General features: G+C 45.2%; 1 protein-coding gene across 1 annotated transcript; it reads left to right on the top strand.

Annotated features, from left to right (window-relative positions):
- Positions 1 to 44,086: 44,086 nt before the first annotated feature.
- Positions 44,087 to 47,705, top strand: LOC138674504 (uncharacterized). The gene is made up of 4 exons (XM_069762336.1): positions 44,087 to 44,182; positions 45,914 to 46,026; positions 46,144 to 46,290; positions 46,844 to 47,705. Exons 1-4 carry the CDS (start codon positions 44,087 to 44,089, stop codon positions 47,703 to 47,705), a joined length of 1,218 nt encoding a protein of 405 aa, XP_069618437.1.
- The last annotated feature ends 24,384 nt before the right edge of the window (positions 47,706 to 72,089 follow it).

Below are 72,089 nucleotides of genomic sequence, written 5' to 3'. Positions count from 1 at the left end.
GCTAGGTGAAATCCTAAGAAACAATGAAAACCCTATATTAAGGGTCACCAATCTAACCCAAGAAGAGGTGCGAAAGCGGCTAAATAAGATTAAAATAGATAAATCTCCAGGTCCGGATGGCATACACCCACGAGTACTAAGAGAACTAAGTAATGTAATAGATAAACCATTATTTCTTATTTTTAGGGACTCTATAGCGACAGGATCTGTTCCGCAGGACTGGCGCATAGCAAATGTGGTGCCAATATTCAAAAAGGGCTCTAAAAGTGAACCTGGAAATTATAGGCCAGTAAGTCTAACCTCTATTGTTGGTAAAATATTTGAAGGGTTTCTGAAGGATGTTATTCTGGATTATCTCAATAAGAATAACTGTTTAACTCCATATCAGCATGGGTTTATGAGAAATCGCTCATGTCAAACCAATCTAGTCAGAAGAGGTAAGCTATAGGCTGGACCACGGTGAGTCATTGGACGTGGTATATCTCGATTTTTCCAAAGCGTTTGATACCGTGCCGCACAAGAGGTTGGTACACAAAATGAGAATGCTTGGTCTGGGGGAAAATGTGTGTAAATGGGTTAGTAACTGGCTTAGTGATAAAAACCAGAGGGTGGTTATAAATGGTATAGTCTCTAACTGGGCCGCTGTGACCAGCGGGGTACCGCAGGGGTCGGTATTGGGACCTGTTCTCTTCAACATCTTCATTAATGATCTGGTAGAAGGTTTACACAGTAAAATATCGATATTTGCAGATGATACAAAACTATGTAAAGCAGTTAATACAAGAGAAGATAGTATTCTGCTACAGATGGATCTGGGTAAGTTGGAAACTTGGGCTGAAAGGTGGCAGATGAGGTTTAACAATGATAAATGTAAGATTATACACATGGGAAGAAGGAATCAATATCACCATTACACACTGAACGGGAAACCACTGGGTAAATCTGACAGGGAGAAGGACTTGGGGATCCTAATTAATGATAAACTTACCTGGGGCAGCCAGTGCCAGGCAGCAGCTGCCAAGGCAAACAGGATCATGGGGTGCATTAAAAGAGGTCTGGATACACATGATGAGAGCATTATACTGCCTCTGTACAAATCCCTATTTAGACCGCACATGGAGTACTGTGTCCAGTTTTGGGCACCGGTGCTCAGGAAGGATATAATGGAACTAGAGAGAGTACAAAGGAGGGCAACAAAATTAATAAAGGGGATGGGAGAACTACAATACCCAGATAGATTAGCGAAATTAGGATTATTTAGTCTAGAAAAAAGACGACTGAGGGGCGATCTAATAACCATGTATAAGTATATAAGGGGACAATACAAATATCTCACAGAGGATCTGTTTATACCAAGGAAGGTGATGGGCACAAGGGGGCATTCTTTGTGTCTAGAGGATAGAAAGTTTTTCCACCAACATAGAAGAGGATTCTTTACTGTTAGGGCGGTGAGAATCTGGAATTGCTTGCCTGAGGAGGTGGTGATGGCGAACTCAGTCGAGGGGTTCAAGAGAGGCCTGGATGTCTTCCTGGAGCAGAACAAAACAATGTTACTATGTTACTATGTTACATTCAGTCCAGAGTCTAAGAATGTGAAAGCTGATGCTTTATCTCGTAGTCTAGATTCCATTTCTTCTCCAGAACCTCCATCCTCCATTATTACTCAGAGTATTGTGGTGTCTATGGTAACCTCAGAGCTGGAAGAGGAGATTCACAAAGCCCAGGCATTGACTCCATCTAATTCACCATGGTCCAAATTATTTGTGCCTGTGGACCTAAGGTTGCGGGTGTTACAGGAATTTCATGATTCTGTTTCAAGTGGCCATCCTGGAGTTACTGCCACAAGGAAAGCCATCGCTAGACGTTTTTGGTGGCCATCCATGCATAAGGATATTAATGACTTTTTATCTGCTTGTGAAATCTGTGCACATGCCAAAGTCAGTCATAGCCGGCCGGCTGGGGAATTGGCTCTATTGCCTATTCCAGAAAAACCATGGAATCATTTTTCCATGGATTTCATTACAGTTTTGCCTCTGTCTGATGGGAAGACTGCTATATGGGAGTTAGTTTATCGGTTCAGCTAACAAGCTCATTTTGTTCCTTTGTCAGGATTACTAAATGCAGAGACACTCTCCAGGTTGTTTGTTTCTCATGTTGTAAGGTTACATGGATTCCCTCTGAACATTGTGTCTTAGAGGGGAGTACAATTTGTCTCTAAATTTTGGAGAGCTTTTTGCAAGAAACTAGGGATTGACTTGTCATTTTCATCTGCTTATCACACTAAAACCAATAATCAGACTGAGAGGACAAATTTTAAGGTGCTTTATGGCAATGCAACAGGAGGACTGGTGTTCATTCTTACCTCTTGCTGAGTTTGCTTTCAACAGTTGAGTAAATCAATCTACCAGAACCTCGCTATTCTTCTGTAATTATGGTTTTCATCCCCATTTTGGTGAATTTTCTAGGATTAGTTCTGAATGCAGAGACTTGGGGATGTCTGGAGGGAGGATCAAAAAAATATTGGGACTGCTTAGATTTGCCAAAAACATAAGGCCGATAGAAGACGGTTGGTGTGTCCTGCTTTTAAGATTGAGGTTAAGGTTTGGTTGCCATCTAGGAACATTAAAATTAAAGTGCCATCTGCAAAGTTGGCTCCAAAGTTTATTGGTCAGTATGAGATCCTAGAGGTGGTCAATCCTGTGGCATTTAGGTTAAACCTTCCTCCATCCCTTCGCATCCCTAATGTATTCCATAAATCCCTATTAGAGGAGTATGTCCCTTCTGCATTGTGTTCCTCATCCCCACCTCCTCCGATTTCATAGTAACATAGTTATTAAGGTTCAAGGAAGACTTTAAGTCCATCTAGTTCAACCCATAGCCTAACCTAACATGCCCTAACATGTTGATCCAGAGGAAGGCAAAAAAACCCATGTGGCAAAGAGTAAGCTCCACATTGGGGAAAAAATTCCTTCCCGACTCCACATACGGCAATCAGTCTAGTTCCCTGGATCAACGCCCTATCAAGGAATCTAGTATATATACCCTGTAACATTATACTTTTCAAGAAAGGCATCCAGTCCCCTCTTAAATTTAAGTAATGAATCACTCATTACAACATCATGCGGCAGAGAGTTCCATAGTCTCATTGCTCTTACAGTAAAGAATCCACGTCTGTTATTATGCTTAAACCTATTTTCCTCCAGACGTAGAGGATGCCCCCTAGTCCCTGTCTCAGGTCTATGATTAAAAAGATCATCAGAAAGGTGTTTGTACTGTCCCCTGATATATTCAAACATTAGATCACCCCATAGCCTTTGTTTTTCCAAACTAAACAGCCCCTAGTGTAATAACCTATCTTGGTATTGCAGACCCCCCATTCCTCTAATAACCTTGGCCAAAATATCAACCAATACCTCACTATTTTTGAATATTTTTTGCACTATATTTTTCGGGGTGCAGCCAAGCCCAAACACGTTCGGTCTCGCATGAGGGGTGTTCGCACTGGGATGCATTGAGAGTGTACTGGCCAGCCCGCCTAATCGAAAAGTAGGGGCGTGACTAATAGGCTGTGAACCAGACACTATGCAGTACCATTGTGTGAACTACACCCTATGTGGGCCTTTATTGTGCAATTGTATACTGGGCAGTCACCCCCTCCAGGAGTGGGTATGTGGAGAGTGGCTGTTGATCTGGTATTTTGCACTTGTGTTGCTAACATCTTGCTTTATGGGCTGGCTGCACCCTGCAGTGCATTTGTTCTAAGATCTGGGCAGGTAAGGGTTGCTGCCTTTTTTTTTTCTGCTGTTGAAAATTGAATTTTTGTAGACCTTGAGTCTCTAGTGGCTTTGCTATTTACCTTACATTTATCCCCATTAAAGCTGATTTGCCATTTATCAGCCAAAGCTTCTAGTTTACATAAATCATCCTGTAATATAAGTAGACGGTGGCTTGGAGTATGAGGTTTAGAGGGTTGTGTATTCTTGGAGGGTTCATAATTCCCTCCAGTATCTCATGCACTGGAGGGGATACAGACCAGAGGAGAGATCCTGGGTCCCTGCTTGAGAAGTGAAGTCCAGTCGGTTAGTCAGGGCCTTCCATCTAAAATTTCCTGGGAAATGTGGGGTTACTGTGCCCACTCCTAGAAGAGGGGGTACTTTCATGGTTCCAGCTCTCAGGGTTTCTGGGATGCAGTTACTGACAACTCGGCCATCCAATCTGGTACATGGGCGTGCTGAAACTGTCAGTACTTTGTCTCTTCCTTCTGTTTATGACCTACCCTCCTGGCTTCTTACCTTGGAACGTTACTTGATTACGATTTTGTCTCTTCCTTCTGTTTATAACGTACCCTCCTACCTTCTGATCTTGGACTCCCTGGCCACTCTGACACACAGCTTAGCCATGAGAAGTGACTAGCGTAACAGTTTTTAAGCTATGGAAAAGTATATATGGTTTAAAACAAGCCACTAAACCATGGAATGATAAAATCACAGAAGTACTCATAAATGAACATTTTCAAAGAAGCAAAGCGGATCCTTGTCTATATACAAAGAGACTGACAGACAGATGGGCCTATGTGCTGATATACAGCTCTAACAAAAATTTAAAGACCACTGCAAAATGTTCAGTTTGTGTGATTTTTCTCTTTATAGGTATATTTTTTGAGTAAAATGTAAATTTTTTTTATATTCTCTAAATTATTGACAACATGTCTCCGAATTTCCAAGCAATAAATTACTGGCTAGAAGTGGTAACGAGGACGTAGTCAGGAACAAGCACAGGGACAGAAGCCAGATGGGTTATCGACAGAAGCTAGATGGGTTATCGATTGGTGGAGCAGCTTAGTATACATTTTTTTGCAAAAAAAGTATCAACTAAATACCCTGTTTTTTCATCTTCTGACTAGCACTTGCTTTTTACTGTGAAATGTTTTTTTACAACAGAGTATTTTTGACCTCACTGTGCTCTTTTGTGTCATCAAGTTTCTTGGTGGTGCGTGAACAGGTTCCTACAAACATGTTCAATGTGCAAGTAGCCAATGTGTTTCTGGTTCTATAATTGTTCTCTTGTTTCTACAAGACTAGGGAGTCCACCACTCCTTATGGGTCATTTGCATCAAAGCTGTTCCATCCAGCATGTCCACATGGATATTTTCTCTCTGAACCCTGCTTATACAGGTACTATACAGATGATCAGGTTTTTAAATACATCATATAGGGATTATATACATTAGTTAGGACTGCTCTATATGGGTATACCTTGGCGATTGGTGGAGCAGCTTAGTATACATTTTTTTGCAAAAAAACGTATCAACTAAATACCCTGTTTTTTCCATCTTCTGACTAGCACTTGCTTATTACTGTGATTTTTTTTTACAACAGAATATTTTTGACCTCACTGTGCTCTTTTGTGTCATCCTGTAATATAAGTAGACGGTGGCTTGGAGTATGAGGTTTATAGGGTTGTGGATTCTTGGAGGGTTCATAATTCCCTCCAGTATCTCATGCACTGGAGGGGATATGGACCAGAGGAGAGATCCTGGGTCCCTGCTTGAGAAGTGAAGTCCAGTCGGTTAGTCAGGGCCTTCCATCTAAAATTTCCTGGGAAATGTGGGGTTACTGTGCCCACTCCTATAAGAGGGGGTACTTTCATGGTTCCAGCTCTCAGGGTTTCTGGGATGCAGTTACTGACAACTCGGCCATCCAATCTGGTACATGGGCGTGCTGAAACTGTCAGTACTTTGTCTCTTCCTTCTGTTTATGACCTACCCTCCTGGCTTCTTACCTTGGAACGTTACTTGATTACGCTTTTGTCTCTTCCTTCTGTTTATAACGTACCCTTCTAGCTTCTGATCTTGGACTCCCTGGCCACTCTGACACACAGCTTAGCCATGAGAAGTGACTAGCGTAACAGTTTTTAAGCTACGAAAAAGTATATATGGTTTAAAACAAGCCACTAAACCATGGAATGATAAAATCACAGAAGTACTCATAAATGAACATTTTCAAAGAAGCAAAGCGGATCCTTGTCTATATACAAAGAGACTGACAGACAGATGGGCCTATGTGCTGATATACAGCTCTAACAAAAATTTAAAGACCACTGCAAAATGTTCAGTTTGTGTGATTTTTCTCTTTATAGGTATATTTTTTGAGTAAAATGTAAATTTTTTTTATATTCTCTAAATTATTGACAACATGTCTCCGAATTTCCAAGCAATAAATTACTGGCTAGAAGTGGTAACGAGGACGTAGTCAGGAACAAGCACAGGGACAGAAGCCAGATGGGTTATCGACAGAAGCTAGATGGGTTATCGATTGGTGGAGCAGCTTAGTATACATTTTTTTGCAAAAAAAGTATCAACTAAATACCCTGTTTTTTCATCTTCTGACTAGCACTTGCTTTTTACTGTGAAATGTTTTTTTACAACAGAGTATTTTTGACCTCACTGTGCTCTTTTGTGTCATCAAGTTTCTTGGTGGTGCGTGAACAGGTTCCTACAAACATGTTCAATGTGCAAGTAGCCAATGTGTTTCTGGTTCTATAATTGTTCTCTTGTTTCTACAAGACTAGGGAGTCCACCACTCCTTATGGGTCATTTGCATCAAAGCTGTTCCATCCAGCATGTCCACATGGATATTTTCTCTCTGAACCCTGCTTATACAGGTACTATACAGATGATCAGGTTTTTAAATACATCATATAGGGATTATATACATTAGTTAGGACTGCTCTATATGGGTATACCTTGGCGATTGGTGGAGCAGCTTAGTATACATTTTTTTGCAAAAAAACGTATCAACTAAATACCCTGTTTTTTCCATCTTCTGACTAGCACTTGCTTATTACTGTGATTTTTTTTTACAACAGAATATTTTTGACCTCACTGTGCTCTTTTGTGTCATCCTGTAATATAAGTAGACGGTGGCTTGGAGTATGAGGTTTATAGGGTTGTGGATTCTTGGAGGGTTCATAATTCCCTCCAGTATCTCATGCACTGGAGGGGATATGGACCAGAGGAGAGATCCTGGGTCCCTGCTTGAGAAGTGAAGTCCAGTCGGTTAGTCAGGGCCTTCCATCTAAAATTTCCTGGGAAATGTGGGGTTACTGTGCCCACTCCTATAAGAGGGGGTACTTTCATGGTTCCAGCTCTCAGGGTTTCTGGGATGCAGTTACTGACAACTCGGCCATCCAATCTGGTACATGGGCGTGCTGAAACTGTCAGTACTTTGTCTCTTCCTTCTGTTTATGACCTACCCTCCTGGCTTCTTACCTTGGAACGTTACTTGATTACGCTTTTGTCTCTTCCTTCTGTTTATAACGTACCCTTCTAGCTTCTGATCTTGGACTCCCTGGCCACTCTGACACACAGCTTAGCCATGAGAAGTGACTAGCGTAACAGTTTTTAAGCTACGAAAAAGTATATATGGTTTAAAACAAGCCACTAAACCATGGAATGATAAAATCACAGAAGTACTCATAAATGAACATTTTCAAAGAAGCAAAGCGGATCCTTGTCTATATACAAAGAGACTGACAGACAGATGGGCCTATGTGCTGATATACAGCTCTAACAAAAATTTAAAGACCACTGCAAAATGTTCAGTTTGTGTGATTTATCTCTTTATAGGTATATTTTTTGAGTAAAATGTAAATTTTTTTTTATATTCTCTAAACTATTGACAACATGTCTCTGAATTTCCAAGCAATTAATTACTGGCTAGAAGTGGTAAAGAGGACTGAAGCCAGATGGGGTTTGCGAGATCCGAGGGGTGAGACAAGAGAGATGTCAATAACGAGCCGGGGGCCAAAGGCCAGGAGGGAGTGCAGTATCCAAAGGGCTGGACAGGAAAACAGTCAGAAGAGGAGCCGAGTGTCAGAAACCAGAGAAGTCAGGAAGGTACAGAGACAGGAGACAGACGAGTCAAGGAACACATCGGGTCATACACAGAAGCACACGGATACAGAGGAACAGCGATAGTTAACTGAGTAACCTGGGTCAGCTACACCAGCCGAGAGTAAAGGAAGAATCAGCGACACTAGACCCAGGAACAACCAGCATTAAATAGCCGCCCCAGAACCAAAGAGAGATGAACTAACATTAACCCTGAGCTGACCAGGATGGAGGCTGAACCATCCCGTCCTGAGTCATGACAAAAAAGTTCATAATAATTTAGAAACAATACTAATGTTTTAACTCAGGAAGAGTCCAGAAATCAATATTTTGTGGAATAACCATGATTTTTAATCACAGATGTCATGCGTCCTGGCATGCTTTCCACCAGTCTTTCACACTCCTCTTGGCGCAAAAATTTAAGCATTTCTTCTTTGTTCGATGGCTTGTGACTATCCACCATCGTCTTGATTACATTCAAGAGGTTTTCAATGGGGTTCAGGTCTGGAGATTGGGCTGCCCATGGCAGGGTTTTAATGTGGTGGTCTATTAATTTTTACCAGAGCTGTACATTGAAATAATAAATAATTTGGCTTTCAAGCAATATACACACATGGTCAAAATTGTTGGTACCCCTTGTTTAATGACAGAAAAACCACAATGGTCACAGAAATAACTTGAATCTGACAAAAGTAATAATAAATAAAAAATTTATGAAAATGAACAAATGAAAGTCAGACACTGCTTTTCATCCATGCTTCCACAGAATTTTAAAAAAAATAAATCATGAAATAGGCCTACACAGAAATGATGGTACCCTTAACTTAATATTTTTCTGCACAGCCTTTTGAGGCAATCACTGCAATCAAACGATTCCTGAAACTGTCAATGAGACTTTTGCACCTCTCGACAGGTATTTTGGCCCACTCCTCAAGAGCAAACTGCTCCAGTTGTCTCATGTTTGAAGGTTGCCTTTTCCAGACAAGGCATGTTTCAGCTCTTTCCAAAGATGCTCAAGAGGATTTAGGTCAGGGCTCATAGAAGGCAACTTCAGAATAGTCCAATGTTTCCTCTTAGCCTTTCTTGGGTGTTTTTATTTGTGTGTTTTGGGTCATTATCCTATTGCAAGAATCATGATCTGGAGGCCCAAAAAAGGTGAAGAAGCCTCAACTTCAATATCGTAATAAAAAACATTGGCTTTAGACTGCAAAAAAATTATGAAAAGTGTATTGTAGAGGATTGGAGACAGGTGATTTGGAGCGATGAGACAAAAGTCAATAGACAAGGCTATGTTGGCTGCAAATGGGTTTGGAACAGACAAGGGGAAAAGGGGATAATAAATTGAGAAGTTGAAGAAAATGTGAAGTTCGATGGAGGAAGCCTGATAATATGGGGTTGTTTCACAACCAAAGATGTTGGATACTTGACCAGTATCAATGGCGGTCTCAATGCTGAGCTGTATGTGAGTATCATGCAGGATGAGTTACTTTGTACACTCGAGTAGTATGGATATGAAATAAACAACATAATGTTCCAGCAGGACAATGACTTGAAGCATACTTCAAGATTGGCAAAGAAATGGTTCAATGACAATGAATTAGAGGTGCTGGATTGGCCTCCACAATCCTCAGTCCTCAACTTAATCAACGACTTGTAGGTAGAGCTGAAGAAAAAACCTTATACAGTACAGACCAAAAGTTTGGACACACCTTCACATTTAAAGATTTTTCTGTATTTTCATGACTATGAAAATTGCATATTCACACTGAAGGCATCAAAACTATGAATTAACACATGTGGAACTATATACTTAACCCCTTAATCCCATATGACGTACTATCCCGTCCAGGTGACCTGGGACTTAATTCCCATGGACGGGATAGTACGTCATATGCGATCGGCCGCGCTCACGGGGGGAGCGCGGCCGATCGCGGCCGGGTGTCAGCTGCCTATCGCAGCTGACATCCGGCACTATGTGCCAGGAGCGGTCACGGACCGCTCCCGGCACATTAACCCCCGGCACACCGCGATCAAAGATGATCGCGGTGTGCCGGCGGTGCAGGGAAGCATCGCGCAGGGAGGGGGCTCCCTGCGGGCTTCCCTGAGACGATCGGTACACGGTGATGTGCTCACCGTGTACCGAGCGTCTTCTCCCTGCAGTCCCCGGATCCAAAATGGCCGCCGGGCTGCATCCGGGTCCTGCAGGGAGCACTTCCGGGTCAGGATCAGGCTGCAGCTGCAGCTCTAATCCTGCCCGGCTGTATGTCAGATCACCGATCTAACAGAGTGCTGTGCACACTGTCAGATCGGTGATCTGTGATGTCCCCCCCTGGGACAAAGTGAAAAAGTAAAAAAAAAAATTTCCACACTTGTAAAAAAAAATAAAAAAAAAAAAAAAAATCCTAAATAAAGCAGAAAAAAAAAAAAATATTATTCCCATAAATACATTTCTTTACATAAAAAAAAAACAAAAAAAACAATAAAAGTACACATATTTAGTATCGCCGCGTCCGTAACGACCCGACCTATAAAACTGGCCCACTAGTTAACCCCTTCAGTGAACACCGTAAGAAAAAAAAAAAAAAAACGAGCCAAAAAACAACGCTTTATTATCATAACGCTGAACAAAAAGTGGAATAACACGCGATCAAAAAGACGGATATAAATAACCATGGTACCTCTGAAAACGTCATCTTGTCCCGCAAAAAACGAGCCGCCATATAGCATCATAACCAAAAAAATAAAAAAGTTATAGTCCTGAGAATAAAGCGATGCCAAAATAATTATTTTTTCTATAAAATAGCTTTTATCGTATAAAAGCGCCAAAACATAAAAAAATGATATAAATGAGGTATCGCTGTAATCGTACTGACCCGAAGAATAAAACTGCTTCATCAATTTTACCAAACGCGGAACGGTATAAACGCCTCCCCCAAAAGAAATTCATGAATAGCTGGTTTTTGGTCATTCTGCCTCACAAAAAATCGGAATAAAAAGCGATCAAAAACTGTCACATGTCCGAAAATGTAACCGATAAAAACGTCAACTCGTCCCGCAAAAAACAAGACCTCACATGACTCTGTGGACCAAAATATGGAAAAATTATAGGTCTCAAAATGTGGAGACGCAAAAACTTTTTTGCTATAAAAAGCGTCTTTTAGTGTGTGACGGCTGCCAATCATAAAAATCCGATATGAAAAACTCGCTATAAAAGTAAATCAAACCCCCCTTCATCACCCCCTTAGTTAGGCTAGGTTCACATTGCGTTAATGGGTTAACGCTAACGGACAGCGTTGCACGGCGAAAATGTCACAATTAACGCCGTGCAACGGGTCCGTTAGCACAACCATTGACAGCAATGTGATTTTCGGGTGTAGCGCATCGCTAGAGCGTGCCATTTTCGGCTCGCGCTAGCAAGGTGCCGTTCTTTTGTGGCGCGCCTCAGACGCTGCTTGCAGCGTCCGCGGCGCGCCCGAGGTCCGATCCCCGATCTTCCAGAGCGGGGACGTTAACGCGACCACTAAACACGACACCTAAAAAGACATTGCGTTAGCGCAATCCGCTAGTGCTAAACGGATTTCCCTAATGCAATGTGAACCTAGCCTTAGGGAAAAATAATAAAATTAAAAAAAATGTATTTATTTCCATTTTCCCATTAGGGTTAGGGTTAGGGCTAGGGTTAGGGCTAGGGTTAGGGTTAGGGTTTGTATTACATTTACGGTTGGGATTAGGGTTGGGATTAGAATTAGGGGTGTGTCAGGGTTAGGTGTGTGGTTAGGGTTACAGTTGGGATTAGGGTTAGGGGTGCGTTTGGATTAGGGTTTCAGTTATAATTGGGGGTTTCCACTGTTTAGACACATCAGGGGCTCTCCAAACGCGACATGGCGTCCGATCTCAATTCCAGCCAATTCTGCATTGAAAAAGTAAAACAGTGCTCCTTCACTTCCGAGCTCTCCCGTGCGCCCAAACAGGGGTTTACCCCAACATATGGGGTATCATCGTACTCGAGACAAATTGGACAACAACTTTTTGGGTCCAAGTTCTCTTGTTATCCTTGGGAAAATAAAAATTTGGGGGGCTAAAAATCATTTTTGTGGGAAAAAAAAGGATTTTTTATTTTCACGGCTCTGCGTTGTAAACTGTAGTGAAACACTTGGGGGTTCAAAGTTTTCACAACACATCTAGATAAGTTCCATGGGAGGTCTAGTTTCAATATGGGGTCACTTGTGGGTGGTTTCTACTGTTTGGGTACATCAGGGGCTCTGCAAATGCAACGTGACGCCTGCAGACCAATCCATCTAAGTCTGCATTCCAAATGGCGCTCCTTCCCTTCCGAGCTCTGCCATGCGCCCAAACAGTGGTTCCCCCCCACATACGGGGTATCAGCGTACTCAGGACAAATTGAACAACAACTTTTGGGGTCCAATTTATTCTGTTACCCTTGTAAAAATACAAAGCTGGGGGCTAAAAAATCATTTTTGTGAAAAAAAAAAAGAATTTTTATTTTCACGGCTCTGCGTTATAAACTGTAGTGAAACACTTAGGGGTTCAAAGTTCTCACAACACATCTAGATAAGTTCCTTGGGAGGTCTAGTTTCTAATATGGGGTCACTTGTGGGGGGTTTGTACTGTTTGGGTACATCAGGGGCTCTGCAAATGCAACGTGACTCCTGCAGACCAATCCATCTAAGTCTGCATTCCAAATGGCGCTCCTTCCCTTCCGAGCTCTGCCATGCGCCCAAACAGTGGTTCCCCCCCACATATGGGGTATCAGCGTACTCAGGACAAATTGGACATCAACTTTTGGGGTCCAATTTATTATGTTACCCTTGTGAAAATACAAAACTGGGGGCTAAAAAATAATTTTTGCGAAAAAAAAAAAAAAATTATTTTAACGGCTCTGCGTTATAAACTGTAGTGAAACATTTGGGGGTTCAAAGCTCTCAAAACACATCTAGATAAGTTCCTTATGGGGTCTAGTTTCCAAAATGGTGTCACTTGTGGGGGGTTTTAATGTTTAGGCACATCAGGGGCTCTCCAAACCAACATGGCGTCCCAACTTAATTCCAGTCAATTTTGCATTGAAAAGTCAAATGGCGCTCCTTCCCTTCCGAGCTCTGCTATGCACCCAAAAAGTGGTTTACCCCCACATATGGGGTATCGTCGCACTCAGGACAAATTGCACAACAACTTTTGTGGTCTAATTTCTTCTCTTACCCTTGGGAAAATAAAAAATTGGGGGCGAAAAGATCATTTTTGTGAAAAAAAAAAGAATTTTTATTTTCACGGCTCTGCGTTATAAACTGTAGTGAAACACTTAGGGGTTCAAAGTTCTCACAACACATCTAGATAAGTTCCTTGGGAGGTCTAGTTTCTAATATGGGGTCACTTGTGGGGGGTTTGTACTGTTTGGGTACATCAGGGGCTCTGCAAATGCAACGTGACTCCTGCAGACCAATCCATCTAAGTCTGCATTCCAAATGGCGCTCCTTCCCTTCCGAGCTCTGCCATGCGCCCAAACAGTGGTTCCCCCCCACATATGGGGTATCAGCGTACTCAGGACAAATTGGACATCAACTTTTGGGGTCCAATTTATTATGTTACCCTTGTAAAAATACAAAACTGGGGGCTAAAAAATAATTTTTGCGAAAAAAAAAAAAAAATTATTTTAACGGCTCTGCGTTATAAACTGTAGTGAAACATTTGGGGGTTCAAAGCTCTCAAAACACATCTAGATAAGTTCCTTATGGGGTCTAGTTTCCAAAATGGTGTCACTTGTGGGGGGTTTTAATGTTTAGGCACATCAGGGGCTCTCCAAACCAACATGGCGTCCCAACTTAATTCCAGTCAATTTTGCATTGAAAAGTCAAATGGCGCTCCTTCCCTTCCGAGCTCTGCTATGCACCCAAAAAGTGGTTTACCCCCACATATGGGGTATCGTCGCACTCAGGACAAATTGCACAACAACTTTTGTGGTCTAATTTCTTCTCTTACCCTTGGGAAAATAAAAAATTGGGGGCGAAAAGATCATTTTTGTGAAAAAATAAGATTTTTTATTTTTACGGCTCTGCATTATAAACTTCTGTGAAGCACTTGTTGGGTCAAAGTGCTCACCACACATCTAGATAAGTTCCTTAAGGGGTCTACTTTTCAAAATGGTGTCACTTGTGAGGGGTTCCAATGTTTAGGCACATCAGGGGCTCTCCAAACGCAACATGGCGTCCCATCTCAATTCCAGTCAATTTTGCATTGAAAAGTCAAATGGCGCTCCTTCCCTTCCGAGCTCTGCCATACGCCCAAACAATGGTTTACACCCATATATGGGGTATCAGCGTACTCAGGACAAATTGGCCAACAATTTTTGAGGTCCAATTTCTTCTCTTACTCTTGGGAAAATAAAAAATTGGGGGCGAAAAGATAATTTTTGTGAAAAAATATGATTTTTTATTTTTACGGCTCTGCATTATAAACTTCTGTGAAGCAATTGGTGGGTCAAAGTGGTCACCACACATCTAGATAAGTTCCTTAGGGTGTCTACTTTCCAAAATGGTGTCACTTGTGGGGGGGTTTCAATGTTTAGGCACATCAGTGGCTCTCCAAACGCAACATGGTGTCCCATCTCAATTCCTGTCAATTTTGCATTTAAAAGTCAAATGGCGCTCCTTCCCTTCCGAGCTCTGCCATGCGCCCAAACAGTGGTTTACTCCCACATATGGGCTATCAGCGTACTCAGTACAGATTGTACAACAATGTTTGGCATCCATTTTATCCTGTTACCCTTGGTAAAATAAAACAAATTGGAGCTGAAATAAATTTTGTGTGAAAAAAAGTTAAATATTCATTCTTATTTAAACATTCCAAAAATTCCTGTGAAACCCCTGAAGGGTTAATAAACTTCTTGAATGTGGTTTTGAGCACCTTGAGGGGTGCAGTTTTTAGAATGGTCTCACACTTGGGTATTTTCTATCATATAGACCCCTCAAAATGACATCAAATGAGATGTGGTCCCTAAAAAAAAATGGTGTTGTAAAAATGAGAAATTGCTGGTCAACTTTTAACCCTTATAACTCCCTAACAAAAAAAAATTTTGGTTCCAAAATTGTGCTGATGTAAAGTAGACATGTGGGAAATGTTACTTATTAAGTATTTTGCGTGAGATATCTCTGTGATTTAAGGGCATAAAAATTTAAAGTTGGAAAATTGCGAAACTTTCTAAATTTTCGCCAAATTTCCGTTTTTTTCACAAATAAACGCAAGTTATATCGAATAAATGTTACTACTAAAATGAAGTACAATATGTCACGAGAAAACAATGTCAGAATCGCCAAGATCCGTTGAAGCGTTCCAGAGTTATAACCTCATAAAGGGACAGTGGTCAGAATTGTAAAAATTGGCCCGGTCATTAACGTGCAAACCACCCTCGGGGCTTAAGGGGTTAATAAAAAAGTGTGAAACAACTGAAATTATGTATTTTGTTCTAGGTTCTTCAAAGTAGTCTCCTTTTGCTTTGATGACTGCTTTGCACACTCTTGGCATACTCTTAATGAGCTCCCTAACTCTAGCTCTAGTTAGGGAAGGGGGCATTTATACCGTTCCGCATTTGATAAAATGGATAAAGCAGCTTTATTCTTCTGGTCAGTATGATTACAGCGATACCTCATTTATATCATTTTTTTATGTTTTGGACAAGATGACGTTTTCAGCGGTACCATGGTTATTTATATCTGTCTTTTCAATTGCGTGCTATTCCACTTTTTGTTCAGCGGTATGATAATAATGCGTTGTTTTTTGCCTCTTTTTTTTACGGTGTTCACTGAAGGGGTTAACTAGTGTCACAGTTTTATAGGTGGGGTCATTACGGACGCGGCGATACTAAATATGTGTACTTTTATTATTTTTTTTAAATTTAGATAAAGGAATGTATTTATTGGAACAATATGTATATATTTTTTAAAATTTATTTAGGTTTTTTATTTTTTTTGTACACATGGAAATATTTTTTTAAAATTTTTTACTTTGCCCCAGAAGGGGACATCACAGTAAAGTGACAGATCGCTGATCTGACACTTTGCTGTGCACTGTGTCAGATCAGCGATCTGACATGCACAGCAGGGAGGCTTCCCGGCACCTGCTCTGAGCAGGCGCTGTGAAGTCACCTCCCTGCAGGACCCAGATGCAGCCCCGCGGCCATTTTGGATCCGGGGCCTGCAGGGAGAAGAAGGTAGGAGACCCTTGGGCAACGCGATCACATCGCGTTGCTCCGAGGGTCTCAGGAAAGCACGCAGGGAGCCCCCTCCCTGCACGATGCTTCCCTATACCGCCAGGGGGTTAATGTGCCGGGGGCAGTCCATGACCACTCCTTGCACATAGTGCAGGATTTCAGCTGCGATAGTCAGCTGACACCCGACTGCGATCGGCCGTGCTCCCCCGTGAGCGCGGCCGATCGCTATGACATACTATCCCGTCCGTGGGCATACAGGTCCACCCCACCTTGATGGGATAGTACGTCTAATATCAGAAAAGGGTTAAAAAGACAAAACACAGTAGTTTGAAAATAAATGGCTTCACCCAACCACCAACCATGAGTGAAGAAAAAGATTTGGTGCTATCATTCATATTCTCTGAAAAAAGGCCAAGAAAGTAAAAATTTTGCCGGAGTATATAAACTTTTGAGCACAACTGTATATATATATATGTAGAGTCCTGCTTCTATGGATCTGATACTTAGTGTTTGCTCTTGCTCTCTCTCTCTCTCTCTCTCTATATATATATATATATTTATATATATATATATTGTGTGTGTGTATATATATATATATATATATATATATATAGATAGATAGATAGATAGATAGATAGATAGAGCAAGAGCAAACACTAAGTATCAGATCCATAGAAGCAGGACTCTACCACACAAGACAAGACCCAAGGTGCAGACTATGCAAAAAAAACCCCTCAGAAACAGTCCAACACATAGTGACAGGATGCAAAATGCAAGCAGGAAAATCCCACATGCTAGATATCACTGAATGAAATATTCCAGTTGTAAATCTTTATTCATTACATAGTGGAATGTGTTGAGAACAATAAAACCTAAAAACTATCATTGTAAATCACAACTAATATCCCAGGGAGGTCTGGAGTTTGAATGATGCTCAAAATCAAAGTGGAAAATGAAGATACAGGCTAATCCAACTTCAGTGGAAATGCCTCAAGACTAGGAAATGATGCACACTAGTGTGTGTGGCCTCCACGTGCCTGTATGACTTCCCTACAATGCCTGGGCATGCTCCTGATGAGGCGGCGGATGGTCTCCTGAGGGATCTCCTCCCAGACCTGGACTGTGGTGCAACGTGATGTTGGTGGATGGAGCGAGACATGATGTCCCAGATGTGTTCAATCGGATTCTGGTTTGGGGAATGGGCGGGCCAGTCAATAACTTCAAAGCCTTCATCTTGCAGGAACTGCTGACACACTCAAGCCACATGAGGTCTGGCATTGTTCTGCATTAGGAAGAACCCAGGGCTAACCGCACCAGCATATGGCCTCACAAGGGGTCTGAGGATCTCATCTCGGTACCTAATGGCAGTCAGGCTACCTCTGGCAAGCACATGGAGGGCTGTGTGGCCCTCCAAAGAAATGACACCCCACACCATTACTGACCCACTGCCAAAGCGGTCATGCTGAAGGGTGTTGCAGGCAGCAGATTGATCTCCATGGCGTCTCCAGACTCTGTCATGTCTGTCACATGTGCTCAGTGTGAACCTGCTTTCATATGTGAAGAGCAGAGGGCGCCAATGGCGAATTTGCCAATCCTGGTGTTCTGTGTCAAATGCCAAGCATCCTGCACTGTGTTGGGCTGTGAGCACAACCCCCCTCTGTGGATGTCGGGCACTCAGAACATCCTCATGGAGTGGGTTCCTAACCGTTTGTGCAGACACATGCACTTTTGTGGCCTGCTGGAAGTAATTTTGCAGGGCTCTGGCAGTGCTCCTCTGTTCCTCTTTGCACAGAGGCTGAGGTAGCGGTCCTGCTGCTGGGTTGTTGCCCTTCTACGACCCCTTCTATGTCTCCTGGTGTACTGGCCTGTCTCTTGGTAGCGCCTCCAGGCTCTGAACACTACGCTGACAGACGCAGCAAACCTTCTTGCCACAGCTCACATTGATGTGCCATCCTGGATGAGCTGCACTACCTCAGCCACATGTTTGGGTTGTAGAGTCCATCTCATGCTACCGCAAGTGTGAATGCACAACCAACATTCAAAAGTGACCAAAACATCAGCCAGAAAGCATTGGCACTGAAATGTGGTCTGTGGTCCCCACCTACTGAACCACTCCTTGTGTCTTGACAATTGCCAATAATTTCCATTTGTTGTCTATTCCATTTGCACAACAGCATGTGAAATTAATTGCCAAACAGTGTTGCTTCCTAAGTTGACAGTTTCATTTCACAGAAGTTTGATTTTGTTCTCTTTATTTTTTTGAGCAGTGAGTGTGTGTGTATATATATGTGTATATATGTAGATATATATATATACGAGTTATAAATATATATATATATATATATATTGTGCCTTGAAAAAGTATTCATGCCACATGAACTTTTCTAATTTTTATCAATTTACACCTGCAACCTAAATGTATTTTATTATTTTTTTCTAAATATTTTAATAGAGCCAATTTTCGCCTCAATGCTTGCAGCAATTCTTTTGGGGTATAGCTTTACCAGCTCTTTGCTCATCTAGAGGCTGAAATTTTAAAACAGTCCTCTTTCTGAACTATAGGGATGCTGAACTATAGGGATGAGTGAACCTGAAGGGTAAAGTTCATGGTTCGTACCAGACACCTAGTATCTGGTACATGGACCTGAACACAAACTTTGTCCAGTTTATGTCCAGTTTCTTGTTCGGGTTCGCCAGTCTAATAAAGTTTGCTGCAAGGCTTCAGCACAGCCAATCAACATGCTTTCAGACTGTGGGCACTTATAGAGCCATCACAGATGTGCAAAGTATTGGCATTGCTGTGATTGGCCAGCGCACCATGTAACCAGGATGGTATAAAGGCAAGATTACGAGTGCCACCGCCATTTTGCACTTAACAGTATAAGGATAGGAAGCAGCTGGAGAGAAGGACAGATTCTGACTGTGAACTCTGCAATAAAACCCCACTATATGTACTCTGCAATGTATATCAGTGATAGTACTGTGCTAGAGCTGTGCTAAAAGCCACAGTGTGTACTCTGCACCCCCCGCCTGTGAGAGTACGTTCCTTTAAGCCATTGTGTCTACCCTGGACACACCGGCCTGTGGGACTACTGTTCATTTAAGCTGCTGTGTGTACAGTGCATCCCCTACTTTTTAGAGTACTGTTCCTTTAAGCTGCAATGTGTGCTTTGCACCCTGCCTCCCTGTCTGTGGGAGTTCTGTTTCTTTAAGCCGCTGTGTGTGCTCTGCCCATGCCTGTGGGAGTACTGTTCCTTTAAGCCGCTGTGTGTTATCTAGTAGTCTGAGAAAAAAATAATTGGCATCAGCAGTCTCATTGTCATTTGTAGACCCCAAAAAATAATGTTTCCGGACTGGTGTGTTTTTTTTTGATGACCGATGCCAATTACTATAAGTAATTGGCATCGGTCATCTATTTGCCATTTTGAGGCCAAAGAAATATTTTTTCAGGACCGCTGTATGATTACTAGTAGTTTAGCAAATAAATACATCTCATCAGCCGCTTGTTTCCATTTGCATGTTTTCTAGTACTATTGCATATAAAAAATTCTACTCTTCCGCCAACTCTGCGAGAAGTGTTTAGAAAAAACACTTTCAAAAATGAGGAGAGCAACACCTTCCTCTGATGCACTCAGGCGACAGGACATTATGGTTCCTTTCGTAAGCCCGCTACACAAGACCACAAGATTTTGAGAAGGTGGTAGACTGGATGGCTGAAAGTGACTTCAATTCCTTTGCATTATCTTCTACCCGCATCACTGAAGAAAGTGCACAGTTTGCACCTGAGGACTATGGTCATCCGACTTCCACCTAACCCCCTTGCAAATCAGCTAAGCAGTCTGAGCCCCAAGTCATGAAGCAATCTCTTTTGCTTTTTGATCACTCCACTGGTTGTGGTTCCATGGCCCATCCACCTGGCCTTGCCCTAGAAATGAAAGAGATTGAGTGCACTGATACCCAACTGCTTGTTAGGTTGGAGGATGAGGATGTTGAAGAAATCTGTGTACATGGTCAGTGGACCACTGCAGGACATGTCAGATGATGACGAAACTCAGTTGTCAATTGCAGTTTTTTTTTCTGCAGTGTGTAGATCAACAAGTAGGGGAAGGATGAGGAGTCAGTGGAAGATGATGCTGGGGATGATGAGGTCCTAGACCCAGAGGAGATGTCCACGCTACCACAGTAGCACAGCAAAAGAGGGAGCAAGGTGCATAGGCACAGCAGGCGGACCCTAGCCAGTATATCGGCTGCTACTGCCAACCGCACTGCTGAAATAAGCACGTCAAAGACAGCTAAAATTAGCTCCCTGGCATGGCATTTCTTTAAGGAATGTGCTGCCAACAAGCAATAGGTGGTTTGCACTCTCTGCCATCACCGCCACCTCCAGTGACGCCAAGCATCTCCACACTATCCCATGGAATTGTTTAGCTTTCCATCCCTCAAATCCTTAAAATAAAGAGGAGATACCCCTAGCCATCCACAAGCCATGGTCCTGAATGACAACATTTCTAAATTACTGGCTTTTGAAATGCTGCCATTCTGGCTGGTGGAGACAAACAATTTTAAAAAACTGATGGTGGTGTCCATTACTCAGTATGAAGTTCCCAGCTGCCACTACATTTTCCAGGTGGACCATCCTTGCCCTGCACAAACATGTTGTGGACCAATTCAGTTGTACAGTGCACAACGTCATCAGTGGCAAGGTCCACATAACCACCGATATGATGGTCAGCAAGCATGGCCAGGGACATTACATCTCCCTAATTCCCCACTGGGTAAATGTAGGGCTGCTGGGACAGAGGAGCAAGGTGTTCTAGCTCATGTCCTACCACCCCCTAGTATTGATGGACGTTTACCTGTCCAGGTTGCCTCCGCCTACTCTGCGTTCTCCACAACCACATTATTTGGTCAAAGAGTATCACTCTATTGTGCGCTCTGCTTCCCACTTCCTGATTTGCACAATATTGATTTGTAGCTTTTAAGCAGGTGCTACAATTATGAAAAAACAAGCATCTTTTTCCCTGATTCGCCATGAAGTTGAAAATGTATGTCCCATCCCTATCGGACCTATATGAACTCTGATATTCATAATTTTCTTTCAGAGACATAATTCTGGGGTCAATGTATGGCATTTTCCTTGCAGGAAACAACAGTGTCACTTGAAATCATGATGCATACCTGTGGACAAAGCCTCTTCCACTTTGGCATCTATATGTAAACACATGTACCTTTGTTGAGACCTTTAATGTCTCAATTACCTTTCCAATCTGTAAAGGCCCCTTCACATTAAGCGACGCTGCAGCGATACAGACAACGATCCGGATCACTGCAGCGTCGCTGTTTGGTCGCTGGAGAGCTGTCACACAGACCGCTCTCCAGCGACCAACGATGCAGGTAACCAGGGTAAACATCGGGTAACTAAGCGCAGGGCCGCGCTTAGTAACCCGATGTTTACCCTGGTTACCATCCTAAAAGTAATAAAAACAAACACTACATACTTATCTAACGCTGTCTGTCCTCCAGCGCTGTGCTCTGCACTCCTCCTGTACTGTCTGTGTGAGCACAGCGGCCGGAAAGCAGAGCGGTGACGTCACCGCTCTGCTTTCTGGCTGACCGACGCTCACAGCCAGTACAGGAGGAGTGCAGAGCACAGCGCTGGAGGACAGACAGCGTTAGGTAAGTATGTGCTGTTTGTTTTTTTTACTTTTAGGATGGTAACCAGGGTAAACATTGGGTTACTAAGCGTGGCCCTGCGCTTAGTTACCCGATGTTTACCCTGGTTACCATCCTAAAAGTAAAAAAAACAAACAGCACATACTTACCTAACGCTGTCTGTCCTCCAGCGCTGTGCTCTGCACTCCTCCTGTACTGGCTGTGAGCGTCGGTCAGCCAGAAAGCAGAGCGGTGACGTCACCGCTCTGCTTTCCGGCCGCTGTGCTCACACAGACAGTACAGGAGGAGTGCAGAGCACAGCGGGAGAGCCAGCGACCAAAGAAAGGTCTGGCCTTCTAGCCCCGACCAACGACATCACAGCAGGATTCTGATCGCTGCTGTGTGTCAAACTAAACGATATCGCTAGCGACGACGCTGCAACGTCACGGATTGCTAGCGATATCGTTTAGTGTGAAGGTACCTTAACTCTTTGTCTATGCACAGAAGTCATCCTTGTTGGTACTACATGAGTCCCTTTCTTCACAAATGAACCACCTGCAGTTTAATTAGGGTTGTCACTTCACAACTATACATAATCTCCTAATTCCTAATGTACATTGTACTGTCTATTTCAAAAGACTCAGATTGTCAGCTATTTGCTTTCTTACTGGAAATCTGTGTGAGAGGGGAGGAGGGAGTGGGGTGAGGGTACCTGTCACTAGGGGTTTGGAGATTCTAATATTTTCTATGACAGCCACCCTGCTGGATCCCCGCTACAAGGACAACATACCATCATTACTTCTGTCACTAAAGAGGGATTGCAAAATGCATGAATACAAGCACACACTGGCAGGAAAACCAAAGGATTTCCCACCTGACAGCGGTGGCTCAGTGCAACAACAAGGCAGAGGAGGAAAAAGTCGCCAACACAGCTGGGTCACTGCCAGCATCTTGAAAGGAAGTGTTAGCATGGCAGAAATGTGGCAAATCTTTATGAGCATGCCACAATATCCGGCATATCTGATACTGTATATATTTGTAGGAGGCAGCTTTACAACAACGTGGTGGAAAAGTACGTGTTCACACGTCTCCTTGTACTAACAGATGGGTCTGACCAATTTAACTTCTAGGTCTCCAAATTGAACAAATGGCCTGAGCTTGCACTTTATGCCTTGGAAGTGCTGGCCTAACCTTTGGCAAGTGTACTGTCAGAACTTGTGTTTAGTACAGCAGGGGGTGTCACCAAAGATAGGTGCATCCACCTGTTCACATTCAACATGGGGGAAAGCTATCAGTCCTTAAAATGAACCTGGTGTGGATCACACAGTACTTGTCCATACCTTTGGATGACTGACTAGACAACTATAAAGCTGCATCTGACCAGTCTTCAAATGTAATCAGTGTCCCAAAATATGCCAAATGACACTTCTAAATGACAAATAAAACACAAAAGGGGCAGTAAGTTATGCCGCCACCCAAATGAAGCAAACCATCAATATTAAAATTAATTATTTTTATTGAAAATAATAAAAAATTGTATAAAAAGGCCACATGTCCATTATAGACATAAACATACTCCAAGGAGGGCAACACTAACAGACCAACTGATACCGATTAACATTCAATTATGTATAAGGGGTTAATAAACAATTGTAATCCAACTAGTCACTTAGGAAATACAAATTATGCGTTCACATATAAATTGCAATATCAGCCAGTTCACTAGGTGCTGAAAGCATCCATTTTGTTAATTTAGCAATTAATGCATATATCTTTATATTGTATCCAAGTGTGAACATTTAAACTGCTTCAAAATAGAAGAAAAAATTGCCTATTCAAAAAGATCCATATTGGAAATACATGGGTGACATTACCTCTTTAAATGGTGCAAAAAAGATGATGCCCATGGACAACTAGTGACCCTCCATGCCCCGACCCACGTTTCGCCCTTTTGCTTCTTCCGGGGTGTGCCTAACTAGGTAAGGGGGGTCTTTTTATACTAGAACATATCGTGTAAAACCGTCAGTCCCAAAGAACTCCACGGCGCATGCGCCCATCATAATGTTTCGGAAACTAAAGTCAATCTCTTCTGGACATGCACCAGGTGGACCGCATGGTGGAACGCATGATGGTCTCACTAATGGCGCAGTCAGAAGAGTGCGAAGCAGTGACAGTATGCGTCCTATGGGCTCTAAACGCCGGTTCAGAAATCTCCATGTGCCGGAAAGAAATATGAAGAAACACCTTAATATATTTATATATATATTAAGGTGTATATAAAAAATGCTTGGTGTTCATGTTAGAAAAATGAAAATAAAAAACAACAAACAAGTGATAAAATTACTATAGTGTCGCCATATAGAAAGTGAATGAGGGGAATAGTGCTCAAAACATGATCCGTTTGCTATATTAAATGTTATTATTAAAATAATGACACATGATATAATAAGTGCCAATACAGTGGATGAAAATAAAGCAACTGTGCCCAAGATGATGGTGAATGAATGAAAAAAAAAATCTCATGCTAAAAATAATAAATTGTATCTAAAATTCACAAATAAAAACCAATTAAATCTGCTAATACATCACAGTGCATTAATATTCCCAAATAATTTATGTAGCAAAATACTTCATCATGATCAAACATAAATAAATATGTAGTGGTGCATAAACCCCTCTCTGACCTTAGACGTACTACCCCGTCGAGGTGCCCTGGGCCTATCTGACCCTCGACGGGATAGTAAGTCATAGCGATCGGCCTCGCTCACGGGGGGAGCGCGGCAGATCGCGGCCGGGTGTCAGCTGCCTATCACAGCTGACATCCGGCACAATGTGCCAGGAGCGGTCACGGACATTAACCCCCGGCAAACCGCGACCAAACATGATCGCGGTGTGCCGGCGGTATTGGGAAGCATCGCGCAGGGAGGGGCTCCCTGCGGGCTTCCCTGAGCCCCCCGCAGCAACGTGATGTGATTGCGTTGCTGCGAGGGTCTCCCTACCTCCCTCCCTGCCCCAGGCCCGGATCCAAGATGGCTGCCGCATCCGGGTCCTGCAGGGAGGGAGGTGGCTTCACAGCGCCTGCTCAGAGCAGGCACTGTGAAGCCTGCAGCCCTGTAAGTCAGATCGGTGATCTGACAGAGTGCTGTGAAAACTGATCACCGATCTGTGATGTCCCCCCCTGGGACAAAGTAAAAAAGTTAAAAAAAATTTTTCCAAACGTGTAGAAAAAAAATAATAATTCCTAAATAATGGAAAAAAAAATATTATTCCCATAAATACATTTCTTTATCTAAATAAAAAAAATAAAAAATAAAAGTACACACATTTAGTATCGCTGTGTCCGTAATGACCCCACCTATAAAACTATATCACTAGTTAACCCCTTCAGTGAACACCGTAAAAAAAACAAAAAAAAAAACACGAGGCAAAAAACAACGCTTTATTATCATACCGCTGAACAAAAAGTGGAATAACACGCGATCAAAAAGACGGATATAAATAACCATGGTACCGCTGAAAACGTCATCTTGTCCCGCAAAAAACGAGCCACCACACAGCATCATCAGTAAAAAAATAAAAAAGTTATAGTCCTCAGAATAAAGCGATGCAAAAATAATTATTTTTTCTGTAAAATAATTTTTATCGTATAAAAGCGCCAAAACATAAAAAAATATAAATGAGGTATCGCTGTAATCGTACTCACCCGAAGAATAAAACTGCTTTATCCATTTTACCAAACGCGGAACGGTATAAACGCCTTCCCCCAAAAGAAGTTCATGAATAGCTGGTTTTCGGTCATTCTGCCTCTAAAAAATTGGAATAAAAAGTGATCAAAAAATGTCACGTGCCTGAAAATGTTTTACCAATAAAAATGTCAACTTGTCCCGCAAAAAACAAGACCTCACATGACTCTGTGGACTCAAATATGGAAAAGTTATAGCTCTCAAAATGTGGTTAATGCAAAAAATATTTTTTGCAATAAAAAGCGTCTTTCAGTGTGTGACGGCTGTCAATCATAAAAATCCGCTAAAAAACCCGCTATAAAAGTAAATCAAACCCCCCTTCATCACCCCCTTAGTTAGGGAAAAATAAAAAAATTTAAAAAATGTATTTATTTCCATTTTCCCATTAGGGTTAGGGCTAGGGTTAGGGTTAGGGCTAGGGCTAGGGTTAGGGCTAGGGTTAGGGCTAGGGTTAGGGCTAGGGTTAGGGTTAGGGCTAGGGTTAGGGCTAGGGTTAAGGCTACAGTTAGGATTGGGGCTAAAGTTAGGGTTAGGGTTGGGGCTAAAGTTAGGGTTAGGATTACATTTACGGTTGGGATAGGGTTGGGATTAGGGTTAGGGATGTGTCTGGGTTAGAGGTGTGGTTAGGGTTACCGTTGGGATTAGGGTTAGGGGTGTGTTTGGATTAGGGTTTCAGTTATAATTTGGGGGTTTCCACTGTTTAGGCACATCAGGGGCTCTCCAAACGCGACATGGCGTCCGATCTCAATTCCAGCCAATTCTGCGTTGAAAAAGTAAAACAGTGCTCCTTCCCTTCCGAGCTCTCCCGTGTGCCCAAACAGGGGTTTACCCCAACATATATGATATCAGCGTACTCAGAACAAATTGGACAACAACTTTTGGGGTCCAATTTCTCCTGTTACCCTTGGGAAAATACAAAACTGGGGGCTAAAAAATAATTTTTGTAGGAAAAAAAAGGATTTTTTATTTTCTCGGCTCTGCGCTATAAATTTCTGTGGAGCCCTTGGTGGGTCAAAGTGCTCACCACACATCCAGATAAGTTCCTTAGGGGGTCTACTTTCCAAAATGGTGTCACTTGTGGGGGGATTCTACTGTTTAGGTACATTATGGGCTCTGCAAACGCAATGTGATGCCTGCAGACCATTCCATCTAAGTCTGCATTCCAAGTGGCGCTCCTTCCCTTCCGAGCCCTCCCATGCGCCCAAACGGTGGTTCCCCCCACATATGGGGTATCAGCGTACTCAGGACAAATTGGACAACAACTTTTGGGTACCAATTTCTCCTGTTACCCTCGGGAAAATACAAAACTGGGGGCTAAAAATTTATTTTTGTGGGAAAAAATTTTTGTTTTATTTTTACGGCTCTGCATTATAAACTTCTGTGAAGCCCTTGGTGGGTCAAAGTGCTCACCACACATCCACATAAGTTCCTTAGGGGGTCTACTTTCCAAAATGGTGTCATTTGTGGGGGGTTCAATGTTTAGGCACATCAGTGGCTCTCCAAATGCAACATGGCGTCCCATCTCAATTCCTGTCAATTTTGCATTGAAAAGTCAAATGGCGCTCCTTCCCTTCCGAGCTCTCCCATGCGCCCAAACAGTGGTTTACCCCCACATATTTGGTATCATCGTACTCAGGACAAATTGTACAACAACTTTGGGGTCCAATTTTTTCTCTTACCCTTGGGAAAATAAAAAATTGGGGGCAAAAATATGATTTTTGTGAAAATATATGATTTTTTATTTTTATGGTTCTGCATTATAAACTTCTGTGAAGCACTTGGTGGGTCAAAGTGCTCACCACACCTCTAGATAAGTTCCTTAGGGGGTCTACTTTCCAAAATGGTGTCACTTGTGGGGGTTTCCACTGTTTAGGCAGATCAGGGGCTCTCCAAGCGCAATATGGCGTCACATCTCAATTCCTGTAAATTTTGCATTGAAAAGTCAAATTGCCCTCCTTCGCTTCAGAGCTCTGTCATGCACCCAAACAGTGGTTTACCCCCACATATGGAGTATCGGCGTACTCAGGAGAAATTGTACAACAAAATTTGGGGTCCATTTTCTCCTGTTACCCTTGGTAAAATAAAACAAATTGGAGCTGAATTAAATTTTTTGTGAAAAAAAGTTAATTGTTCATTTTTATTTAAACATTCCAAAAATTCCTGTGAAACACCTGAAGGGTTAATAAACTTCTTGAATGTGGTTTTGAGCACCTTGAGGGGTGCAGTTTTTAGAATGGTATCACACTTGGGTATTTTCTATCATATAGACCCCTCAAAATGACTTCAAATGAGATGTGGTCCCTAAAAAAAAATGGTGTTGTAAAAATGAGAAATTGCTGGTCAACTTTTAACCCTTATAACTCCCTAACAAAAAAAAATTTTGTTTCCAAAATGGTGCTGATGTAAAGTAGACATGTGGGTAATGTTAATTATTAAGAACAAGATACACGGCACTCTATAGATTTATGAGTAGAGGTGCTCAAGTAGGGTTTCCAGCCCCTTAAATCAACTGTATCAAAAAACTTGGCACTCAATAATGCTTGTAGAAAATAAAGTCATTTATTTTGCATCAGGACAAACAGATCAGCTGTAGCTCGTATCTTGCTAAACGTTTTCAGTCCTTTGTGGACCTTCCTCAGAGCAAGTTTATCTGGAGCGTAGGATCTGGACATATACCCAGATGCATGAGTATGCTGACACTATATGTAGAGGCAAATTTCAGAGGCACTAATGGAGACCGTAACTGAGCAGATAAAGCTGCTTGGGCATATGATGTGCCCACACTGTGCACGTTCAATTGCCTGGAGCGCTGCCTGTCACGCTGCCAGACAGCGTGACTCCCTCAGCGTCTCAGCACGCCACCAGCGCTCCAGGCAATAGAACGTGCACAGTGTGGGCACATCGTATGCCCAAGCAGCTTTATCTGCTCAGTTACGGTCTCCGTTAGTGCCTCTGAAATTTGCCTCTACATATAGTGTTAGCATACTCATGCATCTGGGTATATGTCCAGATCCTACGCTCCAGATAAACTTGCTCTGAGGAAGGTCCACAAAGGACCGAAAACGTTTAGCAAGATACGAGCTACAGCTGATATGTTTGTCCTGATGCAAAATAAATGACTTTATTTTCTACAAGCATTATTGAGTGCCAAGTTTTTTGATACAGTTAATGTTAATTATTAAGTATTTTGTGTGACATATCTCTGTGATTTAATTGCATAAATATTCAAAGTTGGAAAAATGCGAAATTTTCCAAATTTTCACCAAATTTCCGTTTTTTTTCACAAATAAACGCAGGTAATATCAAAGAAATTTTACCACTATCATGAAGTACAATATGTCTCGAGAAAACAATGTCAGAATCACCAGGATCCGTTGAAGCGTTCCAGAGTTATAACCTCATAAAGGGACAGTGGTCAGAATTGTAAAAATTGGCCTGTCATTGACGTGCAAACCACCCTTGGGGGTAAAGGCGTTAATATAAACTTCCAACATATAATATGTTGTTTCTATATATGTAAAGTAACAAGTGCTGTAATTAATTTTAAAATCTATATATATAATTGTCTAAGGGTTTTTCCGTCTGTCTGTCTGTCTGTCTGTCTGTCTGTCCTGGAAATCCCGCGTCTCTGATTGGTCGAGGCCGCCAGGCCTCGACCAATCAGCGACGGGCACAGCGACGATGATGTCATAAAGGACGTAGACATCCCGCGTCTCTGATTGGTCAAGGTCGCCAGGCCTCGACCAATCAGCGACGGGCACAGCGACGATTATGTCATAATGGTTGCCATGGCGACGATGATGTCATAAAGGTTGCTTCGACCAATCAGCGACGGGCACAGTCTGCCGCGAATTCTGGAATCATCATTGTCCATATACTACGGGGAAATGCATATCCTAGAATACCCGATGCGTTAGAATCGGGCCACAATCTAGTATAATATATGAACCTTTCTATACTATAGAAAATTATACACCATAAAAAATGTAAAGTGACGTAGTGCTAGTTAATAATGATGCTACATGAATAAGAGATACAATATATAGGTGAACACAGAAAACTATATGTGATGAATAAGAGGCACTATTATCTATAATACGATAACACCGTAATACATGTAACATCACTCTAAATAATAATAACAATTGTAAATTCTTCTTTTCCCTTCCAGAATTGAGTATCCTCCAGGGCAACACAAAAGGGGAGGACACAAGAGCCCGAGAAACCAGCAGCCCAAAGACCCCAGGTAAGTATGAACTGAAATGAAATAAAACAAAACAGTTAAAATCCATTTATTAATATGATTAAAAAACACATAAGAAACCCTGCTACTTTGACCTCTAAAAGATACCTCCCAAGAATAAGAATCAAATAGACAAACCTAGGAGAATCCTCAAAATGGAACAGAATGTAATTAAATCTAGAGAAACGCCAAGAAACACAAAGTTTCATTAAGCTCATTAGGACTTAAAGTCCCAATCCATAGATCCACCTGCTTTAAACTTGGGCGAGGATCTTAGCCAAGTCCCTACCCTGAAATCCACAATTGACTTGATCTATGGCTCCAATGATCAAGCCTCTGGCATTACAATTATGATATAATTTAAAGTGCCTAGGAAGAGATTTGAGGGAAGAAACATCATCATCATTCGTTGCTTTTTTGATGTCTCTAATGTGCTCCCTCGTTCTTACCTTCAACTGTCTAGTGGTGAGGCCCACGTATACTTTTCCACAGGGCTTTGTGAGTCATAAATAACCCCTTGGGAGTTACATCTAACATGTTGAAATGTCGAGATCCATCATGTTAGAGGTCGAGTTCCTGCTTCTGCACAGGGGGAATCTCGGGCCGTTTCTGCTGCGGTCTCCCATTCTTCTCCTGCCGCAGTGAAACCTGCTCAGCAGAGACGTCGGTCCTTGCGCCATGCACCAGTTGTGCGCTTCCTGACCCACATCTGGGTGCTTAGTGGTGTCTACCAGCATGGCACAGTTCGCACTTCGGTGCTCTAACTATCAGTTACCTAACACACCCAGTTGCGGTGTTGTGCGCAAGTAGTCTGAACGGACTTCAACCCTGAGTCTTGGGATTGAGTTAGCTGACTCCTTGCTTGCACTCTTTAGTGCGGTATTGCGGACCTGTGGCTTAACAGGGTTCGCTTCCACCGCCATATAGCGCTGCCATTTACTAGCAGCAGGTTTTCACCTGCAGGGTGGAGCCCGGACTGCGAAGGCACCTATTAACACTAGAAGTCCCAGAGAGGGATCATTTAACCTTTCTACCTTTGGAACCTTTGGAGCACGAAATTTCTGGGACTTCTAGTGTTAATATTTCATTTTATACTTGGTGCGTTCTGCCAGTCCTAACAGAACACTAGCGCTAGGGTCGATCAGACGCTTACAGCGGTACATCCAGCAGCTGGAGGGAAGGTTGGCGGCTCTAGAGCGGTCAACCTCAACTGTGGATGTCACTGCTGTCGCTGTTCAGGCTGCAAGTGTAGCCGCAGCCAGTTTGTCCGCTGCCACCCCTGCTCCGACTTTATCCCGTCTCCCGCTTTCTGACAAGTTTGCTGGTGACAGTAAACAATGTTGCGGATTCGTGAGCCAGTGCTCCATACACCTTGAGCTCCTGGCGTCACGCTTCCCTATGGAACGGGCAAAAGTGGAATTTATTCTATCTCTCTTGTCTGGCAGGGCGTTGGAGTGGGCAACGCCACTTTGGGAGCGAGATGATCGTGGTACAGAGTGCTCCTCTCTTCCTGTATGCTCTGAAGCAGGTCTTTTTAGGACCTCGTGTTACCCACGATACCGTGCTCCAGTTGTTGACTATCACTCAGGGCTCGTCCGTGGTCAGCCAGTTTGCCGTCCAGTTCCAGACTCTAGCTTCAGAGTTAGAGTGGCCAGACAAAGTTCTAATTCCGGTGTTCTGGAAGGGACTGGCAGATCACGTGAAGGACGCCTTGGCCACCAGGGAGATACCCGCCACACTGGAGGAGCTTATTTCAGTATCTACCCGCATCAACCTCCGTTTTCTTGAGCGGAGGTTAGAGCGGACCCAGTGTAGGCAGAGATTTCGGCTGGCTCCCACCTTCGCCAGACCTCTTGAGTCTCCTGTCTTGGCATCCGACTCCCATGAGGCCATGGAGGTTTCTCGAGCGAGACCTAAGTCTCAGGCCGCTCGACTACCCGTGGTTTGCAAAAATTGTCACCAACTAGGGAATTACGCCAATAAATGTCCCCGGCGGTCGGGAGACGATCGCGTCTAGTAACCATTGGGGGAGGTTCACTAGACACAGCTGCATTTTCCTCCAAACTGTCCTTTAAAGGGACAATCCTGTTAGGCTCCTCCACTCTAACAGTCGAGCTTTGTGTGCATTCAGGAGCAGAGGGAAACTTCATGTGCTATGCGCCACGCTATACCACTAGTAATGCTCGCCAAACCTGTAACAGTTAGAGTTGTGAACGGGGCGAAACTTCCACTACAAATCACACACCAGACTGTTCCATTCTCATTGTTCATGTCCCCTTCCCACCAGGAGATTTTTTCCCTTCTTGTCCTTCCCGAGGGAATGGATGAGATTTTGCTGGGAATACCCTGGCTCCGTTTCCACTCCCCACATATTGAGTGGTCCTCCCCTATTGGTGCTATGCTGACGTATTCTCTAAAAAGGCTGCAGAGACTGTACCGCCTCATCGCCCCTACGACTGTCCTATTGATCTCTTGCCTGGAGCTGAACTTCCTCGGGGAAGGGTATATCCCATCTCTCTCCCTGAGACGGAGGCTATGTCTCAATACATTCAGGAGAATTTGGCAAGAGGGTTCATTAGGAAGTCAGTGTCTCCTGCAGGGGCGGGATTCTTCTTCGTACAGAAGAAGAACGGGGAATTACATCCTTGCATCGATTACAGGGGTCTTAATGCTATCACCATTAAAAATAAGTACCCGTTGCCCCTGATTTCTGAGCTCTTTGACAGGCTAAGGGGAGCAAAGGTATTCACCAAACTAGATCTGTGGGGTGCCTACAACCTGATTCGCATCCGTGAGGGGGACGAATGGAAAATGGATTTTAATACCAGGGATGGGCACTATGAGTATCTGGTGATGCCCTTCGGGCTCTGTAATGCCCCAGCTGTTTTTCAGGACTTTGTCAACGATATCTTCCGGGATATGCTTTCCACCTCGGTCGTAGTCTATCTGGATGATATTCTCATCTTCTCTCCAGATATTGACTCCCACCGGAGAGATGTTGGCAGAGTCTTCGAACTCTTACGGGCGAATTCCCTTTATGCAAAGTTGGAGAAGTGTGTGTTCGAGCAGGAGTCCTTACCTTTCCTGGGCTATATCATCTCGGCCCAGGGATTTGCTATGGATCCTGCCAAACAGGCTGTGATGGACTGGCAAGAACCCCATTCTCTTAAAGCGGTGCAGCGCTTTATGGGGTTCTTAAATTACTATCGCCAGTTCATCCCCCACTTCTCAACTTTGGCAGCTCCCTTGGTATCCCTCACCAAGAAGGGAGCGAATCCCAAAAGTCCCATTTTGCTAGCGCTCCCATCCTACATCGTCCCGATGTGGATAAGCCATTCCTTATGGAGGTGGATGCCTCATCCGTTGGTGCTGGAGCAGTCCTCTACCAAAAGGATGCTCAAGGTCGGAAGCATCCATGCTTCTTCTTCTCAAAGACCTTCACACCAGCGGAGAGAAATTACTCCATCGGGGATAGGGAGTTGCTAGCAATGAAGTTGGCCTTTTCGGAGTGGAGACATCTTTTGGAAGGTGCTCGGTTTCCCTTCCAAGTCTTCACAGACCACAAAAATTTGGTCTATTTGCGTACAGCCCAGCGGCTGAATTCTCGTCAGGCCAGATGGTCCTTGTTCTTCTCCCGGTTCCACTTCACTCTCCATTATCTCGCCGGGGAGAAGAACATTCGTGCTGACGCTCTCTCTCGCTCCCTTGTGTCAACTGAGGAGGAGGAAGAGGAGCCTGGGCTTATTGTCCCTTCAGAGAGTCTGAGAACCGTAGCTCCGGTTTCGCTAGAGTCTGTGCCTCCGGGCAAGACTTTTGTTCCCACCAATTTGTGACCGGAGGTTCTCTCTTGGGCTCATTCGTCCAGAGTGGGTGGACACTTTGGGTCAAAGAGGACATCTGAGTTGCTGGCGAGAATGTACTGGTGGCCACATATGGTTCGTGATGTCAGAGACTATGTTTGGGCATGTGTCTCCTGTGCCAAAAATAAGTCTCCTCGTCAACGGCCAGCTGGATTGTTATATCCTCTGCCGGTGGCAGACAGGCCCTGGGAGATGGTCGGGATGGACTTTGTGGTGGGTTTGCCCAAATCACGTAGCTGTACTGTCATTTGCGTAATCACCGACCATTTTTCTAAAATGGTGCATTTGGAGTCTTGGCAGCGTTGTTTATTAAACATATCTTCCGCCTTCACGGTTTGCCGGACAAAATTGTCAGTGATCGGGGTCCTCAGTTTGCGTCTTGGTTCTGGAGAGAGCTTTGTCATCTTCTCAGCATTGAGTTAAATCTCTCTTCTGCCTATCATCCCGAGACGAATGGGTTGGTAGAGAGAGCCAACCAGACCTTGGTCACATATCTGCGACATTTTGTCTCTGCCAGGCAGGATGACTGGGCATCCTTGTTAGCATGGGCAGAGTTCACCCTTAACAACGTTGTAGCCGATTCCACCGGTCAGACTCCTTTCCTCCTTAATTACGGCCAGCATCCGCGGGTTCCAGTGCCTATGCCCGTGTCCTCTGCTGACTCCAGGGTGGCTGACTGGGCAGTGGAGGCACGAGACATTTGGGACCGCACTCAGGATGCCATCCGGGCCTCCAAGGAAAGAATGATGTCCTCCGCCGATGCACATCGGCGCCCTGCTCCGACCTTTGTACCTGGCGACTTAGTGTGGCTCTCCGCTCATAACATCAGGCTGCGGGTTGAGTCCACTAAGTTTGCTCCTCGCTACTTGGGTCCCTTCAAGGTCCTCGAACAGGTTAATCCTGTGGTTTACCGTCTAGCCCTTCCTCCACGCCTAGGTATCACCGACACCTTTCATGTGTCCCTCCTTAAGCCCGTGTACATGTCCCGGTTTTCTGAGTCATCTACTGGGACGTCGGGTTCGTCTACGGATGATTACGAGGTGAACGCTATTTTGTGGTGCAAGGTGGTTCGTGGCAAAAAAATTTATTTGGTGGACTGGAGGGGTTACGGTCCTGAGGATAGATCCTGGGAGCCTGCTGAGCACATTCGGGCTCCGGAGCTCATTGCTGCCTTCGAACGTAGCGAGGCCCAGGGGGGGGGGGGGGCGATGTTAGGGGTTGAGTTCCCACTTCTGCACAGGGGGAATCTCAGGTCGTTTCTGCTGCGGTCTCCCATTCTTCTGCCGCAGTGAAACCTGCTCAGCAGAGACGTCGGTCCTTGCATCTGGCTCAGTCTCACTCTGTGCTTAGGCTTGCTGTTGCTTCTCCAGCTTTTGCCATTAAAGCCAGTGCTGGGCAGCAGCGAGTGAACGCTTTTGAGACTAAGTCCGGCTTTTTCCCTTCTGAGCATGCCCAGGGTGAGATCTCCCGTTGGAGATCGGGGGTCACATGCTCAGATGTTGCAGCGGTTCCTATTGGTCGTCCTGGAGGGTCCTGAAAGGGCTAACTTCTGTGGCAGCTGCCCATTGGTCCTTTATTGGAAGGTCCTGAACATGCTGCAGCTATATAGGCTTTGCATGACCGCACGGCCATGCGCTAGTGTACACTTGTATACGTGTGTTTGTTGTGAGTGCAAGTCGTTCATTAAATACCCCTACCCTATTGTATGACTGTTCACGTAAGGTGTATGGCTGCTATCTAGCGCCCGACTAACCACTCAGCGTGTCACACACGAATCAGCGTCTATTGCTGTGACCGCCAGTGCGGCGCCACGCACCAGTTGTGCGCTTCCTGACCCACGTCTGGGTGCTTAGTGGTGTCTGCCAGCATGGCACAGTTCGCACTTCGGTGCTCTAACTATCAGTTACCTAACACACCCAGTTGCGGTGTTGTGCGCAAGTAGTCTGAACGGACTTCAACCCTGAGTCTTGGGATTGAGTTCGCTGACTCCTTGCTTGCACTCTTTAGTGCGGTATTGCGGACCTGTGGCTTAACAGGGTTCGCTTCCACCGCCATATAGCGCTGCCATTTACTAGCAGCAGGTTTTCACCTGCACGGTGGACCTCGGACTGTGAACGCACCTATTAATATTTCATCTTATACTTGGTGCGTTCCACCAGTCCTAACACATCATGATTTGGAAATGTTGTGGATGCGATGTGATTTAAACAACCTTTACATTGGCCACAATGAAAAAAGCCTAGCACTCCAAGCTATGACCTAGTTCTAGTTTCAAAATGACTATGAACTAAAGCATCCTTTAAATTCCCAGTTCGCCAATAAAATTCCCCAATGTTTCCGAATGACCTCTTTAAAGTCATTGCATTTATTACTATATGTACTAATAATTGGTAGTTGATCTGCATGACCTTTTGAGTTGTATCAATCTTCAACTCTGTTTGCCATTTATTTATTTTGGATGCTGTGAGGCAGTTAGGGATATCATATGCGAGGATCGATATGTAACCCCCAGGATGCGCATAGAAGTATATTGGGCCGCTGGAGTGCATTGCAGTCACAGGCATAGCTGTGATTGCAGTGCAAAATAAAAGTAAGTGTGGACCTGGTCAAGTTATTTTGCCAAGGCAATGTTTAGGAAAACCTGTTAAGGGCCTTAATTTTTGGAGTGAACTAAAGGATGGTAGTGGGGCAGTTCGGTCTCTCCAGCTGGATCTTACAAGTCACCCATGACCACAGTTTCCATTTAAAAACCCTGCAGCAAAGGGTTGTGTTTGTTGATCTTGGTTTGCAAACTGCAGAGTGGGTGGCTCTGCAAGATCCAGCTTGGGTGAAGTAACACAGAGCCAAGCAAAGCCAAAGCACCTAGCACTCTTCAGCGTGAAATGGTGGTGTAGTTGTCCACGGCAATCGGTCTCCGATAATGACTGTCTTGACGTCCCGGCTGCGATCAGGAGGATACCATTTGGTTTTTTTTTCATTTGTGAGTTACATTGGACATTAAAGACACTTTACTTTGAACTTTCCAGTGGTCCCTGCCTATCTGTTGCACTGCACCAACCCTTCTGCACTGCATTTGGTTGTAGAATGCGGACAGTGTGAACTGAGGCATAGACAAAGCTCAAGCCTGCAGCCAAGATGGGGGCACTTTTGAAGCAGTTGGTCCTCACTCAGCAACTTCAGCAGGAGCAGCGGCAGCAGGAGGATTAGCAGCAATGGCAGCAGGAGCAGCAGCACAATCAGTATCAGCTGCTGCTGTATCAGGAGCAGCAGAAAACAAATGAGTTGATCCTGCAACAGATTGCGGCTATGCGAGAGAAGCTTACCAGCGACCCTGATCCGTTCTGAGGCTCAGAACAAAGTCCAGTAAGCGTGGAGGAAAATGAGTCCTGAGGACAATTTGGAAGCTTTTCTCACCGTGTTCGAGTGCACAGCAGAGAGGTAGAGCTTGCCGATATCCCAGTGGGTTGAAGTGGTGGTCCCCTTCCTGACAGGAGATGCCCAGAATGCCTACTTGTACCTCATTCGGGATGATGCCCTGGACTATGAGAAACTCAGAGGTGAGATCCTTGCCCGACTGGGGGTTAATACATATGTGAGGGCTCAGCTTGTGTTCCAGTGGTCCTTTGCGGAGTCTCGCCCCACCAGGTCTCAGGCAAATGACTTGCTACAGCTGGTAAAAAATGTATTCAGCCTGAGACCTTAACCCCTTTCCAGATGGTAGAGAGGGTGGTGGTTGACCGACTGGTGAGACTTCTGCCAGCAACCATACAGCTTTGGGTGGGGCAAGGGGACCTGGGCACTCTGGATCAGGTGGTTGGGCTTTTTGAGCGGTATATGGCCACTAAGGACTTTGTACGGGACACTGCTCCACTTCTTCTGTCACATCAGGCCCCACCAGCCCAGGTGCCTGGGAAAAGTCCATGACCCTCTGCTGGGGCCAATCATAACCGATCCTGTACTGAGCGTGTACCCAAAGTGAGGGTGAAAAAAGACCCGTTTACTCTAAACTGATTAGGTGTTGACAATGCCAAAGGCCAGGACATGTGGCTGCCAAATGCCCCCTGAAAGCTGAACCCATGGACTGCGAGTTTACCCGGCATGTCAATGTATGCCCAGGCCATTTTCGCCGTGGATCCGTTCATACCAGTGGGTAAAACGCATCTGTGCCAGGTGCGCGTAAACGGACAATAGGCCCTCCTGGACTCATAGGAAGCCTAGTGGCACTGGTACATGGGTCATTGATCTCAGGCTTGGAACCCACGAAAGAAAGTGGGCGTGGTTTGTATACATGGTGAGCTTTAAGAGTACCCGACAGCGGAGGTTACTTTTTCCACCCCATGTGGAGAGATAAAACATGCTGGGAGTGGTGAAGACTAGGGTTGAGCGAAATAGATCGGAAAAATTCAAAAATCGCCGACTTTTGGCAAAGTCGGGTTTCATGAAACCCGACCCGATCCTAGTGTGGGATTGGCCATGAGGTCGGCGATCTGCGCTCAAAAGTCGCGTTTCATATGACACTTTCAGCTCCATTTTTCAGCCAATGAAGGAGAACGCAGAGTGTGGGCAGCGTGATGACATAGGTCTCGGTCCCCACCATCTTAGAGAAGGGCATGACAGTGATTGGCTTGCTTTCTGCGACATCACAGGGGCTATAAATGGGCGTGCACGCCGGCCGCCATCTTACTTCTGACGATCTTAGCATAGGGAGAGGTTGCTGCAGCTTCATCAGAAGAAGGGATATAGTTAAGGAGGGAAGATTAACCCCCAAACCGCTTGTGCTGTAGCGATTTCCACTGTCCAACACCACCATTTTTTTGCAGGTACAGTGGAGGCTATATTTTTGTGCATCAGCTCTGTAGCTTATTAGGCTGCCTTATAAGGCTCCCTGATAGCTGCATTGCTATTTGCACGCTGCTGTGCAAATCAACTGCTTTTTTAAAAGCAAAAATCCTATTGCTCCTTTCTGCACCGTTATCTTGTTTATTTGTCCACACTTTTGTGTGCAGCAGTCCTTTTTATTGCTGCGATACTTTTCCTGAGATCATTGTAGGGAGATTGAAATTGTATTACAGTCCTTGTATTTTTTCATATATCTTCCAGCCACTTTCTGCCACTTAGATTGCGTTGTTATTTACACTGGGCCTGAGTTCTGGTTCAGTCTCCCAAAAAAAAAGTGAGATTCAAATTCTGACAAAGTGCATATACTTCAGTCCTGTTAGTTTGTCGTATGTCAGCCAGCCACTTTCTGCCAAAATGAGTTCCAATCAGCTGGTATAAAGCATCCAGCCAACAAAAGCCAAGGCAGACATGAGCGATAATAAACAATATAAAGCATATATTACCTCGGACCTGCGGCGCCACCACCCCTACGCGCGTTTCAGCATGCGTGCCTTCTTCCGGGGGAGTGGCGTCGTCAGGTCTTACTGTGGTATATGTATAAGAGGCCACCCAATAGGGTTCAGTACTCGCAGTGACGTTCAATGCTGGCCGTAAATCGGCGCATGCACAGTCGGAACGAGAGGCGTCCACATCACTGAGTGCGTCATCGCCATGTGACCAAGCTGGAAACCACACCCACAGAGACGCGGGCAGGTCCCCGCCGACAAAGGATGATACAGGCGATAAAGACGCTGTCAGCGATGTTAAGCTAAACGGCATAACGGGCATGCGCACAGGCCAGATGAAGGGGAGTAGGAAATACTATTATTATGAATATAGGGACGGAATATTATATTATAAAGTGCACCAGTGCATATGATATGATACAATACATAAGAATTCTATTAATATTTATATACAGAGAATAACAATTGTAATAATACAATAATTATTATAAAGTGCAAACAAGTGCTTTACATTATATAGGTAACTATTACAATGACACATAAAATAATTGAACAAACATGATAAATAATACATACATTTTATAGAAATTTGATAATATTAAAGTGCATGTGTACATTATAAAAATCTTATATTCCATCATTAAGGTGTTAACAGCATTCATCCAGGATCCTCTTCATAATACGGATAACCTAAGTTTTCACCACAAGAATAGCCATAGCAGATAAATCCTACTCATAAACTAAGAGAAAAAAGAAATAATATATGAGATTTTTTAGTATAAGAGATTAAAAACCATAACTAGAATAAAACACCCCTGACGAGGCCAATTAAAAATTTGACGACAGGAAACTCAGAGAAATGGGGCATAACTGATCATTTCATTCAAACCATGTGGAAAAGTTGTACGTAATTCCCAAATCCAGCGGGTCTCCTTCTGGCCTAACAAGTGCCCAACATTACCACCTCGAAGGTTCAAACGAACACAATCAATCCCTTTTACCAGAAGGACAGTAGGGTCACAGGCATGATGTTGCTTAAAATGCCTCGGTATGCTTTTCAACACCTGTATATTATCCTCCTCTTTAGCAGCCAATATGTTTCTTACGTGTTCCCTCACTCTGATCTTTAAAGCTCTCGTTGTCAGCCCAATATAAACCTTATTGCAAGGACAGAATGCATAATGGATCACAACCATTGTTGAACATGTAATGGTGTGTGTTATTTTAAATATACGTCCATCCGTTGAGGCAAAGTCATTTGCTGAAACAATATTTGGGCATGCCACGCATTTGCCGCAATGCTTGCAACCCCAAACTGATTGTGGTTTTTGTTGACCAGTACAAAAAATTGGGGGACGAGTTCTTGGTGTATAATAACTCCTAACCAACATGTCACCCAAATTTGGAGATCTTCTAGCTGTCAGTGATGGTTCAGGTGTCAAATATTGCTTCAGTACAGGATCAGCCAGGAGTATAGGCCAATGCTTCTTCATAATTTCATATAACTTATTCCAATGAGAGTTATATGTAATGACCAGTCTTACCTGGGTAGTTGGTTCTTTTCTATTGGATGAGTACAGTAGTTGATGTCGATTAGTATTTCTTGCTCTATTGTATGCTTTTTTGATAGATCTTTTGCTGTAACCTATTTCCAAAAACCGTGCCTTCATCTCCTTGGCTCTGGCCTCACAATCCGATATATCTGAGCAAATTCTTCTTATACGTAGGAACTGTCCAGTGGGGACAGCGTTGACCACGTGTGGGGGATGTGAGGAGCGAGGATTACGAAAGGCATCGGAGGATAGAAGACCATCAGGGCCTCTCCTGACCACAACATCCAAAATTCAACCTGATGATAACTGAAATTAAAAGATAAATGAATATTTAAATCATTATTGTTAAGGTCTTGAAAAAAAGAATTTAAATCATTGGGGGTCTCTCGCCAGATCAGGAATATGCCGTCGATGTAGCGGGCCCAAAATATAACCCGCTCCATCGACGTACCGCGATCCGACGAGAACAGGTCCCTCTCCCACAACCCCAGGAACAAATTAGCATACGAGGGCGCACAAGCTGTCCCCTGGAGCTGCAGGAAGAAGGACCCGTTAAAAAGAAAAAAAAATTTTGTAAGTAAAAATTCCAACAAAACCAACAAAAACTCAGTATCATCAGCCAAGAGGACTGTCATGGCCAAGAAATGGGAGACCGCCCTCAAGCCATTCTGGTGGCGAATATTCGTATATAAAGACTCAACATCACATGTGGCGAGGATCATGTCCTCGTCAATGTGAATCGAGTCAATCTTTTTTAAGAAATCAGATGTATCTTGAGTATGCGATGGAATCGTCTCCAACAGGGGCTTGAGGAACGAGTCAATATACCTTCCAATACCCTCCGTAAGGCCACCAACCCCAGATATGATGCTCCTACCTGGGGGAACCTGCAAATTCTTGTGAACCTTGGGTAAAAGGTATAATGTTCAAACTTGGGGATCCTTGACCATTAAAATGTCGCGTACTTCAGTGGTGATTAGATGCTTTTCCTCAGCTTTCCAAAGAATTTTCTGTAGTTGCTCCTTATATGAGGATAAAGGGTTGTATGTTAATTTTTTGTAGAAGGCCGTATTTCTCAGCAACCGATATGCTTCAGCCTCATACAACTTGGTAGGCCATACAACAATATTTCCGCTTTTATCGGCTGATTTAATTACGATATCTTTCAAGTTTTTGAGGCGTTTGATGCAATGGTGCTGAGAAGTGGTTAAATTGCTCTTATGAATATGAGATGGTATGTTATCCAAATCATTAATAGCAAGTTGTACAAAAATCTCTACATTTGGACACACGGATAGAGGAGGAAATCTAGTGGACTTAGGACGAAGGGAAGTAGGAACCTTACCCAAGGATGGACCATGATGCTCAATGGTCAACTGCTCCAATGTCCTTAACGCTGCTTGTTCAGCTGGCAATGGAAATAATCTCTGGATTTCTTCACTATGGTACCATTTTTTAAAAAGGAGTGATCGTCCAAACACGTGCAAATCCTTTATAACCGTAAATTTATCACATCTTGTGCTAGGGGAGAAGGTGAGACCCTTAGATAAAACAAAAATCTCCTCATCACTAAACACATGATTGGACAAATTAATTACCTTCAAGGAGTAATTCTGTGGATTGGGGCCAGGTGTACGTTTATTTGTACCTGTTTTTTGTTCCTTTTTTCTTTTGTTATCATTCCCAAATCGTGTTCTCATGGAGTGAAATAATGTATCAGATGTTTCACCCGAATATGAGACAGATGAAAAAGACACAGATCTTTGTCTCTTATTACTGGGGGCATGATGTCTCCACCTTTAAACCGTACCTTGCTGATAATCATTATTGTCACGCAATATTTTTTGGGCATGAACAGATTTAATTTGTTTCTCCCATTCATCTGAATTTTTGTCCATGGTTGTATTAAACAAGGCCAAATTCTCCACCGTAGACACCTCCTTAAGATTACCAAACAATTCATCAATCTCAACTTCCAGGGCCTAACAGATTTTTTGTTCAAGTCAATCAACAATTCCATAAACTGGAGAGATGCTTTGGTACAAGTTTCTTCCCATTTTGTTACAAAAGTCTCATCATTCACCGGGAAGGACGGAAATACTTGGATCCTCAAGCCACGTGGAACAATTTTTTTCTTTAAATAATTCTCGAGAAGAGCTCTATTCCACCACATCCTCGTACGCTTGTGTAATAGTCTTTTAATCTGTGTTTGTAAACTGCTCACATCCCCCTGAACACCTGTCGTCAAATTAGCAGTGCCACCGTCAAAAACCTGAGCAGCTTGAACCTGCCAGGTTGCATCCCTATTTCTATAATCCATTGTAGATCAAAAAGACCAATCTGTGAAAATACACAGCAACAATATATAAACCAAAAAATTGATACACAATACACAGTGTGTCATAGATTACACCTGTGCCCTTATGGGGGATTCATAAACACAAAATCCCATGCAATAAAATATTAAATCCTACAAACAAATACTGCACAAAGCGGGAATGTTACAAAAAACATAATTTTATTAATACAAGTCAATGATACCATTGATATCATTGACGTATTAATAAAATTATGTTTTTTGTAACATTCCCGCTTTGTGCAGTATTTGTTTGTAGGATTTAATATTTTATTGCATGGGATTTTGTGTTTATGAATCCCCCATAAGGGCCCAGGTGTAATCTATGACACATTGTGTATTGTGTATCAATTTTTTGGTTTATATATTCTGGTCATGGTATATTCTGGTCCCAGAGGAGATACCACTTTGCCACACCTCAGCAAAACTAAATGCCCGTGAGCTGTTTGCATTTTTTGTCACCTTGGGCTACCAAAGGAGATCTTTACAGATCAGGGGACTCCTTTTATGTCCAAAGTGACCAGGGAGCTATGTAAGCTGCTCCGGATTAAACAGCTATGCACGTCAGTGTACCACACACAAATCGACAGATTGGTCGAAAGTTTTAATAAGACAATCTAATCCATTCTCAAAAAGGCTGTCTCTAAGGATGAGAGGGATTGGGACATGTTATTACCCTATCTGGTGTTTGCTATCCGCGAGGTATCCACGGGGTTCTCCCCTTTTGAGCTATTGTATGGCAGGCATCCGAGGGGGTTGCTGGACGTAGCTAAGGAGACATGGGAACAGGAGCCAACTCTGTATTGGAGTGTAGTCGAGCATATAGCAAGCGTGCATGACAGGATTGCATAAGTCAAGCTCATAGTAAAAGAACATCTGATGGATGCGCAGGCAGCACAGAGCTGCACATAAAATAAAAGAGTGATGGTCAGGACCTTTAGGCTATGTGCACACGTTCAGGAATGTGTGCAGATTTTTCATGCAATTTTCCTGACGAAAACCTGATATTTTCTTCCGGAAATCCGCATGCGTTTTTGGTGCGTTTTTGGTGCGTTTTTTGATGCGTTTTTGGTGCGTTTTTGATGCGGTTTTTTCTAGCGTTTTTTAAGCGTTTTTAAGAACAAATAAAGTTGGTTAAAAAAAAAGGAAAGAAAGAGACTCTCAATAGGTCATTTCCTGTTCCAACCCCTCTTCTCCATTTTGCCTTTTTGTTGCATTCAACATGCCACACGTTCAGCCCCATTGGCGTCTTTCGCCACAACAAAACCATCTTTTGTTGCTGACGGCACTGCTTTTGCTGCACCACCACAGTGAGCAGGTAATATAATGTCATTAGATGTGCACACTATGCGGACTATGCTGTGGATATGCAGTGTTTCTGTTGCTGCGGATAGGCTACTTCCCACTTCCGTAACGCTCCCTCGCAATCTGTCGTTTTGGGATAAAACGGATCCTGCATATGTGCTTGCAGGATTTTTTTTTCCCATACACTTGTATTTGCAATGGTTTGCGACGTTTTGCCGCACGTTGCATCCATTGTGCGATGTATGTGTCTTTTTTTGGCAGACCGTCGACACGAAAAATCCTTACCTACATGTTACTTTCTTGGTGCATCGCATCCGCCATTTTTGACTGCTCATGTGCGGCAGAAAATAGACCCTCTCCTCCCCAGACTGCAGAATGGGCAGCGGATGTGTAGAGAAACTGCATCTGCTGCCCACGTCATGCAGTTATTTCACAACGTCCATCGGTATGTTGGCGCCAGTGTATTACATAGTAACATAGTAACATAGTAACATAGTTAGTAAGGCAGAAAAAAGACATTTGTCCATCCAGTTCAGCCTATATTCCATCATAATAAATACCCAGATCTATGTCCTTCTACAGAACCTAATAATTGTATGATACAATATTGTTCTGCTCCAGGAAGACATCCAGGCCTCTCTTGAACCCCTCGACTGAGTTCGCCATCACCACCTCCTCAGGCAAGCAATTCCAGATTCTCACTGCCCTAACAGTAAAGAATCCTCTTCTATGTTGGTGGAAAAACCTTCTCTCCTCCAGACGCAAAGAATGCCCCCTTGTGCCCGTCACCTTCCTTGGTATAAACAGATCCTCAGCGAGATATTTGTATTGTCCCCTTATATACTTATACATGGTTATTAGATCGCCCCTCAGTCGTCTTTTTTCTAGACTAAATAATCCTAATTTCGCTAATCTATCTGGGTATTGTAGTTCTCCCATCCCCTTTATTAATTTTGTTGCCCTCCTTTGTACTCTCTCTAGTTCCATTATATCCTTCCTGAGCACCGGTGCCCAAAACTGGACACAGTACTCCATGTGCGGTCTAACTAGGGATTTGTACAGAGGCAGTATAATGCTCTCATCATGTGTATCCAGACCTCTTTTAATGCACCCCATGATCCTGTTTGCCTTGGCAGCTGCTGCCTGGCACTGGCTGCTCCAGGTAAGTTTATCATTAACTAGGATCCCCAAGTCCTTCTCCCTGTCAGATTTACCCAGTGGTTTCCCGTTCAGTGTGTAATGGTGATATTGATTCCCTCTTCCCATGTGTATAACATTGCGACGGAACAGTACTGATGGAAGTGAAAGTAGCCTAGCAGCGATTGTCCATGCGTTGTACAGTACCATCTATATATATAATTGTGTAAGGGTTTTTCCGTATGTCTGTCTGTCTTTCTGTCTGTCTGTCTGTCCTGGAAATCCCGCGTCCCTGATTGGTCGATGCCGCCAGGCCTCAACCAATCAGCGACGAGCACAGTATCGACGTTGAAATCCTGCGTCTAATTGGTCGAGGCCGCCAGGCCAATCAGCAACGGGCACAGCGACGATGATGTCATAATGGTTGCCATGGCGACGATGATGTCATAAAGGTTGCCTCGATCAATCAGCGACGGACACAGTCTGCCGCGAATTCTGGAATCATCATTGTCCATATACTACGGGGACATGCATATTCTAGAATACCTGATGCGTTAGAATTGGGCCACAATCTAGTGTAAATAATAAAGACTATATTCTCCCATAGGAGCAATCTCGGAGAAGGATTAGAAGACGTCCAAAACGGATGTGGGTTCATCCCATTATTAATGAGCGGGAGGAAAAGGGACACTTCCATGTCCTTTATCAAGATTTAAGGAGGTAAGATATAGGTAGAAAAGATATATTGTCATCTGTGTTCACTTTTTTTTTTTTTGATGTTATACACTGTTGTGTTATATATCTGTGGTTTTTGAATTTTTTTTTTTTTACATTCAGTTTTCCTGAGAAATTTATCCAGTTTTGCCGGCTTACGATTCAGGCATTTGATCGCCTTCTGATAATTCTGGCTCCACAACTCAGCTACGAAGACACATGCATGCGAAGATCAATCTCTGCTGAGGAAAGGCTGCTCATCACCTTGCGGTAAGGCCCTTTTTAAAAAAAAAAAAAAAAAAAACACAAACTCCACACATTGGCCCCATAGTTAATGCTGCAACAGTGCCGCCATAATGCTGCCACTGCGCCACAATGCTGCCAATGCACCCCAGAATGCTGCCAGTGCGCCACAATGCTGCCACAGCCCCCATAATGCTGCCACTGCGCCACAATGCTGCCAGTGCCCCCCATAATTCTGCCAGTGCGCCACAATGCTGCCAGTGCCTCCATAATGCTGCCAGTGCCCCCATAATGCTGCTATTACGTCCCAATGCTGCCACAGCCTCCATAATGCTGCCACTGCGCCACAATGCTGCTAGTGCCCCTATAATGCTGCCACAGTGCCGCCATAATGCTGCCAGTGCGCCACAATGCTGCCATTGCCCCCATAATGCTGCCACAATGCTGCAAGTGCCCCCATATTGCTGCCACTGCGCCACAATGTTTACAGATCTAGTGCCCCTGAATCGTACTATTTATGTTGTCATGCATATTTTCATCGTTATTAAAAATATTCTAATTTTTTAAAATTTTTTTCCAGGTTTTTGGCCACAGGAGAGAGCTACACATCCCTGCACCTCCAATTTAGGGTTGGCAAATCCACCATCTCTCAAATTGTGAGGTGCACATGTGCCGTCATCTGGCAGAAGTTGCAGCCCATCGTGATGCCTTGCCCAACCGAGGAGACTTGGCTGCAGGTAGCAGCAGGCTTTCAGTCTGTGGCCAATTTCCCCAACTGCGTAGGTGCTGTCGATGGCAAACATGTGAGAGTGCTGAAGCCACCAAGATCAGGATCACGCTTCTTTATTTATAAGAAGTATTTTTCTGTGGTCCTGATGGCGGTGGCTGATGCCCATTACAAGTTTGTTGCCATCGACGTTGGTGCTTATGGCAGTTCTGGGGACTCTCGGGTGCTGCAATCATCACAGATTGGACTTCAAATTCTTCGAGATGGTGGAACGCTCCCAGCCCCAAGACCTTTGCCCGGTTCCACACATCCTATACCCTTTGTGATGGTAGCGGATGAGGCATTTCCCTTAAAAACTAACCTGCTGCGCCCATACCCACGAAGGGCACTGGATGACCGGCGGAGGATTTTCAACTATTGGCTGAGCCGTGCACGAAAATATGTGGAATGCACCTTTGGGATCATGTGTAGTCAGTGGAGGATCTTTCACACTGCCATCCAGCTAGATATGGAGACCGTTGACACTGTGATCAAGGCATGCTGTGTTCTCCACAACTACGTTTGGGACTACAGCACAGAGGTAGTTGAGGAGTCACAGCTGTCTGAATTAATTGCAGTGGACAACTTGCGTCAAGGCAGGCAATCCATCTCGGGGTTGCGTGTGCGAGAAACCTTCACTGACTACTTCATGAGTCCTGAAGGTGCCGTGCACTGACAATACTCCTGTGCCGGTGTTGAGCAGCCTGAACAGCAGAGAAGATCAGACACCTAACCCTCATCAAGATGTCAGCCTGTACAGAAGAGCAGATCGGATGGCTAACCCCAAAGCAATCAAGGCCCTTGTGTTCTTCATCAGTACAGCGGAGCAGATTGGATGGCTAACCCCATGCATTCAATGTCCTTTTGTTCTTTATCATTTAAAAAAAAAATAGGAATTAATAAAAAAGAACTTTGTTTGAAAAATCAAACCTTGTGTCCGCAACTTACTCTTTAGTCACTGACAGTTATTATCCCATTACTCACAGTTCATATTCTGCAAATTGAAATAACCTTTTTTTAAATAAAAAATTACCAGACATTTTTTCAAATACAAATTTTATTTTTATTCATAAATAACACTGTGTACTACACATAAAAACAAAACGTCTTTAAATGACGTAGGTATTACAACACAAGGACAAACATTGTCCAGAACAGTCCATCAACAATGGACGTTATCACAACCTGTCAACAGGACAAAATAGTGCATCAACAATGGCTTTTTTCACAACCTGTCAACAGAACAGTTGGGTTGGGGACAGAAATCCAAAAAATTCCCCTTTCTCCGGACACACATATTTCCCAAAAAAAAATGTAGTATTTTTTCCCCAAAAAAATATGTGTACTACACATAAAAATATAACGTCGGTAACAGACGTAGCTTGTAGAAAACAAGGACAAACATTGTCCAAAACAGTCCATCAACAATGGATGTTATCACAACCTGTCAACAGGACAAAAAAGTGCATCAACAATGGATTTGTGAACAACCTGTCAACAGGACAGGGGGGTTTAGGACCTAAATCTTCAAAACTACTGGTACTCTGGCTCGTACCCATACCCCGGAAACAGTTCTTGCGACGAAATACTCGTGTTTTGGGAGACATTATGCCCAGAACTTTGACGAGTTGTACAGTGGCTTGAATTATAGGCTTCTGCAGCGTCGGGCCTGTGTGCTGCATGGAAAAAACGTTGAGAAGCAGCTGCTGATGGTGGTGATGGCGGCCCACTTGGGTTAGTAAATGCTTTCATAATTGCTACAACTATGTCTTGTGGTGGGGGTATTGGTGATGGGACAGCAGCAGACATTAGAACTGCATTGGCTGCTGTCATGCACAGGCTCTGCCTGTCCCATGTCATGGACCTTAGGCGGCTGGCTATCACAGATCCATATTTATCCATTTCATCTTGTGGAGATTAATTGTCTATAATATTGAGGGTTCGACTTGTGATAGCTTCAATGGCACTAGTCGAACCCTCCTTTTTTTTCCCCTTCTTGGGTGCTGCCCTAACCATTGGCACAGGACGGGCAGAACCAGACCCCAACCCAGTGGGCCTTGAACCCCCAACAAAGGAGCTGGACGCAGCGGAAGAGGCAGCAACAACAGCGGAAGACACCACCGCCGCATCCACCGCAGAGGACGAACTTGCCACAGTACAGTTGGGTGGCATTACTGCAGCATGCATGGAGGATGACTGCCTAGGCAAGGGTGGATTTGGTGAGGAGCACATAGGATAGTCCTCCACCTCCTCTCCATCACCATGCTCCAGGCTGTTGTCTTCATGGACCGGTGGGGTTTCGGCCCTTACATTGCCTTCAGTTCTGTACAAGGAATAAAAAAGACTTCTTCAATAAAAGAGTACTGTGAAACGTTGAAAATACAACAAAATATATATATATATAACTTACCGCCGCAAATTTCTGCTTGTTAAAATGAACTGCAGCTGGTCTGCAAACGGCACCCTCTTTTTTGAGGGCGAGCTGCCACTTTCTGCCTTCTGTGCCTTCATCAGTCTGTCGGTCACAGATCTCCAACGTTTTTTCACATCTTCCACTGAAATGGAACAATTTAAAAAAATTATAAAGGAAATAGATGGTGGCCCAATTCTAACGCATCGGCAACTACAGAATATGCCTGTCCACGTAGTATATTGCACAGGACAAGTACTATATTGCCCAGCCACGTATGTCCACAAGTTTCACCAATCCAAAGTGGCACTGGACAGAGGGGATTTATGATCAGGTTGTGGAGTGATTTCGCAATGACCGCTGACACGACAGGTACTGCTGCATCGATTCAAAGTGACAGGAGACAGCAGTTGTCCAGTATGGGGACAAACTTTTTTTCCTCCATGTTCTCGCATAGTATCCAAAAAGAATTTGCTGCTTGCACTGTCAAGGACAGGGCGGGAGGTCGGAGGGTGAGAATAACGTTATTTTTATTATTTTTTACTTTCGATCTTTGTACTAGTGATGCAGCATAAGCAGAATCTATAGTAAAAACATTGTCAAACAGGGTTAATAGGTGCATAACCAGAGTGCGTAACACCTCGCTCAGTTAACGCTGGCATTAACCCTGTGTGAGGCCTGACTAGAGGGGAGTATGGAGCGGGCACTGACTTCGGTGATGAAAGAGCGGCCATATTGACGCCAGTCTGAGGCCGTTGCACATTGGTCGTGGCAATGTTTGTGGGCGTTTTGCCACAACAAAACAGCCACTTGGATTCTATGAAAGACAAAGGCCGCAAACAATGAATATCCGTGACAGACAGAAGAACAGACAGAAAGAGGGAAGTGACACAAATAGACAATTATATTGTTAGGGGTCGAGTTCCCGCTTCTGCACAGGGGGAATCTCGAGCCACTTCCGCTGCGGTCTCCCATTCTTGTCCAGCCGCAGTGGAGCCTGCTCAGCAAGGACGTCGGTCCCAGCGTCTTGCTCATTCTCACTCTGTTCTGAGAGTTAGTGCTGCTTCTCCAGTCTCTGCCTTTAAAGTCAGTGCTGGTCAGCAGCGAGCGGACTTCTCTGGGACTAAGTCCTTGTCTGCATGTACTGAGCATGCCCAGCGTAAGGTCTCCCGTTGGAGATCGAGGGTCATGTGCTCAGGCTCTGCAGCACATTCCATTGGTCCTCTTGGCAGGTCCTAGAAGGGCAAAAGTGCTGTGGCCACTTCCTGTGCTGCTGTTATATAAACTGCGCATGACCGCACGGCCATGCGCTAGTATTGTTTTACAATTGCTTATGTGTGTATGTTGTGAGTGCAAGTCGTCCTTGGAAACCCCTACCCTATTGAATGTCTGTTCGCGGAAGGTGTATGGCTGCTACCTAGCGCCCGACTTAGCCTACAGCACTAACACACATCACAGCGTCCTGTAGCTGTGCCTGCCAGTACGGCGCCGTGCGCCTGCCTTGCGCTTTCCATACCCGAGTCTGGGTGGTTAGTGGTGTCCGTTAGTGCGGCATCGCTCGCACTCTTGTGCACAGATTGCTTAAGGTTCTCTACACACCCAGTTGCGGTGTTACGCCAGCAAGGGTCTAATCGGGCTCCAATCCCTTCTGGGGTTAAGTCCGCTGACCACTTGCTCGCGCACTAGTGCGGTACTGCGGTCCTGTGAATTAACAGGATCGCTTTCTTCACGCTGGGTGAGGTTTAACCCACGCGTGTATACTTTAGTGTACCGCCATATTGTCTGCTAATTGCTAGCAGCAGGTTCTCACCTGCACGGTGGACCCCGGACTGCGAACGCACCTTTATCATCTGTCTTGGTGCGTTCCGCCAGTCCTAACAGAATACTAGCGCCAGGGTCTGGCTAGTAAAATGGCGGACGATCAGCGTTTACAGCGGTACATCCAGCAGCTGGAGGGAAGGTTGGCGGCTTTTGAGCGTTCAACCTCAGCTGTGGATGTTACTGCTGTCGCTGTTCAGGCTGCAAGTGTGGCTGCAGCTACCTTGTCCACTGCCGCTCCTGTACCGACGCTATCTCGCCTCCCGCTACCAGAGAAATTTTCTGGTGACAGTAAGTCCTGTAGGGGTTTCGTGAGTCAGTGCTCAATACATCTCGAGCTTCTGGCCTCTCGTTTCCCTACAGAGCGGGCTAAGGTGGGCTTTATAATTTCCTTATTGTCGGACAGGGCGTTGCAGTGGGCTACGCCGCTGTGGGAGCGTGGCGATCATGTGGTGCAGAGTGCTCCGTTATTCCTGAGCACTCTGAAACAGGTCTTTCTTGGACCTCGTGTCACCCATGACACGGCGCTCCAACTGTTGGCACTGACTCAGGGCTCGTCCTTGGTCAGCCTTTTTGCCGTCCATTTCCGCACTCTGGCATCTGAGCTGGAGTGGTCGGATAAAGCCCTTATCCCTATATTTTGGAGGGGGCTGGCTGACCACGTTAAGGATGCTCTGGCCACTAGGGAGATTCCCGCCACACTGGAGGAGTTAATAGCAGTATCTACTCGCATTGACCGCCGTTTTCACGAGCGGAGGTTAGAGCGAGCCCAGTGTAGGCAGAGGTTTCGGCTGGCTCCCACCTTCGCCAAACCTTTGGAATCTCCAGTTCAGGCTCCTGAGGTTCAGGAACCTAAGGTGGTGTCACGAGCGGGATCTAAGTCCCAGACTGCTCGTGCACTCCAGGGTTGCCAGGTTTGCCAACAGTCAGGACATCTTGCCACCAGATGTCATCAGCGGTCGAGGAAACGTCAGCGTCTAGTGGTAGTAGGTGGAGGTGCACTAGACACTGCGACGTTTGCCTCCAAATTGTCCTTTAAGGGGACAATTACCTTTGGCTCATCCTCCCACTCGGTAGACCTCTGCGTGGATTCTGGGGCGGAGGGCAATTTTATGTCTTCTGCCTTCGCCCAACGTCACGCAATACCCCTGGTTATGCTATCCCAACCAGTAACGGTACGAGTGGTGAATGGGTCGACACTCCCCGCACAGATAACACATCAGACCATCCCTGTTACTCTGTCCCTGTCGCCATCCCATCAGGAGATTATTTCTCTACTCGTCATTCCTGAGGGTATTGATGAGGTCCTGTTGGGGATACCTTGGCTACGGTACCACTCTCCTCACATCGAGTGGTCCTCAGGCAGAATTCTGGGATGGGGTGAATCATGTGGGGGTAGGTGTCACCGAGAGTGCGTTCAGGTTGCTACTACTGAGGTACCCGCAGATCTATCCTCTCTTCCCAAGCAATATTGGTCTTATGCAGACGTGTTCTCCAAGAAGGCGGCGGAGACCCTTCCGCCCCATCGCCCCTATGACTGTCCTATCGATCTCTTGCCTGGTGCTGAGCCTCCCCGGGGTCGAGTCTACCCATTATCTCTCCCGGAAACGGAGGCAATGTCTCAGTACATACAAGAGAATCTGGCAAGAGGGTTCATTAGGAAGTCAGTGTCACCTGCTGGGGCAGGGTTCTTCTTCGTGCAGAAGAAGAATGGAGAACTACGTCCATGCATAGACTACAGGGGTCTTAATGCTATCACAGTTAAGAACAAGTACCCTTTGCCGTTGATATCTGAGCTTTTCGATAGGCTTCGGGGAGCTAGAGTGTTTACGAAACTAGATCTGCGGGGTGCTTACAACCTGATTCGCATCCGTGAGGGGGACGAGTGGAAAACGGCATTTAACACCAGAGATGGGCACTATGAGTATCTGGTGATGCCCTTCGGGCTCTGTAATGCACCTGCCGTTTTTCAACACTTTGTCAACGACATCTTCCGGGATATGCTTTCCACCTCGGTTGTAGTCTATCTGGATGATATTCTCATCTTTTCTCCAGATATTGACTCCCACCGGAGAGATGTTGGCAGAGTCTTCGACCTCCTACGGGCAAACTCTCTTTACGCAAAGTTGGAGAAGTGTGTGTTTGAGCAGGAGTCCTTACCTTTCCTGGGCTATATCATCTCCGCCCAGGGATTGGCTATGGATCCTGCCAAACTACAGGCTGTGATGGACTGGCAAGAGCCCCATTCTCTTAAAGCGGTGCAGCGCTTTATGGGGTTCATAAACTATTACCGCCAGTTCATTCCCCACTTCTCAACTCTGGTGGCTCCCTTGGTAGCCCTCACCAAGAAGGGAGCGAATCCCAAATTGTGGTCGGAAGAGGTCTCCAAGGCCTTCACTTCTATTAAGTCCCACTTTGCTAGCGCTCCCATCTTACATCGTCCCGATGTGGATAAGCCATTCCTACTGGAGGTGGATGCCTCGTCCGTTGGTGCTGGAGCAGTCCTCTACCAAAAGGATGCTCAAGGTCGGAAGCATCCATGCTTCTTCTTCTCCAAGACCTTCACGCCAGCGGAGAGGAACTACTCCATCGGGGACAGGGAGTTGCTAGCAATGAAGTTGGCCTTTTCGGAGTGGAGACACCTTCTGGAAGGTGCGCGGTTTCCCTTCCAAGTTTACACGGACCACAAAAATTTGGTCTATTTGCAGACAGCCCAGCGGCTAAATTCTCGCCAGGCCAGATGGTCCCTGTTCTTCTCCCGGTTCCACTTTTCCCTGCATTATCTCGCCGGGGAGAAGAATATCCGTGCTGACGCTCTCTCTCGCTCCCTTATGTCAACTGAGGAGGAGGAAGAGGAGCCTCGGCTTATTGTCCCTTCCGAGAGCCTGAGAACCGTGGCGCCGGTATCGCTAGAGTCTGTGCCTCCGGGCAAGACTTTTGTGCCCATTAATTTGCGACCGGAGGTTCTCTCTTGGGCTCATTCGTCCAGGGTGGGTGGACACTTTGGGACAAAGAGGACATCTGAGCTACTGGCGAGGACGTACTGGTGGCCGCATATGGTCCGGGATGTCAGGGATTACGTTCTGGCGTGTGTCTCCTGCGCCAAAAATAAATCTCCGCGTCAAAGGCCAGCTGGTTTGCTCTATCCCTTGCCGGTGGCAGATAGGCCCTGGGAGATGGTCGGGATGGACTTTGTTGTGGGTTTGCCCAAGTCTCGCGGCTGTACCATCATTTGGGTCATCACCGATCATTTCTCAAAAATGGTGCATTTGGTGCCGCTGCCGCGGTTACCTTCTGCACGGGCCTTGGCAGCGTTGTTCATCAGACATATCTTCCGCCTACATGGTATGCCAGACAAAATTGTCAGTGACCGGGGTCCCCAGTTTGCGTCTCGGTTCTGGAGAGAGCTCTGTCGTCTTCTCAGTATTGAGTTGAATCTCTCTTCCGCTTATCATCCCGAGACGAATGGGTTGGTAGAGAGGGCCAACCAGACCTTGGTCACATACCTGCGACATTTTGTTTCAGCCAGGCAGGATGACTGGGCATCCTTGCTATCATGGGCAGAGTTTGCACTGAACAACGCTGTTGCCGACTCCACTGGACAAACCCCATTCCTCCTCAACTATGGTCAGCATCCACGGGTACCTGTGCCTATGCCCGTGTCTTCCGCCGACTCCAGGGTGGCAGACTGGGCTGTGGAGGCACGGGATATTTGGGACCGCACTCAGGATGCCATTCGGGCCTCTAAGGAGAGAATGAGGTCCTCCGCTGATGCTCATCGGCGCCCCGCCCCGACCTTTGCTCCTGGCGACTTGGTGTGGCTCTCCGCCCGTAACATCAGGCTGCGAGTTGAGTCCACTAAATTTGCTCCTCGCTACTTGGGTCCATTCAAGGTCCTCGAGCAGGTTAATCCTGTGGTCTATCGTTTGGCCCTTCCGCCACGCCTGGGTATCACCGACACCTTTCATGTGTCCCTCTTGAAACCCGTGTATATGTCCCGCTTTTCCGAGTCATCTGCTGGGACATCGGGTTCGTCTACGGACGATTATGAGGTGAACGCTATTTTGGGGTGCAAGGTGGTGCGTGGTAAAAAATTTTATTTGGTGGACTGGAAGGGTTATGGCCCCGAGGACAGGTCCTGGGAACCTGTTGAGCACATTCGGGCCCCGCAGCTCATTGCTGCCTTCGAACGTAGCGAGGCCCAAGGAGGGGGGGGCCCTAGGAGGGGGGGTAATGTTAGGGGTCGAGTTCCCGCTTCTGCACAGGGGGAATCTCGAGCCACTTCCGCTGCGGTCTCCCATTCTTGTCCAGCCGCAGTGGAGCCTGCTCAGCAAGGACGTCGGTCCCAGCGTCTTGCTCATTCTCACTCTGTTCTGAGAGTTAGTGCTGCTTCTCCAGTCTCTGCCTTTAAAGTCAGTGCTGGTCAGCAGCGAGCGGACTTCTCTGGGACTAAGTCCTTGTCTGCATGTACTGAGCATGCCCAGCGTAAGGTCTCCCGTTGGAGATCGAGGGTCATGTGCTCAGGCTCTGCAGCACATTCCATTGGTCCTCTTGGCAGGTCCTAGAAGGGCAAAAGTGCTGTGGCCACTTCCTGTGCTGCTGTTATATAAACTGCGCATGATCGCACGGCCATGCACTAGTATTGTTTTACAATTGCTTATGTGTGTATGTTGTGAGTGCAAGTCGTCCTTGGAAACCCCTACCCTATTGAATGTCTGTTCGCGGAAGGTGTATGGCTGCTACCTAGCGCCCGACTTAGCCTACAGCACTAACACACATCACAGCGTCCTGTAGCTGTGCCTGCCAGTACGGCGCCGTGCGCCTGCCTTGCGCTTTCCATACCCGAGTCTGGGTGGTTAGTGGCGTCCGTTAGTGCGGCATCGCTCGCACTCTTGTGCACAGATTGCTTAAGGTTCTCTACACACCCAGTTGCGGTGTTACGCCAGCAAGGGTCTAATCGGGCTCCAATCCCTTCTGGGGTTAAGTCCGCTGACCACTTGCTCGCGCACTAGTGCGGTACTGCGGTCCTGTGAATTAACAGGATCGCTTTCTTCACGCTGGGTGAGGTTTAACCCACGCGTGTATACTTTAGTGTACCGCCATATTGTCTGCTAATTGCTAGCAGCAGGTTCTCACCTGCACGGTGGACCCCGGACTGCGAACGCACCTTTATCATCTGTCTTGGTGCGTTCCGCCAGTCCTAACAGAATACTAGCGCCAGGGTCTGGCTAGTAAAATGGCGGACGATCAGCGTTTACAGCGGTACATCCAGCAGCTGGAGGGAAGGTTGGCGGCTTTTGAGCGTTCAACCTCAGCTGTGGATGTTACTGCTGTCGCTGTTCAGGCTGCAAGTGTGGCTGCAGCTACCTTGTCCACTGCCGCTCCTGTACCGACGCTATCTCGCCTCCCGCTACCAGAGAAATTTTCTGGTGACAGTAAGTCCTGTAGGGGTTTCGTGAGTCAGTGCTCAATACATCTCGAGCTTCTGGCCTCTCGTTTCCCTACAGAGCGGGCTAAGGTGGGCTTTATAATTTCCTTATTGTCGGACAGGGCGTTGCAGTGGGCTACGCCGCTGTGGGAGCGTGGCGATCATGTGGTGCAGAGTGCTCCGTTATTCCTGAGCACTCTGAAACAGGTCTTTCTTGGACCTCGTGTCACCCATGACACGGCGCTCCAACTGTTGGCACTGACTCAGGGCTCGTCCTTGGTCAGCCTTTTTGCCGTCCATTTCCGCACTCTGGCATCTGAGCTGGAGTGGTCGGATAAAGCCCTTATCCCTATATTTTGGAGGGGGCTGGCTGACCACGTTAAGGATGCTCTGGCCACTAGGGAGATTCCCGCCACACTGGAGGAGTTAATAGCAGTATCTACTCGCATTGACCGCCGTTTTCACGAGCGGAGGTTAGAGCGAGCCCAGTGTAGGCAGAGGTTTCGGCTGGCTCCCACCTTCGCCAAACCTTTGGAATCTCCAGTTCAGGCTCCTGAGGTTCAGGAACCTAAGGTGGTGTCACGAGCGGGATCTAAGTCCCAGACTGCTCGTGCACTCCAGGGTTGCCAGGTTTGCCAACAGTCAGGACATCTTGCCACCAGATGTCATCAGCGGTCGAGGAAACGTCAGCGTCTAGTGGTAGTAGGTGGAGGTGCACTAGACACTGCGACGTTTGCCTCCAAATTGTCCTTTAAGGGGACAATTACCTTTGGCTCATCCTCCCACTCGGTAGACCTCTGCGTGGATTCTTGGGCGGAGGGCAATTTTATGTCTTCTGCCTTCGCCCAACGTCACGCAATACCCCTGGTTATGCTATCCCAACCAGTAACGGTACGAGTGGTGAATGGGTCGACACTCCCCGCACAGATAACACATCAGACCATCCCTGTTACTCTGTCCCTGTCGCCATCCCATCAGGAGATTATTTCTCTACTCGTCATTCCTGAGGGTATTGATGAGGTCCTGTTGGGGATACCTTGGCTACGGTACCACTCTCCTCACATCGAGTGGTCCTCAGGCAGAATTCTGGGATGGGGTGAATCATGTGGGGGTAGGTGTCACCGAGAGTGCGTTCAGGTTGCTACTACTGAGGTACCCGCAGATCTATCCTCTCTTCCCAAGCAATATTGGTCTTATGCAGACGTGTTCTCCAAGAAGGCGGCGGAGACCCTTCCGCCCCATCGCCCCTATGACTGTCCTATCGATCTCTTGCCTGGTGCTGAGCCTCCCCTGGGTCGAGTCTACCCATTATCTCTCCCGGAAACGGAGGCAATGTCTCAGTACATACAAGAGAATCTGGCAAGAGGGTTCATTAGGAAGTCAGTGTCACCTGCTGGGGCAGGGTTCTTCTTCGTGCAGAAGAAGAATGGAGAACTACGTCCATGCATAGACTACAGGGGTCTTAATGCTATCACAGTTAAGAACAAGTACCCTTTGCCGTTGATATCTGAGCTTTTCGATAGGCTTCGGGGAGCTAGAGTGTTTACGAAACTAGATCTGCGGGGTGCTTACAACCTGATTCGCATCCGTGAGGGGGACGAGTGGAAAACGGCATTTAACACCAGAGATGGGCACTATGAGTATCTGGTGATGCCCTTCGGGCTCTGTAATGCACCTGCCGTTTTTCAAGACTTTGTCAACGACATCTTCCGGGATATGCTTTCCACCTCGGTTGTAGTCTATCTGGATGATATTCTCATCTTTTCTCCAGATATTGACTCCCACCGGAGAGATGTTGGCAGAGTCTTCGACCTCCTACGGGCAAACTCTCTTTACGCAAAGTTGGAGAAGTGTGTGTTTGAGCAGGAGTCCTTACCTTTCCTGGGCTATATCATCTCCGCCCAGGGATTGGCTATGGATCCTGCCAAACTACAGGCTGTGATGGACTGGCAAGAGCCCCATTCTCTTAAAGCGGTGCAGCGCTTTATGGGGTTCATAAACTATTACCGCCAGTTCATTCCCCACTTCTCAACTCTGGTGGCTCCCTTGGTAGCCCTCACCAAGAAGGGAGCGAATCCCAAATTGTGGTCGGAAGAGGTCTCCAAGGCCTTCACTTCTATTAAGTCCCACTTTGCTAGCGCTCCCATCTTACATCGTCCCGATGTGGATAAGCCATTCCTACTGGAGGTGGATGCCTCGTCCGTTGGTGCTGGAGCAGTCCTCTACCAAAAGGATGCTCAAGGTCGGAAGCATCCATGCTTCTTCTTCTCCAAGACCTTCACGCCAGCGGAGAGGAACTACTCCATCGGGGACAGGGAGTTGCTAGCAATGAAGTTGGCCTTTTCGGAGTGGAGACACCTTCTGGAAGGTGCGCGGTTTCCCTTCCAAGTTTACACGGACCACAAAAATTTGGTCTATTTGCAGACAGCCCAGCGGCTAAATTCTCGCCAGGCCAGATGGTCCCGGTTCTTCTCCCGGTTCCACTTTTCCCTGCATTATCTCGCCGGGGAGAAGAATATCCGTGCTGACGCTCTCTCTCGCTCCCTTATGTCAACTGAGGAGGAGGAAGAGGAGCCTCGGCTTATTGTCCCTTCCGAGAGCCTGAGAACCGTGGCGCCGGTATCGCTAGAGTCTGTGCCTCCGGGCAAGACTTTTGTGCCCATTAATTTGCGACCGGAGGTTCTCTCTTGGGCTCATTCGTCCAGGGTGGGTGGACACTTTGGGACAAAGAGGACATCTGAGCTACTGGCGAGGACGTACTGGTGGCCGCATATGGTCCGGGATGTCAGGGATTACGTTCTGGCGTGTGTCTCCTGCGCCAAAAATAAATCTCCGCGTCAAAGGCCAGCTGGTTTGCTCTATCCCTTGCCGGTGGCAGATAGGCCCTGGGAGATGGTCGGGATGGACTTTGTTGTGGGTTTGCCCAAGTCTCGCGGCTGTACCATCATTTGGGTCATCACCGATCATTTCTCAAAAATGGTGCATTTGGTGCCGCTGCCGCGGTTACCTTCTGCACGGGCCTTGGCAGCGTTGTTCATCAGACATATCTTCCGCCTACATGGTATGCCAGACAAAATTGTCAGTGACCGGGGTCCCCAGTTTGCGTCTCGGTTCTGGAGAGAGCTCTGTCGTCTTCTCAGTATTGAGTTGAATCTCTCTTCCGCTTATCATCCCGAGACGAATGGGTTGGTAGAGAAGGCCAACCAGACCTTGGTCACATACCTGCGACATTTTGTTTCAGCCAGGCAGGATGACTGGGCATCCTTGCTATCATGGGCAGAGTTTGCACTGAACAACGCTGTTGCCGACTCCACTGGACAAACCCCATTCCTCCTCAACTATGGTCAGCATCCACGGGTACCTGTGCCTATGCCCGTGTCTTCCGCCGACTCGAGGGTGGCAGACTGGGCTGTGGAGGCACGGGATATTTGGGACCGCACTCAGGATGCCATTCGGGCCTCTAAGGAGAGAATGAGGTCCTCCGCTGATGCTCATCGGCGCCCCGCCCCGACCTTTGCTCCTGGCGACTTGGTGTGGCTCTCCGCCCGTAACATCAGGCTGCGAGTTGAGTCCACTAAATTTGCTCCTCGCTACTTGGGTCCATTCAAGGTCCTCGAGCAGGTTAATCCTGTGGTCTATCGTTTGGCCCTTCCGCCACGCCTGGGTATCACCGACACCTTTCATGTGTCCCTCTTGAAACCCGTGTATATGTCCCGCTTTTCCGAGTCATCTGCTGGGACATCGGGTTCGTCTACGGACGATTATGAGGTGAACGCTATTTTGGGGTGCAAGGTGGTGCGTGGTAAAAAATTTTATTTGGTGGACTGGAAGGGTTATGGCCCCGAGGACAGGTCCTGGGAACCTGTTGAGCACATTCGGGCCCCGCAGCTCATTGCTGCCTTCGAACGTAGCGAGGCCCAAGGAGGGGGGGGCCCTAGGAGGGGGGGTAATGTTAGGGGTCGAGTTCCCGCTTCTGCACAGGGGGAATCTCGAGCCACTTCCGCTGCGGTCTCCCATTCTTGTCCAGCCGCAGTGGAGCCTGCTCAGCAAGGACGTCGGTCCCAGCGTCTTGCTCATTCTCACTCTGTTCTGAGAGTTAGTGCTGCTTCTCCAGTCTCTGCCTTTAAAGTCAGTGCTGGTCAGCAGCGCGCGGACTTCTCTGGGACTAAGTCCTTGTCTGCATGTACTGAGCATGCCCAGCGTAAGGTCTCCCGTTGGAGATCGAGGGTCATGTGCTCAGGCTCTGCAGCACATTCCATTGGTCCTCTTGGCAGGTCCTAGAAGGGCAAAAGTGCTGTGGCCACTTCCTGTGCTGCTGTTATATAAACTGCGCATGACCGCACGGCCATGCGCTAGTATTGTTTTACAATTGCTTATGTGTGTATGTTGTGAGTGCAAGTCGTCCTTGGAAACCCCTACCCTATTGAATGTCTGTTCGCGGAAGGTGTATGGCTGCTACCTAGCGCCCGACTTAGCCTACAGCACTAACACACATCACAGCGTCCTGTAGCTGTGCCTGCCAGTACGGCGCCGTGCGCCTGCCTTGCGCTTTCCATACCCGAGTCTGGGTGGTTAGTGGCGTCTGTTAGTGCGGCATCGCTCGCACTCTTGTGCACAGATTGCTTAAGGTTCTCTACACACCCAGTTGCGGTGTTACGCCAGCAAGGGTCTAATCGGGCTCCAATCCCTTCTGGGGTTAAGTCCGCTGACCACTTGCTCGCGCACTAGTGCGGTACTGCGGTCCTGTGAATTAACAGGATCGCTTTCTTCACGCTGGGTGAGGTTTAACCCACGCGTGTATACTTTAGTGTACCGCCATATTGTCTGCTAATTGCTAGCAGCAGGTTCTCACCTGCACGGTGGACCCCGGACTGCGAACGCACCTTTATCATCTGTCTTGGTGCGTTCCGCCAGTCCTAACATATATAGTACATACTTAATAAAAAATAACACGAATTTAACATACTTACAAATAAGTTTTTGTCCCGCTTTTGGTAGCTGAGGCCACTGCAGATAAATTTCTGTGACAATGGCTGGCCAGGCATCACGTTTAGAAGCGGAGGCTTTGTACTCCTCACTGGCATGGTCCCAGACCTCCGGGTGTTTTTCTATCTAAAATTTTGATAGAGAACCAGTCACTACATTTTTTAAAATTATTATTTGGATAAGAAATATAAAAATATCTGTACACTAAATGGTGCCACGATTCTAACGCAGCGGTTATTATACATATGTATTTCTGTATATAGCAGCCACATACTATGTAGCACAGGCCACGACATTTTGTAGAATACCCAATGTGTGAATACAGGCCACGCAGTACATAACAATGTACACGTAGTATATGGCCAGTGTCACACTCGGCATAAGACAATACGGTCCGTATTTTACGGCCGTAAAACGGTGAAAATTCCCCAAAATATTGGTCCATATCTCCTCCGTAGGCAGGGTGTGTCAGCGTATTTTGTGCATGGCATCCTCCATATGTAATCCGTATGGCATCCGTACTGCGAGATTTTTTCGCAGGCTTGCAAAACCGACATACGGATATACAAGGGATCCATGTGCTCAAAAAATAATAAAAACATATACACTCTCTATATATACATATACATACATATATATATATATATATATATACATACATATATATACAGTGGGGCAAAAAAGTATTTAGTCAGTCAGCAATAGTGCAAGTTCCACCACTTAAAAAGATGAGAGGCGTCTGTAATTTACATCATAGGTAGACCTCAACTATGGGAGACAAACTGAGAAAAAAAAAATCCAGAAAATCACATTGTCTGTTTTTTTAATATTTTATTTGCATATTATGGTGGAAAATAAGTATTTGGTCAGAAACAAAATTTCATCTCAATACTTTGTAATATATCCTTTGTTGGCAATGACAGAGGTCAAAAGTTTTCTGTAAGTCTTCACAAGGTTGCCACAAACTGTTGTTGGTATGTTGGCCCATTCCTCCATGCAGATCTCCTCTAGAGCAGTGATGTTTTTGGCTTTTCGCTTGGCAACACGGACTTTCAACTCCCTCCAAAGGTTTTCTATAGGGTTGAGATCTGGAGACTGGCTAGGCCACTCCAGGACCTTGAAATGCTTCTTACGAAGCCACTCCTTCGTTGCCCTGGCGGTGTGCTTTGGATCATTGTCATGTTAAAAGACCCAGCCATGTTTCATCTTCAATGCCCTTGCTGATGGAAGGAGGTTTGCACTCAAAATCTCACGATACATGGCCCCATTCATTCTTTCATGTACCCGGATCAGTCGTCCTGGCCCCTTTGCAGAGAAACAGCCCCAAAGCATGATGTTTCCACCACCATACTTTACAGTAGGTATGGTGTTTGATGGATGCAACTCAGTATTCTTTTTCCTCCAAACACGACAAGTTGTGTTTCTACCAAACAGTTCCAGTTTGGTTTCATCAGGCCATAGGAAATTCTCCCAAAACTCCTCTGGATCATCCAAATGCTCTCTAGCAAACTTCAGACGGGCCCGGACATGTACTGGCTTAAGCAGTGGGACACGTCTGGCACTGTAGGATCTGAGTCCATGGTGGCGTAGTGTGTTACTTATGGTAGGCCTTGTTGCATTGGTCCCAGCTCTCTGCAGTTCATTCACTAGGTCCCCCCGCGTGGTTCTGGGATTTTTGCTCACCGTTCTTGTGATCATTCTGACCCCACGGGGTGGGATTTTGCGTGGAGCCCCAGATCGAGGGAGATTATCAGTGATCTTGTATGTCTTCCATTTTCTAATTATTGCTCCCACTGTTGATTTCTTCACTCCAAGCTGGTTGGCCATTGCAGATTCAGTCTTCCCAGCCTGGTGCAGGGCTACAATTTTGTTTCTGGTGTCCTTTGACAGCTCTTTGGTCTTCACCATAGTGGAGTTTGGAGTCAGACTGTTTGAGGGTGTGCACAGGTGTCTTTTTATACTGATAACAAGTTTAAACAAGGTGCCATTACTACAGGTAATGAGTGGAGGAAAGAGGAGACTCTTAAATAAGAAGTTACAGGTCTGTGAGAGCCAGAAATCTTGATTGTTTGTTTCTGACCAAATACTTATTTTCCACCATAATATGCAAAAAAAATGATAAAAAAACAGACAATGTGATTTTCTGGATTCTTTTTTCTCAGTTTGTCTCCCATAGTTGAGGTCTACCTATGATGTAAATTACAGACGCCTCTCATCTTTTTAAGTGGTGGAACTTGCACTATTGCTGACTGACTAAATACTTTTTTGCCCCACTGTATATATATATATATATATATATATATATATATATATATATATATATAGTTAGGTCCATATATATTTGGACAGAGACAACATTTTTCTAATTTTGGTTATAGACATTACCACAATGAATTTTAAGCAAAACAATTCAGATGCATTTGAAGTTCAGACTTTCAGCTTTCATTTGAGGGTATGCACATTAAAATTGAATGAAGGGTTTAGGTGTTTCAGCTCCTTAACATGTGCCACCCTGTTTTCAAACGGACCAAAAGTAATTGGACAATTGACTCCAAGGCTATTTCATGGACAGGTGTGGGCAATCCCTTCGTTATGTCATTCTCAATTAAGCAGATAAAAGGCCTGGAGTTGATTTGAGGTGTGGTGCTTGCATTTGAAAGGTTTTGCTGTGAAGTAAACATGCGGCCAAAGGAGCTCTCCATGCAGGTGAAACAAGCCATCCTTAAGCTGCGAAAACAGAAAAAACCCATCCAAGAAATTGCTACAATATTAGTAGTGGCAAAATCTACAGTTTGGTACATGCTGAGAAAGAAAGAAAGCACTGGTGAACTCATAAATGCGAAAAGACCTGGGCGCTCACAGAAGACAACAGTGGTGGATGATCGCAGAATAATCTCCATGGTGAAGAGAAACCCCTTCACAACAGCCAACCAAGCGAACAACACTCTCCAGGAGGTCGGCGTATCAATATCCAAATCTACCATAAAGAGAAGACTGCATAAAAGTAAATACAGAGGGTTCATTGCACGGTGCAAGCCACTCATAAGCATCAAGAATAAAAAGGCTAGACTGGACTTTCCTTAAAAACATCTAAAAAAGCCAGCACAGTTCTGGAAGAGCATTCTTTGGACAGATGAAACAAAGATCAACCTCTACCAGAATGATGGAAAGAGAAAAGTATGGCGAAGGCGTGGTACAGCTCATGATCCAACGCATACCACATCATCTGTAAAACACGGTGGAGGCAGTGTGATGGCTTGGGCATGCATGGCTGTCAGTGGCACTGGGTCACTAGTGTTTATGGGTGATGTGACACAGGACAGAAGTAGCCAAATTAATTCTGAGGTATTCAGAGACATACTGTGTTCTCAGATCCAGCCAAATGCAGCCAAACTTATTCATCATTTCATACTACAGATGGACAATGACCCAAAACATAAAGCCAAAGCAACCCAGCCGTTTATTAAAGCAAAGAAGTGGAATATTCTTGAAAGGCCAAGTCAGTCACCTGATCTCAACACAATTGAGCATGCATTTCACTTATTAAAGACTAAACTTCAGACAGAAAGGTCCACAAACAAACAGCAACTGAAAACCACCACAGTGAAGGCCTGGCAGAGCATCAAAAAGGAGGAAACACAGCGTCTGGTGAGGTCCATGAGTTCAAGACTTCAGGCAGTCATTGCCAACAAAGGGTTTTCAACCAAGTACTAGAAATGAACATTTTTAAAAAAAATTATTGAATCTGTCCAATTACTTTTGATCCCTTTAAAAACTGGGTGGCACATGTTAAGGAGCTGAAACTCCTAAACCCTTCATCCAATTTAAATGTGGATACCCTCAAATGAAAGCAGAAAGTCTGAACTTCAACTCCATCTGAATTGTTTGTTTTTTTAAATTCATTGTGGTAATTTCTATAATCAAAATTAGAAAAATGTTGTCTCTGTCCAAATATATATGGACCTAACTGTACATATATATATATATATATATATATATATATTAGTGAGACACATATATATATATGTATATATATATATTTCATACAGCGCTAGATAGCTTAAAAGCCGTTAATTCCATTGCCGACTTTAGCTATCTCCTTCCAAAACCCGACATGATATGAGGCATGGTTACATACAGTAAACCATCTCATATCCCCCTTTGTTTTGCATATTCCACACTACTGTTAGTAGTGTGTATGTGCAAAATTTGGCCGTTCTAGCTATTAAATGAAAGGGTTAAATGGCGGGAAAAATTGGCGTGGGCTCCCGCGCAATTTTCTCCGCCAGAGTAGTAAAGCCAGTGACTGAGGGCAGATATTAGTAGCCTGGAGAGGGTCCACGGTTTTTGCCCCCCCTGGCTAAAAACATCTGCCCCCAGCCACCCCAGAAAAGGCACATCGGGAAGATGTGCCTATTCTGGCACTTGGCCACTCTCTTCCCATTCCCGTGTAGCGGTGGGATATGGGGTAATGAAGGGTTAATGCCACCTTGCTATTGTAAAGTGACATTAAGCCAAATTAATAATGGAGAGGCGTCAATTATGACACCTATCCATTATTAATCCAATACTAGTAAAGGGTTAAAAAAACACAAACACATTATTTAAAAGTATTTTAATGAAATAAAAACAAAGTTTGTTGTAATAATTTATTCTACGCTCAATCCATCTGAAGACCCTCGCTCTGTAACCAAAAAGTTAAAATAAAAAACCAACAATATACATACCTTCTGAAGATCTGTAAGGTCCCACGATGTAAATCCATCTGAAGGGGTTAAGATATTTTGCAGCCAGGAGCTCTGTTAATGCAGTGGTGCTCCTGGCTGCAAAACCCTGGAGAATGAAGGTAAAGTCGGTCATTGACCTATATTTACCTTCATTTGCGGTGAGGCGCCCTCTGCTGGCTGTTCCTAGATCGTGGGAACTTTTCTAGAAAGCTCCCAGGCTCGGGTTCATATGAGGACAACCAGCAGAGGGCGCCCTCATATGAAGTCAAGCCTGGGAGCTTTCTAGGAAAGTTCCCACGATCTAGGAACAGCCAGCAGAGGGCGCCTCACCGCAAATGAAGGTAAATATAGGTCATTGACCTACTTTCCCTTCATTCCCCGGGGTTTGGCAGCCAGGAGCACCGCTGCATTAGCAGAGCTCCTGGCTTCAAAATATTTTAACCCCTTCAGATGGATTTACATCGTGGGACCTTTCAGATCTTCGGAAGGTATGTATATTGTTGGTTTATTATTTTTTCTTTGTCACAGAGCGAGGGTCTTCAGATGGAGGGTTGAATAAATTATTACAACAACCTTCGTTTTTATTTCATTAAAATACTTTTAAATAATGTGTGTGTGGTTTTTTAACCCTTTACTAAAATTGGATTAATAATGGATAGGCGTCTTATTGACGCCTCTCCATTATTAATCTGGCTTAATGTCACCTGACAATAGCAAGGTGACATTAACCCTTCATTACCCATATCCCACCGCTACACGGGAATGGGAAGAGAGTGGCCAAGTGCCAGAATAGGCGCATCTTCCAGATGTGCCTTTTCTGGGGTGGCTGGGGGCAGATGTTTTTAGCCGGGGGGGCCAAAAACCGTGGACCCTCTCTAGGCTATTAATATCTGCCCTCAGTCACTGGCTTTACTACTCTGGCGGAGAAAATTGCGCGGGAGCCCACGCCAATTTTTTTCTGAGATTTAACCCTTTAATTGCCTGTAGCTATTAAATTTAAGGGTTAAAGGCAAATTAAGGGTTAAATTGCGGAAAAAATTTGCCTGGGCTCCCGCGCAATTTTCTCCGCCAGAGTAGTAAAGCCAGTGACTGAGGGCAGATATTAATAGCCTGGAGAGGGTCCATGGTTATTGGCCCCCCCTGGCTAAAAACATCTGCCCCCAGCCACCCCAGAAAAGGCACATCTGGAAGATGCGCCTATTCTGGCACTTGGCCACTCTCTTCCCATTCCCGTGTAGCGGTGGGATATGGGGTAATGAAGGGTTAATGTCACCTTGCTATTGTAAGGTGACATTAAGCCAAATTAATAATGGAGAGGCGTCAATTATGACACCTATCCATTATTAATCCAATTTTAGTAAAGGGTTAAAAAACACACACACAGTCTGGAAAAAGTATTTTAATTAAATGATGACACCTGGTTTTTGACCATTTTTTTATTGTACTGCAAAGGGTTAACTAATCTGGCTGACCGGAGAAGGACTGATAAGTTCATCTCCGGTCAGCCGGGGAAGTCCATCTCTGGTCAGCCGGGGAGTCCGCGCAGCCGCAGTGACTACCGAACGAGTTCACCCGAACAGCGTGAGCTGCGTTCGGGAGAACTCGGTATACAATGAACGGGATCGCTTTACGATCCCGTTCATTGTATCGGCGGCCGCGGTTTAGAGCAGCCACATGTCATGTGGCTGCTCTAAACTGTAGATCATCGTGGGACACTCGTTTATTTGGATGCTGCGGAGGGTAGGTATATGTTGTGGTTTGTTTTTTTACTTTTTTTCTGATGAGGGATTCGTGGAATTGGGCGTATAGGTGAGTATGGGTTTTTTATTTTTTTATTTATTTTAGGTGGCGATCGGCGGGGACAGGTATGTATATTTTATTTTCGCAGGTAACCACTGGTCACCAATGAAACTTTTGGGGGACTAAATAAAAGGGCCACTGGCCACCAATGAACCTTTCTAGGGTTGGGGGGGGTTAATACGGGCCACTGGCCACCAATGAACTTTTCTAGGGGTGGGGGGGTTAATACGGGCCACTGGCCACCAATGAACCTTTCTAGGGGTGGGGGGGGGTTTAATATGGGCCACTGGCCACCAATGAACCTTTCTATGGGTGGGGGGTTAATACGGGCCACTGGCCACCAATGAACCTTTCTAGGGCTGGGGGGGTTAATATGGGCCACTGGCCACCAATGAACCTTTCTAGGGGTGAGGGGGGTGGTGAATACGGGCCACTGGCCACCAATGAAACTTTTTAGGGGGGGGGGCAATTATTTCGGGTCGTGGATATAAAAAAAAATGTATGTTTTTTTGCACGCAGGAACAGTTCGATGGGAAATACTGCTCCCATCGAGCTGAGCCTGCTGCTACTATAGGGAATAGACATAGGCCGATGGGAGTAGTAGTAGTCTCATCGGCCTATGTCTGACAACACACATACACAATATGCACATACACAATATACACCACACACACGGACACACACAAAACACACACATAGACACGTACCACACTAATCATGTAAGGCACATCCAGCTGCATCCGGTCATACCAGTCCATGTTGGCAGCCATCATCCAGGAAGATGGATATTGTCTTCCTGGATTATGGGATGCTCCTGGCATGATAGGATGGCCATGTGACTTCCGGTATGCCGCACTGTGTATCTCCGCAAATCTGCTTGAATTCCGCAAATTTTTTTATAGATTTGCGGAATTCAAGCGGTACAATAGAAGTCTATGGGCACGGAATCGCCGCGATTCCGCAAATTAATGAACATGCTGTGTATTTTACCGCAAATCTTTTTCGCCGCGGAAAAATACTCAGTATGTGCACATAATTTGCGGTTTCCATTATAATTGATAGGATGCTTAACCCCTTCATGACCCAGCCTATTTTGACCTTAAAGACCTTGCCGTTTTTTGCAATTCTGACCAGTGTCCCTTTATGAGGTAATAACTCAGGAACGCTTCAACGGATCCTAGCGGTTCTGAGATTGTTTTTTCGTGACATATTGGGCTTCATGTTAGTGGTAAATTTAGGTCAATAAATTCTGCGTTTATTTGTGATAAAAACGGAAATTTGGCGAAAATTTTGAAAATTTTGCAATTTTCACATTTTGAATTTTTATTCTGTTAAACCAGAGAGTTATGTGACACAAAATAGTTAATAAATAACAGTTCCCACATGTATACTTTACATCAGCACAATTTTGGAAACAAAATTTTTTTTTGCTAGGAAGTTATAAGGGTTAAAATTTGACCAGCGATTTCTCATTTTTACAACGAAATTTACAAAACCATTTTTTTTAGGGACCACCTCACATTTGAAGTCAGTTTGAGGGGTCTATATGGCTGAAAATACCCAAAAGTGACACCATTCTAAAAACTGCACCCCGCAAGGTGCACAAAACCACATTCAAGAAGTTTATTAACCCTTCAGGTGCTTCACAGCAGCAGAAGCAACATGGAAGGAAAAAATGAACATTTAACTTTTTAGTCACAAAAATTATCTTTTAGCAACAATTTTTTTATTTTCCCAATGGTAAAAGGAGAAACTGAACCACGAAAGTTGTTGTCCAATTTGCCCTGAGTACGCTGATACCTCATATGTGGGGGTACACCACTGTTTGGGCGCACGACAGGGCTTGGAAGGGAAGGAGCGCCATTTGACTTTTTGAATGAAAAATTGGCTCCACTCTTTAGCGGACACCATGTCACGTTTGGAGAGCCCCCGTGTGCCTAAAAATTGGAGCTCCCCCACAAGTGACCCCATTTTGGAAACTAGACGCCCCAAGGAACTTATCTAGATGCATAGTGAGCACTTTGAACCCCAAGGTGCTTCACAAATTGATCTGTAAAAATGAAAAAGTACTTTTTTTTCACAAAAAAAATTTTTAGCCTCAATTTTTTCATTTTCTCATGGGCAACAGGATAAAATGGATCCTAAAATTTGTTGGGCAATTTCTCCTGAGTACAACAATACCTCACATGTGGGGGTAAACCACTGTTTGGGGACATGGTAAGGCTCGGAAGGGAAGGAGCGCCATTTGACTTTTTGAATGAAAAATTATCTCCATCATTAGCGGACACCATGTCGCGTTTGGAGAGACCCTGTGTGCCTAAACATTGGCGCTCCCCCACAAGTGACCCCATTTTGGAAACTAGACCCCCCAAGGATCTTATCTAGATGCCTAGTGAGCACTTTAAACCCTCAGGTGCTTCACAAATTGATCTGTAAAAATGAAAAAGTACTTTTTTTTCACAAAAAAATTCTTTTCGCCTCAATTTTTTCATTTTCACATGGGCAATAGGATAAAATGGATCATAAAATTTGTTGGGCAATTTCTCCCGAGTACGACGATACCTCATATGAGGGGGTAAACCACTGTTTGGGCACTCGGCAGGGCTCGGTAGGGAAGGCGCGCCATTTGACTTTTTGAATGGAAAATTAGCTCCAATTGTTAGCGGACACCATGTCGTGTTTGGAGAGCCCCTGTGTGCCTAAACATTGGAGCTTCCCCACAAGTGAACCCATTTTGGAAACTAGACCCCCCAAGGAACTTATCTAGATGCATATTGAGCACTTTAAACCCCCAGGTGCTTCACAGAAGTTTATAACGCAGAGCCATGAAAATAAAAAATAATTTTTCTTTCCTCAAAAATGATTTTTTAGCCTGGAATTTCCTATTTTGCCAAGGGTAATAGGAGAAATTGGACCCCAAATGTTGTTGTCCAGTTTGTCCTGAGTACGCTGATACCCCATATGTGGGGGTAAACCACTGTTTGGGCGCACGGCAGGGCTCGGAAGGGAAGGCACGCCATTTGACTTTTTAAATGGAAAATTAGCTCCAACCATTAGCGGACACCATGTCACGTTTGGAGAGCCCCTGTGTGCCTAAACATTGGAGATCCCCCAGAAATGACCCCATTTTGTAAACTAGACCCCCAAAGGAACTAATCTAGATGTGTGGTGAGGACTTTGAACCCCCAAGTGCTTCACAGAAGTTTATAACGCAGAGCCATGAAAATAAAAAATAAAAATATTTTCTCAAAAATGATCTTTTAGCTTGCAATTTTTTATTTTCCCAAGGGTAACAGGAGAAATTTGACCCCAAAAGTTGTTGTCCAGTTTCTCCTGAGTACGCTGATACCCCATGTGTGGAGGTAAACCACTGTTTGGGCACACGTCAGTGCTCAGAAGGGAAGTAGTGACTTTTGAAATGCAGACTTTGATGAAATGGTCTGCGGGCGTCACGTTGCGTTTGCAGAGCCCCTGGTGTGCCTAAACAGTAGAAACCCCCCACAAGTGACCCCATTTTCGAAACTAGACCCCCCAAGGAACTTATCTAGATATGTGGTGAGCACTTTGAACCCCCAAGTGCTTCACAGACGTTTACAACGCAGAGCCGTGAAAATAAAAAATCATTTTTCTTTCCTCAAAAATGATGTTTTAGCAAGCATTTTTTTATTTTCACAAGGGTAACAGGAAAAATTGGACCCCAGTAATTGTTGCGCAGTTTATCCTGAGTATGCTGGTACCCCATATGTGGGGGTAAACCACTGTTTGGGAACACGTCGGGGCTCGGAATTGAGGGAGCACCATTTGACTTTTTGAATACGAGATTGGCTGGAATCAATGGTGGCGCCATGTTGCGTTTGGAGACCCCTGATGTGCCTAAACAGTGGTAACCCC

This window comes from Ranitomeya imitator, chromosome 4, assembly GCF_032444005.1.
Source record: "Ranitomeya imitator isolate aRanImi1 chromosome 4, aRanImi1.pri, whole genome shotgun sequence".
NCBI classification, from domain to species: domain Eukaryota; kingdom Metazoa; phylum Chordata; class Amphibia; order Anura; family Dendrobatidae; genus Ranitomeya; species Ranitomeya imitator.
The sequence above is the reverse complement of the archived record's forward strand: the minus strand, read 5'-3'. Positions and strand labels throughout refer to the sequence as shown.

Coding starts and splice junctions, on each gene's coding strand:
- LOC138674504 (XM_069762336.1), top strand. CDS start 44,087: ATGCCACACGTTCAGCCCCATTGGCGTCTTTCGCCACAACAAAACCAT. Junction 46,027..46,143: donor CTTTATCAAGATTTAAGGAG/GTAAGATATAGG, acceptor TTTTACATTCAG/TTTTCCTGAGAAATTTATCC. Junction 46,291..46,843: donor AGGCTGCTCATCACCTTGCG/GTAAGGCCCTTT, acceptor ATTTTTTTCCAG/GTTTTTGGCCACAGGAGAGA.